Genomic DNA, 71,490 nt, shown 5'->3' on the forward strand with positions numbered 1-71,490 from the left:
TGTTTTTACACCTTTTCATGTCAAAGTTGGCTTCTGTGCTTATCAGGGTTGGAAAGACTCTTTCTTGCACTGAGGTCTGCTTATTGTAAATATCTTGTACTTGTTTTTACACCTTTTAATGTCAAAGTTGGCCTCTGTCCTTATCAGTGTTGGACAGACTCTTTCTTGCACTGAGGTCTGCTTATTGTGAACATCTTGTACTTGTTTGAACACCTTTTCATGTCAAAGTTGGCGTCTGTCCTTATCAGTGTTGGAAAGACTCTTTCTTGCACTGAGGTCTGCTTATTGTAAATATCTTGTACTTGTTTTTACACCTTTTAATGTCAAAGTTGGCCTCTGTCCTTATCAGTGTTGGAAAGACTCTTTCTTGCACTGAGGTCTGCTTATTGTAAATATCTTGTACTTGTTTTTACACCTTTTAATGTCAAAGTTGGCCTCTGTCCTTATCAGTGTTGGAAAGACTCTTTCTTGCACTGAGGTCTGCTTATTGTGAATATCTTGTACTTGTTTTTACACCTTTTAATGTCAAAGTTGGCCTTTGTGCTTATCAGTGTTGGAAAGACTCTTTCTTGCACTGAGGTCTGCTTATTGTTAATATCTTGTACTTGTTTTTACAACTTTTAATGTCAAAGTTGGCCTCTTTGATTTTTCAGTGTTGGAAAGCCTCTTTCTTGCAATGAGGTCTGCTTATTGTAAATATCTTGTACTTATTTGAACACCTTTTAATGTCAAAGTTGGCCTTTGTGCTTATCAGTGTTGGAAAGACTCTTTCTTGCACTGAGGTCTGCTTATTGTAAATATCTTGTACTTGTTTTTACACCTTTTAATGTCAAAGTTGGCCTCTGTGCTTATCAGTGTTGGAAAGACTCTTTCTTGCACTGAGGTCTGCTTATTGTAAATATCTTGTACTTGTTCTTACACCTTTCAATGTCAAAGTTGGCCTCTGTGCTTATCAGTGTTGGAAACTCTTTTTCTTGCACTGAGGCCTGCTTATTGTGAACATCTTGTACTTGTTTGAACACCTTTTCATGTCAAAGTTGGCCTCTGTGATTTTTCCGTGTTGGAAAGACTCTTTCTTGCACTGAGGTCTGCTTATTGTAAATATCTTGTACTTGTTTTTACACCTTTTAATGTCAAAGTTGGCCTCTGTGCTTATCAGTGTTGGAAAGACTTTCTTGCACTGAGGTCTGCTTATTGTTAATATCTTGTACTTGTTTTTACAACTTTTAATGTCAAAGTTGGCCTCTTTGATTTTTCAGTGTTGGAAAGACTCTTTCTTGCACTGAGGTCTGCTTATTGTGAATATCTTGTACTTGTTTGAACACCTTTTCATGTCAAAGTTGGCCTTTGTGCTTATCAGTGTTGGAAAGACTCTTTCTTGCACTGAGGTCTGCTTATTGTAAATATCTTGTACTTGTTTTTGCACCTTTTCATGTCAAAGTTGGCCTCTGTGCTTATCAGTGTTGGAAAGACTCTTTCTTGCACTGAGGTCTGCTTATTGTAAATATCTTGTACTTGTTTTTGCACCTTTTCATGTCAAAGTTGGCCTCTGTGCTTATCAGTGTTGGAAACTCTTTTTCTTGCACTGAGACCTGCTTATTGTGAACATCTTGTACTTGTTTTTACACCTTTTCATGTCAAAGTTGGCCTCTGTGCTTATCAGGGTTGGAAAGACTCTTTCTTGCACTGAGGTCTGCTTATTGTAAATATCTTGTACTTGTTTTTACACCTTTTAATGTCAAAGTTGGCCTCTGTCCTTATCAGTGTTGGACAGACTCTTTCTTGCACTGAGGTCTGCTTATTGTGAACATCTTGTACTTGTTTGAACACCTTTTCATGTCAAAGTTGGCCTCTGTCCTTATCAGTGTTGGAAAGACTCTTTCTTGCACTGAGGTCTGCTTATTGTAAATATCTTGTACTTGTTTTTACACCTTTTAATGTCAAAGTTGGCCTCTGTCCTTATCAGTGTTGGAAAGACTCTTTCTTGCACTGAGGTCTGCTTATTGTAAATATCTTGTACTTGTTTTTACACCTTTTAATGTCAAAGTTGGCCTCTGTCCTTATCAGTGTTGGAAAGACTCTTTCTTGCACTGAGGTCTGCTTATTGTGAATATCTTGTACTTGTTTTTACACCTTTTAATGTCAAAGTTGGCCTCTGTCCTTATCAGTGTTGGAAAGACTCTTTCTTGCACTGAGGTCTGCTTATTGTGAATATCTTGTACTTGTTTTTACACCTTTTAATGTCAAAGTTGGCCTTTGTGCTTATCAGTGTTGGAAAGACTCTTTCTTGCACTGAGGTCTGCTTATTGTTAATATCTTGTACTTGTTTTTACAACTTTTAATGTCAAAGTTGGCCTCTTTGATTTTTCAGTGTTGGAAAGCCTCTTTTTCTTGCACTGAGGTCTGCTTATTGTAAATATCTTGTACTTGTTTGAACACCTTTTAATGTCAAAGTTGGCCTTTGTGCTTATCAGTGTTGGAAAGACTCTTTCTTGCACTGAGGTCTGCTTATTGTAAATATCTTGTACTTGTTTTTACACCTTTTAATGTCAAAGTTGGCCTCTGTGCTTATCAGTGTTGGAAAGACTCTTTCTTGCACTGAGGTCTGCTTATTGTAAATATCTTGTACTTGTTCTTACACCTTTTAATGTCAAAGTTGGCCTCTGTGCTTATCAGTGTTGGAAACTCTTTTTCTTGCACTGAGGCCTGCTTATTGTGAACATCTTGTACTTGTTTGAACACCTTTTCATGTCAAAGTTGGCCTCTGTGATTTTTCCGTGTTGGAAAGACTCTTTCTTGCACTGAGGTCTGCTTATTGTAAATATCTTGTACTTGTTTTTACACCTTTTAATGTCAAAGTTGGCCTCTGTGCTTATCAGTGTTGGAAAGACTCTTTCTTGCACTGAGGTCTGCTTATTGTAAATATCTTGTACTTGTTTTTACACCTTTTAATGTCAAAGTTGGCCTCTGTGCTTATCAGTGTTGGAAAGACTATTTCTTGCACTGAGGTCTGCTTATTGTAAATATCTTGTACTTGTTTGAACACCTTTTAATGTCAAAGTTGGCCTCTGTGCTTATCAGTGTTGGAAAGACTCTTTCTTGCACTGAGGTCTGCTTATTGTAAATATCTTGTACTTGTTCTTACACCTTTTAATGTCAAAGTTGGCCTCTGTGCTTATCAGTGTTGGAAAGACTCTTTCTTGCACTGAGGTCTGCTTATTGTGAATATCTTGTACTTGTTTTTACACCTTTTCATGTCAAAGTTGGCCTCTGTGCTTATCAGTGTTGGAAAGACTCTTTCTTGCACTGAGGTCTGCTTATTGTGAACATCTTGTACTTGTTTGAACACCTTTTCATGTCAAAGTTGGCCTCTGTGATTTTTCCGTGTTGGAAAGACTCTTTCTTGCACTGAGGTCTGCTTATTGTAAATATCTTGTACTTGTTTGAACACCTTTTCATGTCAAAGTTGGCCTCTGTGCTTATCAGTGTTGGAAAGACTCTTTCTTGCACTGAGGCCTGCTTATTGTGAATATCTTGTACTTGTTTGAACACCTTTTCATGTCAAAGTTGGCCTCTGTGCTTATCAGTGTTGGAAAGACTCTTTCTTGCACTGAGGTCTGCTTATTGTAAATATCTTGTACTTGTTTTTACACCTTTTAATGTCAAAGTTGGCCTCTGTGCTTATCAGTGTTGGAAAGACTCTTTCTTGCACTGAGGTCTGCTTATTGTAAATATCTTGTACTTGTTTTTACACCTTTTGATGTCAAAGTTGGCCTCTGTGCTTATCAGTGTTGGAAAGACTATTTCTTGCACTGAGGTCTGCTTATTGTAAATATCTTGTACTTGTTTGAACACCTTTTCATGTCAAAGTTGGCCTCTGTGATTTTTCCGTGTTGGAAACTCTTTTTCTTGCACTGAGGCCTGCTTATTGTGAACATCTTGTACTTGTTTGAACACCTTTTAATGTCAAAGTTGGCCTCTGTGCTTTTTCAGTGTTGGAAAGACTCTTTCTTGCACTGAGGTCTGCTTATTGTTAATATCTTGTACTTGTTTGAACACCTTTTAATGTCAAAGTTGGCCTCTGTGCTTATCAGTGTTGGAAAGACTCTTTCTTGCACTGAGGTCTGCTTATTGTGAACATCTTGTACTTGTTTGAACACCTTTTAATGTCAAAGTTGGCCTCTGTGATTTTTCCGTGTTGGAAAGACTCTTTCTTGCACTGAGGTCTGCTTATTGTAAATATCTTGTACTTGTTTGAACACCTTTTAATGTCAAAGTTGGCCTCTGTGATTTTTCAGTGTTGGAAAGACTCTTTCTTGCACTGAGGTCTGCTTATTGTAAATATCTTGTACTTGTTTTTACACCTTTTAATGTCAAAGTTGGCCTCTTTCAATTTTCAGTGTTGGAAAGACTCTTTCTTGCACTGAGGTCTGCTTATTGTAAATATCTTGTACTTGTTTTTACACCTTTTAATGTCAAAGTTGGCCTCTGTGCTTATCAGTGTTGGAAAGACTATTTCTTGCACTGAGGTCTGCTTATTGTAAATATCTTGTACTTGTTTGAACACCTTTTCATGTCAAAGTTGGCCTCTGTGATTTTTCCGTGTTGGAAACTCTTTTTCTTGCACTGAGGCCTGCTTATTGTGAACATCTTGTACTTGTTTTTACACCTTTTAATGTCAAAGTTGGCCTCTGTGCTTATCAGTGTTGGAAAGACTCTTTCTTGCACTGAGGTCTGCTTATTGTAAATATCTTGTACTTGTTCTTACACCTTTTAATGTCAAAGTTGGCCTCTGTGCTTATCAGTGTTGGAAAGACTCTTTCTTGCACTGAGGTCTGCTTATTGTGAATATCTTGTACTTGTTTTTACACCTTTTCATGTCAAAGTTGGCCTCTGTGCTTATCAGTGTTGGAAAGACTCTTTCTTGCACTGAGGTCTGCTTATTGTGAACATCTTGTACTTGTTTGAACACCTTTTCATGTCAAAGTTGGCCTCTGTGATTTTTCCGTGTTGGAAAGACTCTTTCTTGCACTGAGGTCTGCTTATTGTAAATATCTTGTACTTGTTTGAACACCTTTTCATGTCAAAGTTGGCCTCTGTGATTTTTCCGTGTTGGAAAGACTCTTTCTTGCACTGAGGTCTGCTTATTGTAAATATCTTGTACTTGTTTGAACACCTTTTCATGTCAAAGTTGGCCTCTGTGCTTATCAGTGTTGGAAAGACTCTTTCTTGCACTGAGGTCTGCTTATTGTAAATATCTTGTACTTGTTTTTACACCTTTTAATGTCAAAGTTGGCCTCTGTGCTTATCAGTGTTGGAAAGACTCTTTCTTGCACTGAGGTCTGCTTATTGTAAATATCTTGTACTTGTTTTTACACCTTTTAATGTCAAAGTTGGCCTCTGTGCTTATCAGTGTTGGAAAGACTATTTCTTGCACTGAGGTCTGCTTATTGTAAATATCTTGTACTTGTTTGAACACCTTTTCATGTCAAAGTTGGCCTCTGTGATTTTTCCGTGTTGGAAACTCTTTTTCTTGCACTGAGGTCTGCTTATTGTTAATATCTTGTATTTGTTTGAACACCTTTTAATGTCAAAGTTGGCCTCTGTGCTTATCAGTGTTGGAAAGACTCTTTCTTGCACTGAGGTCTGCTTATTGTAAATATCTTGTACTTGTTTTTACACCTTTTAATGTCAAAGTTGGCCTCTGTCCTTATCAGTGTTGGAAAGACTCTTTCTTGCACTGAGGTCTGCTTATTGTAAATATCTTGTACTTGTTTTTACACCTTTTAATGTCAAAGTTGGCCTCTGTCCTTATCAGTGTTGGAAAGACTCTTTCTTGCACTGAGGTCTGCTTATTGTGAATATCTTGTACTTGTTTTTACACCTTTTAATGTCAAAGTTGGCCTCTGTCCTTATCAGTGTTGGAAAGACTCTTTCTTGCACTGAGGTCTGCTTATTGTGAATATCTTGTACTTGTTTTTACACCTTTTAATGTCAAAGTTGGCCTTTGTGCTTATCAGTGTTGGAAAGACTCTTTCTTGCACTGAGGTCTGCTTATTGTTAATATCTTGTACTTGTTTTTACAACTTTTAATGTCAAAGTTGGCCTCTTTGATTTTTCAGTGTTGGAAAGCCTCTTTTTCTTGCACTGAGGTCTGCTTATTGTAAATATCTTGTACTTATTTGAACACCTTTTAATGTCAAAGTTGGCCTTTGTGCTTATCAGTGTTGGAAAGACTCTTTCTTGCACTGAGGTCTGCTTATTGTAAATATCTTGTACTTGTTTTTACACCTTTTAATGTCAAAGTTGGCCTCTGTGCTTATCAGTGTTGGAAAGACTCTTTCTTGCACTGAGGTCTGCTTATTGTAAATATCTTGTACTTGTTCTTACACCTTTCAATGTCAAAGTTGGCCTCTGTGCTTATCAGTGTTGGAAACTCTTTTTCTTGCACTGAGGCCTGCTTATTGCGAACATCTTGTACTTGTTTGAACACCTTTTCATGTCAAAGTTGGCCTCTGTGATTTTTCCGTGTTGGAAAGACTCTTTCTTGCACTGAGGTCTGCTTATTGTAAATATCTTGTACTTGTTTTTACACCTTTTAATGTCAAAGTTGGCCTCTGTGCTTATCAGTGTTGGAAAGACTCTTTCTTGCACTGAGGTCTGCTTATTGTAAATATCTTGTACTTGTTTTTACACCTTTTAATGTCAAAGTTGGCTTCTGTGCTTATCAGTGTTGGAAAGACTATTTCTTGCACTGAGGTCTACTTATTGTAAATATCTTGTACTTGTTTGAACACCTTTTAATGTCAAAGTTGGCCTCTGTGCTTATCAGTGTTGGAAAGACTCTTTCTTGTACTGAGGTCTGCTTATTGTAAATATCTTGTACTTGTTCTTACACCTTTTAATGTCAAAGTTGGCCTCTGTGCTTATCAGTGTTGGAAAGACTCTTTCTTGCGCTGAGGTCTGCTTATTGTGAATATCTTGTACTTGTTTTTACACCTTTTCATGTCAAAGTTGGCCTCTGTGCTTATCAGTGTTGGAAAGACTCTTTCTTGCACTGAGGTCTGCTTATTGTGAACATCTTGTACTTGTTTGAACACCTTTTCATGTCAAAGTTGGCCTCTGTGATTTTTCCGTGTTGGAAAGACTCTTTCTTGCACTGAGGTCTGCTTATTGTAAATATCTTGTACTTGTTTGAACACCTTTTCATGTCAAAGTTGGCCTCTGTGCTTATCAGTGTTGGAAAGACTCTTTCTTGCACTGAGGCCTGCTTATTGTGAATATCTTGTACTTGTTTGAACACCTTTTCATGTCAAAGTTGGCCTCTGTGCTTATCAGTGTTGGAAAGACTCTTTCTTGCACTGAGGTCTGCTTATTGTAAATATCTTGTACTTGTTTTTACACCTTTTAATGTCAAAGTTGGCTTCTGTGCTTATCAGTGTTGGAAAGACTCTTTCTTGCACTGAGGTCTGCTTATTGTAAATATCTTGTACTTGTTTTTACACCTTTTGATGTCAAAGTTGGCCTCTGTGCTTATCAGTGTTGGAAAGACTATTTCTTGCACTGAGGTCTACTTATTGTAAATATCTTGTACTTGTTTGAACACCTTTTCATGTCAAAGTTGGCCTCTGTGATTTTTCCGTGTTGGAAACTCTTTTTCTTGCACTGAGGCCTGCTTATTGTGAACATCTTGTACTTGTTTGAACACCTTTTAATGTCAAAGTTGGCCTCTGTGCTTTTTCAGTGTTGGAAAGACTCTTTCTTGCACTGAGGTCTGCTTATTGTTAATATCTTGTATTTGTTTGAACACCTTTTAATGTCAAAGTTGGCCTCTGTGCTTATCAGTGTTGGAAAGACTCTTTCTTGCACTGAGGTCTGCTTATTGTGAACATCTTGTACTTGTTTGAACACCTTTTAATGTCAAAGTTGGCCTCTGTGATTTTTCCGTGTTGGAAAGACTCTTTCTTGCACTGAGGTCTGCTTATTGTAAATATCTTGTACTTGTTTGAACACCTTTTAATGTCAAAGTTGGCCTCTGTGATTTTTCCGTGTTGGAAAGACTCTTTCTTGCACTGAGGTCTGCTTATTGTAAATATCTTGTACTTGTTTTTACACCTTTTAATGTCAAAGTTGGCCTCTTTCAATTTTCAGTGTTGGAAAGACTCTTTCTTGCACTGAGGTCTGCTTATTGTAAATATCTTGTACTTGTTTTTACACCTTTTAATGTCAAAGTTGGCCTCTGTGCTTATCAGTGTTGGAAAGACTATTTCTTGCACTGAGGTCTGCTTATTGTAAATATCTTGTACTTGTTTGAACACCTTTTCATGTCAAAGTTGGCCTCTGTGATTTTTCCGTGTTGGAAACTCTTTTTCTTGCACTGAGGCCTGCTTATTGTGAACATCTTGTACTTGTTTTTACACCTTTTAATGTCAAAGTTGGCCTCTGTGCTTATCAGTGTTGGAAAGACTCTTTCTTGCACTGAGGTCTGCTTATTGTAAATATCTTGTACTTGTTCTTACACCTTTTAATGTCAAAGTTGGCCTCTGTGCTTATCAGTGTTGGAAAGACTCTTTCTTGCGCTGAGGTCTGCTTATTGTGAATATCTTGTACTTGTTTTTACACCTTTTCATGTCAAAGTTGGCCTCTGTGATTTTTCCGTGTTGGAAAGACTCTTTCTTGCACTGAGGTCTGCTTATTGTAAATATCTTGTACTTGTTTGAACACCTTTTCATGTCAAAGTTGGCCTCTGTGATTTTTCCGTGTTGGAAAGACTCTTTCTTGCACTGAGGTCTACTTATTGTAAATATCTTGTACTTGTTTGAACACCTTTTCATGTCAAAGTTGGCCTCTGTGCTTATCAGTGTTGGAAAGACTCTTTCTTGCACTGAGGTCTGCTTATTGTAAATATCTTGTACTTGTTTTTACACCTTTTAATGTCAAAGTTGGCCTCTGTGCTTATCAGTGTTGGAAAGACTCTTTCTTGCACTGAGGTCTGCTTATTGTAAATATCTTGTACTTGTTTTTACACCTTTTAATGTCAAAGTTGGCCTCTGTGCTTATCAGTGTTGGAAAGACTATTTCTTGCACTGAGGTCTACTTATTGTAAATATCTTGTACTTGTTTGAACACCTTTTCATGTCAAAGTTGGCCTCTGTGATTTTTCCGTGTTGGAAACTCTTTTTCTTGCACTGAGGTCTGCTTATTGTTAATATCTTGTATTTGTTTGAACACCTTTTAATGTCAAAGTTGGCCTCTGTGCTTATCAGTGTTGGAAAGACTCTTTCTTGCACTGAGGTCTGCTTATTGTAAATATCTTGTACTTGTTTTTACACCTTTTCATGTCAAAGTTCACCTCTGTGCTTATCAGTGTTGGAAAGACTCTTTCTTGCACTGAGGTCTGCTTATTGTGAACATCTTGTACTTGTTTGAACACCTTTTCATGTCAAAGTTGGCCTCTGTGATTTTTCCGTGTTGGAAAGACTCTTTCTTGCACTGAGGTCTGCTTATTGTAAATATCTTGTACTTGTTTGAACACCTTTTCATGTCAAAGTTGGCCTCTGTGATTTTTCCGTGTTGGAAAGACTCTTTCTTGCACTGAGGTCTGCTTATTGTAAATATCTTGTACTTGTTTGAACACCTTTTCATGTCAAAGTTGGCCTCTGTGATTTTTCCGTGTTGGAAAGACTCTTTCTTGCACTGAGGTCTGCTTATTGTAAATATCTTGTACTTGTTTGAACACCTTTTCATGTCAAAGTTGGCCTCTGTGATTTTTCCGTGTTGGAAAGACTCTTTCTTGCACTGAGGTCTGCTTATTGTAAATATCTTGTACTTGTTTGAACACCTTTTCATGTCAAAGTTGGCCTCTGTGCTTATCAGTGTTGGAAAGACTCTTTCTTGCACTGAGGTCTGCTTATTGTTAATATCTTGTACTTGTTTTTACACCTTTTAATGTCAAAGTTGGCCTTTGTGCTTATCAGTGTTGGAAAGACTCTTTCTTGCACTGAGGTCTGCTTATTGTGAACATCTTGTACTTGTTTGAACACCTTTTCATGTCAAAGTTGGCCTCTGTGCTTTTTCAGTGTTGGAAAGACTCTTTCTTGCACTGAGGTCTGCTTATTGTGAATATCTTGTACTTGTTTTTACACCTTTTCATGTCAAAGTTGGCCTCTGTGATTTTTCCGTGTTGGAAAGACTCTTTCTTGCACTGAGGCCTGCTTATTGTAAATATCTTGTACTTGTTTGAACACCTTTTCATGTCAAAGTTGGCCTCTTTGATTTTTCCGTGTTGGAAAGACTCTTTCTTGCACTGAGGTCTGCTTATTGTAAATATCTTGTACTTGTTCTTACACCTTTTCATGTCAAAGTTGGCCTCTGTGTTTATCAGTGTTGGAAAGACTCTTTCTTGCACTGAGGTCTGCTTATTGTAAATATCTTGTACTTGTTTGAACACCTTTTCATGTCAAAGTTGGCCTCTGTGCTTATCAGTGTTGGAAAGACTCTTTCTTGCACTGAGGTCTGCTTATTGTTAATATCTTGTACTTGTTTTTACACCTTTTAATGTCAAAGTTGGCCTTTGTGCTTATCAGTGTTGGAAAGGCTCTTTCTTGCACTGAGGTCTGGTTATTGTTAATATCTTGTACTTGTTTTTACAACTTTTAATGTCAAAGTTGGCCTCTTTCAATTTTCAGTGTTGGAAAGACTCTTTCTTGCACTGAGGTCTGCTTATTGTGAATATCTTGTACTTGTTTGAACACCTTTTCATGTCAAAGTTGGCCTCTGTGCTTATCAGTGTTGGAAAGACTCTTTCTTGCACTGAGGTTTGCTTATTGTAAATATCTTGTACTTGTTTGAACACCTTTTAATGTCAAAGTTGGCCTCTGTGCTCATCAGTGTTGGAAAGACTCTTTCTTGCACTGAGGTCTGCTTATTGTAAATATCTTGTACTTGTTTTTACACCTTTTAATGTCAAAGTTGGCCTCTGTGCTTATCAGTGTTGGAAAGACTCTTTCTTGCACTGAGGTTTGCTTATTGTAAATATCTTGTACTTGTTCTTACACCTTTTAATGTCAAAGTTGGTCTCTGTGCTTTTTCAGTGTTGGAAAGACTCTTTCTTGCACTGAGGTCTGCTTATTGTTAATATCTTGTACTTGTTTTTACACCTTTTAATGTCAAAGTTAGCCTCTGTGCTTATCAGTGTTGGAAAGACTCTTTCTTGCACTGAGGTCTGCTTATTGTAAATATCTTGTACTTGTTCTTACACCTTTTCATGTCAAAGTTGGCCTCTGTGATTTTTCCGTGTTGGAAAGACTCTTTCTTGCACTGAGGTCTGCTTATTGTAAATATCTTGTACTTGTTTTTACACCTTTTAATGTCAAAGTTGGCCTCTGTGCTTATCAGTGTTGGAAAGACTCTTTCTTGCACTGAGGTCTGCTTATTGTAAATATCTTGTACTTGTTTTTACACCTTTTAATGTCAAAGTTGGCCTCTGTGATTTTTCCGTGTTGGAAAGACTCTTTCTTGCACTGAGGTCTGCTTATTGTAAATATCTTGTACTTGTTTTTACACCTTTTAATGTCAAAGTTGGCCTCTGTGCTTATCAGTGTTGGAAAGACTCTTTCTTGCACTGAGGTCTGCTTATTGTAAATATCTTGTACTTATTTGAACACCTTTTAATGTCAAAGTTGGCCTTTGTGCTTATCAGTGTTGGAAAGACTCTTTCTTGCACTGAGGTCTGCTTATTGTAAATATCTTGTACTTGTTTTTACACCTTTTAATGTCAAAGTTGGCCTCTTTCAATTTTCAGTGTTGGAAAGACTCTTTCTTGCACTGAGGTCTGCTTATTGTAAATATCTTGTACTTGTTTTTACACCTTTTAATGTCAAAGTTGGCCTCTGTGCTTATCAGTGTTGGAAAGACTCTTTCTTGCACTGAGGTTTGCTTATTGTAAATATCTTGTACTTGTTTTTACACCTTTTAATGTCAAAGTTGGCCTCTGTGCTTATCAGTGTTGGAAAGACTCTTTCTTGCACCGAGGTCTGGTTATTGTAAATATCTTGTACTTGTTCTTACACCTTTTAATGTCAAAGTTGGCCTCTGTGCTTTTTCAGTGTTGGAAAGACTCTTTCTTGCACTGAGGTCTGCTTATTGTGAAAATCTTGTACTTGTTCTTACACCTTTTAATGTCAAAGTTGGCCTCTGTGCTTTTTCAGTGTTGGAAAGACTCTTTCTTGCACTGAGGTCTGCTTATTGTGAAAATCTTGTACTTGTTTTTGCACCTTTTAATGTCAAAGTTGGCCTTTGTGCTTATCAGTGTTGGAAAGACTCTTTCTTGCAATGAGGTCTGCTTATTGTAAATATCTTGTACTTGTTTGAACACCTTTTCATGTCAAAGTTGGCCTCTGTGATTTTTCCGTGTTGGAAAGACTCTTTCTTGCACTGAGGTCTGCTTATTGTAAATATCTTGTACTTGTTTTTACACCTTTTAATGTCAAAGTTGGCCTCTGTGCTTATCAGTGTTGGAAAGACTCTTTCTTGCACTGAGGTCTGCTTATTGTTAATATCTTGTACTTGTTTTTACAACTTTTAATGTCAAAGTTGGCCTCTTTGATTTTTCAGTGTTGGAAAGACTCTTTCTTGCACTGAGGTCTGCTTATTGTGAATATCTTGTACTTGTTTGAACACCTTTTCATGTCAAAGTTGGCCTTTGTGCTTATCAGTGTTGGAAAGACTCTTTCTTGCACTGAGGTCTGCTTATTGTAAATATCTTGTACTTGTTTTTGCACCTTTTCATGTCAAAGTTGGCCTCTGTGCTTATCAGTGTTGGAAACTCTTTTTCTTGCACTGAGACCTGCTTATTGTGAACATCTTGTACTTGTTTTTACACCTTTTCATGTCAAAGTTGGCTTCTGTGCTTATCAGGGTTGGAAAGACTCTTTCTTGCACTGAGGTCTGCTTATTGTAAATATCTTGTACTTGTTTTTACACCTTTTAATGTCAAAGTTGGCCTCTGTCCTTATCAGTGTTGGACAGACTCTTTCTTGCACTGAGGTCTGCTTATTGTGAACATCTTGTACTTGTTTGAACACCTTTTCATGTCAAAGTTGGCCTCTGTCCTTATCAGTGTTGGAAAGACTCTTTCTTGCACTGAGGTCTGCTTATTGTAAATATCTTGTACTTGTTTTTACACCTTTTAATGTCAAAGTTGGCCTCTGTCCTTATCAGTGTTGGAAAGACTCTTTCTTGCACTGAGGTCTGCTTATTGTAAATATCTTGTACTTGTTTTTACACCTTTTAATGTCAAAGTTGGCCTCTGTCCTTATCAGTGTTGGAAAGACTCTTTCTTGCACTGAGGTCTGCTTATTGTGAATATCTTGTACTTGTTTTTACACCTTTTAATGTCAAAGTTGGCCTTTGTGCTTATCAGTGTTGGAAAGACTCTTTCTTGCACTGAGGTCTGCTTATTGTTAATATCTTGTACTTGTTTTTACAACTTTTAATGTCAAAGTTGGCCTCTTTGATTTTTCAGTGTTGGAAAGCCTCTTTCTTGCAATGAGGTCTGCTTATTGTAAATATCTTGTACTTATTTGAACACCTTTTAATGTCAAAGTTGGCCTTTGTGCTTATCAGTGTTGGAAAGACTCTTTCTTGCACTGAGGTCTGCTTATTGTAAATATCTTGTACTTGTTTTTACACCTTTTAATGTCAAAGTTGGCCTCTGTGCTTATCAGTGTTGGAAAGACTCTTTCTTGCACTGAGGTCTGCTTATTGTAAATATCTTGTACTTGTTCTTACACCTTTCAATGTCAAAGTTGGCCTCTGTGCTTATCAGTGTTGGAAACTCTTTTTCTTGCACTGAGGCCTGCTTATTGTGAACATCTTGTACTTGTTTGAACACCTTTTCATGTCAAAGTTGGCCTCTGTGATTTTTCCGTGTTGGAAAGACTCTTTCTTGCACTGAGGTCTGCTTATTGTAAATATCTTGTACTTGTTTTTACACCTTTTAATGTCAAAGTTGGCCTCTGTGCTTATCAGTGTTGGAAAGACTTTCTTGCACTGAGGTCTGCTTATTGTTAATATCTTGTACTTGTTTTTACAACTTTTAATGTCAAAGTTGGCCTCTTTGATTTTTCAGTGTTGGAAAGACTCTTTCTTGCACTGAGGTCTGCTTATTGTGAATATCTTGTACTTGTTTGAACACCTTTTCATGTCAAAGTTGGCCTTTGTGCTTATCAGTGTTGGAAAGACTCTTTCTTGCACTGAGGTCTGCTTATTGTAAATATCTTGTACTTGTTTTTGCACCTTTTCATGTCAAAGTTGGCCTCTGTGCTTATCAGTGTTGGAAAGACTCTTTCTTGCACTGAGGTCTGCTTATTGTAAATATCTTGTACTTGTTTTTGCACCTTTTCATGTCAAAGTTGGCCTCTGTGCTTATCAGTGTTGGAAACTCTTTTTCTTGCACTGAGACCTGCTTATTGTGAACATCTTGTACTTGTTTTTACACCTTTTCATGTCAAAGTTGGCCTCTGTGCTTATCAGGGTTGGAAAGACTCTTTCTTGCACTGAGGTCTGCTTATTGTAAATATCTTGTACTTGTTTTTACACCTTTTAATGTCAAAGTTGGCCTCTGTCCTTATCAGTGTTGGACAGACTCTTTCTTGCACTGAGGTCTGCTTATTGTGAACATCTTGTACTTGTTTGAACACCTTTTCATGTCAAAGTTGGCCTCTGTCCTTATCAGTGTTGGAAAGACTCTTTCTTGCACTGAGGTCTGCTTATTGTAAATATCTTGTACTTGTTTTTACACCTTTTAATGTCAAAGTTGGCCTCTGTCCTTATCAGTGTTGGAAAGACTCTTTCTTGCACTGAGGTCTGCTTATTGTAAATATCTTGTACTTGTTTTTACACCTTTTAATGTCAAAGTTGGCCTCTGTCCTTATCAGTGTTGGAAAGACTCTTTCTTGCACTGAGGTCTGCTTATTGTGAATATCTTGTACTTGTTTTTACACCTTTTAATGTCAAAGTTGGCCTTTGTGCTTATCAGTGTTGGAAAGACTCTTTCTTGCACTGAGGTCTGCTTATTGTAAATATCTTGTACTTGTTTTTACACCTTTTAATGTCAAAGTTGGCCTCTGTGCTTATCAGTGTTGGAAAGACTCTTTCTTGCACTGAGGTCTGCTTATTGTAAATATCTTGTACTTGTTCTTACACCTTTCAATGTCAAAGTTGGCCTCTGTGCTTATCAGTGTTGGAAACTCTTTTTCTTGCACTGAGGCCTGCTTATTGCGAACATCTTGTACTTGTTTGAACACCTTTTCATGTCAAAGTTGGCCTCTGTGATTTTTCCGTGTTGGAAAGACTCTTTCTTGCACTGAGGTCTGCTTATTGTAAATATCTTGTACTTGTTTTTACACCTTTTAATGTCAAAGTTGGCCTCTGTGCTTATCAGTGTTGGAAAGACTCTTTCTTGCACTGAGGTCTGCTTATTGTAAATATCTTGTACTTGTTTTTACACCTTTTAATGTCAAAGTTGGCTTCTGTGCTTATCAGTGTTGGAAAGACTATTTCTTGCACTGAGGTCTACTTATTGTAAATATCTTGTACTTGTTTGAACACCTTTTAATGTCAAAGTTGGCCTCTGTGCTTATCAGTGTTGGAAAGACTCTTTCTTGTACTGAGGTCTGCTTATTGTAAATATCTTGTACTTGTTCTTACACCTTTTAATGTCAAAGTTGGCCTCTGTGCTTATCAGTGTTGGAAAGACTCTTTCTTGCGCTGAGGTCTGCTTATTGTGAATATCTTGTACTTGTTTTTACACCTTTTCATGTCAAAGTTGGCCTCTGTGCTTATCAGTGTTGGAAAGACTCTTTCTTGCACTGAGGTCTGCTTATTGTGAACATCTTGTACTTGTTTGAACACCTTTTCATGTCAAAGTTGGCCTCTGTGATTTTTCCGTGTTGGAAAGACTCTTTCTTGCACTGAGGTCTGCTTATTGTAAATATCTTGTACTTGTTTGAACACCTTTTCATGTCAAAGTTGGCCTCTGTGCTTATCAGTGTTGGAAAGACTCTTTCTTGCACTGAGGCCTGCTTATTGTGAATATCTTGTACTTGTTTGAACACCTTTTCATGTCAAAGTTGGCCTCTGTGCTTATCAGTGTTGGAAAGACTCTTTCTTGCACTGAGGTCTGCTTATTGTAAATATCTTGTACTTGTTTTTACACCTTTTAATGTCAAAGTTGGCTTCTGTGCTTATCAGTGTTGGAAAGACTCTTTCTTGCACTGAGGTCTGCTTATTGTAAATATCTTGTACTTGTTTTTACACCTTTTGATGTCAAAGTTGGCCTCTGTGCTTATCAGTGTTGGAAAGACTATTTCTTGCACTGAGGTCTACTTATTGTAAATATCTTGTACTTGTTTGAACACCTTTTCATGTCAAAGTTGGCCTCTGTGATTTTTCCGTGTTGGAAACTCTTTTTCTTGCACTGAGGCCTGCTTATTGTGAACATCTTGTACTTGTTTGAACACCTTTTAATGTCAAAGTTGGCCTCTGTGCTTTTTCAGTGTTGGAAAGACTCTTTCTTGCACTGAGGTCTGCTTATTGTTAATATCTTGTATTTGTTTGAACACCTTTTAATGTCAAAGTTGGCCTCTGTGCTTATCAGTGTTGGAAAGACTCTTTCTTGCACTGAGGTCTGCTTATTGTAAATATCTTGTACTTGTTTTTACACCTTTTCATGTCAAAGTTGGCCTCTGTGCTTATCAGTGTTGGAAAGACTCTTTCTTGCACTGAGGTCTGCTTATTGTGAACATCTTGTACTTGTTTGAACACCTTTTAATGTCAAAGTTGGCCTCTGTGATTTTTCCGTGTTGGAAAGACTCTTTCTTGCACTGAGGTCTGCTTATTGTAAATATCTTGTACTTGTTTTTACACCTTTTCATGTCAAAGTTGGCCTCTGTGCTTATCAGTGTTGGAAAGACTCTTTCTTGCACTGAGGTCTGCTTATTGTGAACATCTTGTACTTGTTTGAACACCTTTTCATGTCAAAGTTGGCCTCTGTGATTTTTCCGTGTTGGAAAGACTCTTTCTTGCACTGAGGTCTGCTTATTGTAAATATCTTGTACTTGTTTCAACACCTTTTCATGTCAAAGTTGGCCTCTTTCAATTTTCAGTGTTGGAAAAACTCTTTCTTGCACTGAGGTCTGCTTATTGTAAATATCTTGTACTTGTTTTTACACCTTTTAATGTCAAAGTTGGCCTCTGTGCTTATCAGTGTTGGAAAGACTCTTTCTTGCAATGAGGTCTGCTTATTGTGAATATCTTGTACTTGTTTGAACACCTTTTCATGTCAAAGTTGGCCTTTGTGCTTATCAGTGTTGGAAAGACTCTTTCTTGCACTGAGGTCTGCTTATTGTAAATATCTTGTACTTGTTTTTACACCTTTTAATGTCAAAGTTGGCCTCTGTGCTTATCAGTGTTGGAAAGACTCTTTCTTGCACTGAGGTCTGCTTATTGTAAATATCTTGTGCTTGTTTGAACACCTTTTAATGTCAAAGTTGGCCTCTGTGCTTTTTCAGTGTTGGAAAGACTCTTTCTTGCACTGAGGTCTGCTTATTGTTAATATCTTGTATTTGTTTGAACACCTTTTAATGTCAAAGTTGGCCTCTGTGCTTATCAGTGTTGGAAAGACTCTTTCTTGCACTGAGGTCTGCTTATTGTAAATATCTTGTACTTGTTTTTACACCTTTTCATGTCAAAGTTGGCCTCTTTCAATTTTCAGTGTTGGAAAAACTCTTTCTTGCACTGAGGTCTGCTTATTGTAAATATCTTGTACTTGTTTTTACACCTTTTAATGTCAAAGTTGGCCTCTGTGCTTATCAGTGTTGGAAAGACTCTTTCTTGCACTGAGGTCTGCTTATTGTGAACATCTTGTACTTGTTTGAACACCTTTTCATGTCAAAGTTGGCCTCTGTGATTTTTCCGTGTTGGAAAGACTCTTTCTTGCACTGAGGTCTGCTTATTGTAAATATCTTGTACTTGTTTGAACACCTTTTCATGTCAAAGTTGGCCTCTGTGATTTTTCCGTGTTGGAAAGACTCTTTCTTGCATTGAGGTCTGCTTATTGTAAATATCTTGTACTTGTTTGAACACCTTTTCATGTCAAAGTTGGCCTCTGTGATTTTTCCGTGTTGGAAAGACTCTTTCTTGCACTGAGGTCTGCTTATTGTTAATATCTTGTACTTGTTTTTACAACTTTTAATGTCAAAGTTGGCCTCTTTCAATTTTCAGTGTTGGAAAGACTCTTTCTTGCACTGAGGTCTGCTTATTGTAAATATCTTGTACTTGTTTTTACAACTTTTCATGTCAAAGTTGGCCTCTGTGATTTTTCCGTGTTGGAAAGACTCTTTCTTGCACTGAGGTCTGCTTATTGTTAATATCTTGTACTTGTTTTTACAACTTTTAATGTCAAAGTTGGCCTCTTTCAATTTTCAGTGTTGGAAAGACTCTTTCTTGCACTGAGGTCTGCTTATTGTAAATATCTTGTACTTGTTTTTACACCTTTTAATGTCAAAGTTGGCTTCTGTGCTTATCAGTGTTGGAAAGACTCTTTCTTGCACTGAGGTTTGCTTATTGTAAATATCTTGTACTTGTTTGAACACCTTTTAATGTCAAAGTTGGCCTCTGTGATTTTTCCGTGTTGGAAACTCTTTTTCTTGCACTGAGGCCTGCTTATTGTGAACATCTTGTACTTGTTTTTACACCTTTTAATGTCAAAGTTGGCCTCTGTGCTTATCAGTGTTGGAAAGACTCTTTCTTGTACTGAGGTCTGCTTATTGTAAATATCTTGTACTTGTTCTTACACCTTTTAATGTCAAAGTTGGCCTCTGTGCTTATCAGTGTTGGAAAGACTCTTTCTTGCGCTGAGGTCTGCTTATTGTGAATATCTTGTACTTGTTTTTACACCTTTTCATGTCAAAGTTGGCCTCTGTGCTTATCAGTGTTGGAAAGACTCTTTCTTGCACTGAGGTCTGCTTATTGTGAACATCTTGTACTTGTTTGAACACCTTTTCATGTCAAAGTTGGCCTCTGTGATTTTTCCGTGTTGGAAAGACTCTTTCTTGCACTGAGGCCTGCTTATTGTAAATATCTTGTACTTGTTTTTACACCTTTTCATGTCAAAGTTGGCCTCTGTGCTTATCAGTGTTGGAAAGACTATTTCTTGCACTGAGGTCTACTTATTGTAAATATCTTGTACTTGTTTGAACACCTTTTCATGTCAAAGTTGGCCTCTGTGATTTTTCCGTGTTGGAAACTCTTTTTCTTGCACTGAGGTCTGCTTATTGTTAATATCTTGTATTTGTTTGAACACCTTTTAATGTCAAAGTTGGCCTCTGTGCTTTTTCAGTGTTGGAAAGACTCTTTCTTGCACTGAGGTCTGCTTATTGTTAATATCTTGTATTTGTTTGAACACCTTTTAATGTCAAAGTTGGCCTCTGTGCTTATCAGTGTTGGAAAGACTCTTTCTTGCACTGAGGTCTGCTTATTGTAAATATCTTGTACTTGTTTGAACACCTTTTAATGTCAAAGTTGGCCTCTGTGCTTATCAGTGTTGGAAAGACTCTTTCTTGCACTGAGGTCTGCTTATTGTAAATATCTTGTACTTGTTTTTACACCTTTTCATGTCAAAGTTGGCCTCTTTCAATTTTCAGTGTTGGAAAAACTCTTTCTTGCACTGAGGTCTGCTTATTGTAAATATCTTGTACTTGTTTTTACACCTTTTCATGTCAAAGTTGGCCTCTGTGCTTATCAGTGTTGGAAAGACTCTTTCTTGCACTGAGGTCTGCTTATTGTGAACATCTTGTACTTGTTTGAACACCTTTTCATGTCAAAGTTGGCCTCTGTGATTTTTCCGTGTTGGAAAGACTCTTTCTTGCACTGAGGTCTGCTTATTGTAAATATCTTGTACTTGTTTGAACACCTTTTCATGTCAAAGTTGGCCTCTGTGATTTTTCCGTGTTGGAAAGACTCTTTCTTGCACTGAGGTCTGCTTATTGTAAATATCTTGTACTTGTTTGAACACCTTTTCATGTCAAAGTTGGCCTCTGTGATTTTTCCGTGTTGGAAAGACTCTTTCTTGCACTGAGGTCTGCTTATTGTAAATATCTTGTACTTGTTTTTACAACTTTTCATGTCAAAGTTGGCCTCTGTGATTTTTCCGTGTTGGAAAGACTCTTTCTTGCACTGAGGTCTGCTTATTGTAAATATCTTGTACTTGTTTGAACACCTTTTCATGTCAAAGTTGGCCTCTGTGATTTTTCCGTGTTGGAAAGACTCTTTCTTGCACTGAGGTCTGCTTATTGTAAATATCTTGTACTTGTTTGAACACCTTTTCATGTCAAAGTTGGCCTCTGTGCTTATCAGTGTTGGAAAGACTCTTTCTTGCACTGAGGTCTGCTTATTGTGAACATCTTGTACTTGTTTGAACACCTTTTCATGTCAAAGTTGGCCTCTGTGCTTTTTCAGTGTTGGAAAGACTCTTTCTTGCACTGAGGTCTGCTTATTGTAAATATCTTGTACTTGTTTTTACACCTTTTAATGTCAAAGTTGGCCTCTGTGCTTATCAGTGTTGGAAAGACTCTTTCTTGCGCTGAGGTCTGCTTATTGTGAATATCTTGTACTTGTTTTTACACCTTTTCATGTCAAAGTTGGCCTCTGTGATTTTTCCGTGTTGGAAAGACTCTTTCTTGCACTGAGGTCTGCTTATTGTAAATATCTTGTACTTGTTCTTACACCTTTTCATGTCAAAGTTGGCCTCTGTGTTTATCAGTGTTGGAAAGACTCTTTCTTGCACTGAGGTCTGCTTATTGTAAATATCTTGTACTTGTTTGAACACCTTTTCATGTCAAAGTTGGCCTCTGTGCTTATCAGTGTTAGAAAGACTCTTTCTTGCACTGAGGTCTGCTTATTGTTAATATCTTGTACTTGTTTTTACACCTTTTCATGTCAAAGTTGGCCTCTGTGTTTATCAGTGTTGGAAAGACTCTTTCTTGCACTGAGGTCTGCTTATTGTTAATATCTTGTACTTGTTTTTACAACTTTTAATGTCAAAGTTGGCCTCTTTCAATTCTCAGTGTTGGAAAGACTCTTTCTTGCACTGAGGTCTGCTTATTGTGAATATCTTGTACTTGTTTGAACACCTTTTCATGTCAAAGTTGGCCTCTGTGCTTATCAGTGTTGGAAAGACTCTTTCTTGCACTGAGGTCTGCTTATTGTAAATATCTTGTACTTGTTTTTACACCTTTTAATGTCAAAGTTGGCATCTGTGCTTATCAGTGTTGGAAAGACTCTTTCTTGCACTGAGGTCTGCTTATTGTAAATATCTTGTACTTGTTTGAACACCTTTTAATGTCAAAGTTGGCCTCTGTGCTTATCAGTGTTGGAAAGACTCTTTCTTGCACTGAGGTCTGCTTATTGTAAATATCTTGTACTTGTTTTTACACCTTTTCATGTCAAAGTTGGCCTCTTTCAATTTTCAGTGTTGGAAAAACTCTTTCTTGCACTGAGGTCTGCTTATTGTAAATATCTTGTACTTGTTTTTACACCTTTTCATGTCAAAGTTGGCCTCTGTGCTTATCAGTGTTGGAAAGACTCTTTCTTGCACTGAGGTCTGCTTATTGTGAACATCTTGTACTTGTTTGAACACCTTTTCATGTCAAAGTTGGCCTCTGTGATTTTTCCGTGTTGGAAAGACTCTTTCTTGCACTGAGGTCTGCTTATTGTAAATATCTTGTACTTGTTTGAACACCTTTTCATGTCAAAGTTGGCCTCTGTGATTTTTCCGTGTTGGAAAGACTCTTTCTTGCACTGAGGTCTGCTTATTGTAAATATCTTGTACTTGTTTGAACACCTTTTCATGTCAAAGTTGGCCTCTGTGATTTTTCCGTGTTGGAAAGACTCTTTCTTGCACTGAGGTCTGCTTATTGTAAATATCTTGTACTTGTTTGAACACCTTTTCATGTCAAAGTTGGCCTCTGTGATTTTTCCGTGTTGGAAAGACTCTTTCTTGCACTGAGGTCTGCTTATTGTAAATATCTTGTACTTGTTTGAACACCTTTTCATGTCAAAGTTGGCCTCTGTGATTTTTCCGTGTTGGAAAGACTCTTTCTTGCACTGAGGTCTGCTTATTGTAAATATCTTGTACTTGTTTGAACACCTTTTCATGTCAAAGTTGGCCTCTGTGCTTATCAGTGTTGGAAAGACTCTTTCTTGCACTGAGGTCTGCTTATTGTGAACATCTTGTACTTGTTTGAACACCTTTTCATGTCAAAGTTGGCCTCTGTGCTTTTTCAGTGTTGGAAAGACTCTTTCTTGCACTGAGGTCTGCTTATTGTAAATATCTTGTACTTGTTTTTACACCTTTTAATGTCAAAGTTGGCCTCTGTGCTTATCAGTGTTGGAAAGACTCTTTCTTGCGCTGAGGTCTGCTTATTGTGAATATCTTGTACTTGTTTTTACACCTTTTCATGTCAAAGTTGGCCTCTGTGTTTATCAGTGTTGGAAAGACTCTTTCTTGCGCTGAGGTCTGCTTATTGTGAATATCTTGTACTTGTTTTTACACCTTTTCATGTCAAAGTTGGCCTCTGTGATTTTTCCGTGTTGGAAAGACTCTTTCTTGCACTGAGGTCTGCTTATTGTAAATATCTTGTACTTGTTCTTACACCTTTTCATGTCAAAGTTGGCCTCTGTGTTTATCAGTGTTGGAAAGACTCTTTCTTGCACTGAGGTCTGCTTATTGTAAATATCTTGTACTTGTTTGAACACCTTTTCATGTCAAAGTTGGCCTCTGTGCTTATCAGTGTTAGAAAGACTCTTTCTTGCACTGAGGTCTGCTTATTGTTAATATCTTGTACTTGTTTTTACAATTTTTAATGTCAAAGTTGGCCTCTTTCAATTTTCAGTGTTGGAAAGACTCTTTCTTGCACTGAGGTCTGCTTATTGTGAATATCTTGTACTTGTTTGAACACCTTTTCATGTCAAAGTTGGCCTCTGTGCTTATCAGTGTTGGAAAGACTCTTTCTTGCACTGAGGTTTGCTTATTGTAAATATCTTGTACTTGTTCTTACACCTTTTAATGTCAAAGTTGGCATCTGTGCTTATCAGTGTTGGAAAGACTCTTTCTTGCACTGAGGTCTGCTTATTGTAAATATCTTGTACTTGTTTGAACACCTTTTCATGTCAAAGTTGGCCTCTGTGCTCATCAGTGTTGGAAAGACTCTTTCTTGCACTGAGGTCTGCTTATTGTTAATATCTTGTACTTGTTTGAACACCTTTTCATGTCAAAGTTGGCCTTTGTGCTTATCAGTGTTGGAAAGACTCTTTCTTGCACTGAGGTCTGCTTATTGTAAATATCTTGTACTTGTTTGAACACCTTTTCATGTCAAAGTTGGCCTTTGTGCTTATCAGTGTTGGAAAGACTCTTTCTTGCACTGAGGTCTGCTTATTGTAAATATCTTGTACTTGTTTTTACAACTTTTAATGTCAAAGTTGGCCTCTTTGATTTTTCAGTGTTGGAAAGCCTCTTTCTTGCACTGAGGTCTGCTTATTGTGAATATCTTGTACTTGTTTGAACACCTTTTCATGTCAAAGTTGGCGTTTGTGCTTATCAGTGTTGGAAAGACTCTTTCTTGCACTGAGGTCTGCTTATTGTTAATATCTTGTATTTGTTTGAACACCTTTTAATGTCAAAGTTGGCCTCTGTGCTTATCAGTGTTGGAAAGACTCTTTCTTGCACTGAGGTCTGCTTATTGTAAATATCTTGTACTTGTTTGAACACCTTTTAATGTCAAAGTTGGCCTCTGTGCTTATCAGTGTTGGAAAGACTCTTTCTTGCACTGAGGTCTGCTTATTGTAAATATCTTGTACTTGTTTTTACACCTTTTCATGTCAAAGTTGGCCTCTTTCAATTTTCAGTGTTGGAAAAACTCTTTCTTGCACTGAGGTCTGCTTATTGTAAATATCTTGTACTTGTTTTTACACCTTTTAATGTCAAAGTTGGCCTCTGTGATTTTTCCGTGTTGGAAAGACTCTTTCTTGCACTGAGGTCTGCTTATTGTGAACATCTTGTACTTGTTTGAACACCTTTTCATGTCAAAGTTGGCCTCTGTGATTTTTCCGTGTTGGAAAGACTCTTTCTTGCACTGAGGTCTGCTTATTGTAAATATCTTGTACTTGTTTGAACACCTTTTCATGTCAAAGTTGGCCTCTGTGATTTTTCCGTGTTGGAAAGACTCTTTCTTGCACTGAGGTCTGCTTATTGTAAATATCTTGTACTTGTTTGAACACCTTTTCATGTCAAAGTTGGCCTCTGTGATTTTTCCGTGTTGGAAAGACTCTTTCTTGCACTGAGGTCTGCTTATTGTAAATATCTTGTACTTGTTTTTACACCTTTTAATGTCAAAGTTGGCCTCTGTGCTTATCAGTGTTGGAAAGACTCTTTCTTGCGCTGAGGTCTGCTTATTGTTAATATCTTGTACTTGTTTTTACAACTTTTAATGTCAAAGTTGGCCTCTTTCAATTTTCAGTGTTGGAAAAACTCTTTCTTGCACTGAGGTCTGCTTATTGTAAATATCTTGTACTTGTTTGAACACCTTTTCATGTCAAAGTTTGCCTCTGTGCTTATCAGTGTTGGAAAGACTCTTTCTTGCACTGAGGTCTGCTTATTGTGAACATCTTGTACTTGTTTGAACACCTTTTCATGTCAAAGTTGGCCTCTGTGCTTAGCAGTGTTGGAAAGACTCTTTCTTGCACTGAGGTCTGCTTATTGTAAATATCTTGTACTTGTTTTTACACCTTTTAATGTCAAAGTTGGCCTCTGTGCTTATCAGTGTTGGAAAGACTCTTTCTTGCGCTGAGGTCTGCTTATTGTTAATATCTTGTACTTGTTTTTACAACTTTTAATGTCAAAGTTGGCCTCTTTCAATTTTCAGTGTTGGAAAGACTCTTTCTTGCACTGAGGTCTGCTTATTGTGAATATCTTGTACTTGTTTGAACACCTTTTCATGTCAAAGTTGGCCTTTGTGCTTATCAGTGTTGGAAAGACTCTTTCTTGCACTGAGGTCTGCTTATTGTAAATATCTTGTACTTGTTTTTACACCTTTTAATGTCAAAGTTGGCCTCTGTGCTTATCAGTGTTGGAAAGACTCTTTCTTGCACTGAGGTTTGCTTATTGTAAATATCTTGTACTTGTTCTTACACCTTTTAATGTCAAAGTTGGCCTCTGTGCTTATCAGTGTTGGACAGACTCTTTCTTGCACTGAGGTCTGCTTATTGTAAATATCTTGTACTTGTTTGAACACCTTTTCATGTCAAAGTTGGCCTCTGTGCTTTTTCAGTGTTGGAAAGACTCTTTCTTGCACTGAGGTCTGCTTATTGTTAATATCTTGTATTTGTTTGAACACCTTTTAATGTCAAAGTTGGCCTCTGTGCTTATCAGTGTTGGAAAGACTCTTTCTTGCACTGAGGTCTGCTTATTGTAAATATCTTGTACTTGTTTGAACACCTTTTCATGTCAAAGTTGGCCTCTGTGATTTTTCCGTGTTGGAAACTCTTTTTCTTGCACTGAGGCCTGCTTATTGTGAACATCTTGTACTTGTCTGAACACCTTTTCATGTCAAAGTTGGCCTCTTTCAATTTTCAGTGTTGGAAAGACTCTTTCTTGCACTGAGGTCTGCTTATTGTAAATATCTTGTACTTGTTTTTACACCTTTTAATGTCAAAGTTGGCCTCTGTGCTTATCAGTGTTGGAAAGACTCTTTCTTGCACTGAGGTCTGCTTATTGTAAATATCTTGTACTTGTTTGAACACCTTTTCATGTCAAAGTTGGCCTCTGTGCTTATCAGTGTTGGAAAGACTATTTCTTGCACTGAGGTCTGCTTATTGTGAACATCTTGTACTTGTTTGAACACCTTTTCATGTCAAAGTTGGCCTCTGTGATTTTTCCGTGTTGGAAAGACTATTTCTTGCACTGAGGTCTGCTTATTGTAAATATCTTGTACTTGTTTTTACAATTTTTAATGTCAAAGTTGGCCTCTTTCAATTTTCAGTGTTGGAAAGACTCTTTCTTGCACTGAGGTCTGCTTATTGTGAATATCTTGTACTTGTTTTTACACCTTTTAATGTCAAAGTTGGCCTCTTTCAATTTTCAGTGTTGGAAAAACTCTTTCTTGCACTGAGGTCTGCTTATTGTAAATATCTTGTACTTGTTTGAACACCTTTTCATGTCAAAGTTGGCCTTTGTGCTTATCAGTGTTGGAAAGACTCTTTCTTGCACTGAGGTCTGCTTATTGTAAATATCTTGTACTTGTTTTTACACCTTTTAATGTCAAAGTTGGCCTCTTTCAATTTTCAGTGTTGGAAAAACTCTTTCTTGCACTGAGGTCTGCTTATTGTAAATATCTTGTACTTGTTTTTACACCTTTTAATGTCAAAGTTGGCCTCTGTGCTTATCAGTGTTGGAAAGACTCTTTCTTGCACTGAGGTTTGCTTATTGTAAATATCTTGTACTTGTTCTTACACCTTTTAATGTCAAAGTTGGCCTCTGTGATTTTTCCGTGTTGGAAAGTCTTTTTCTTGCACTGAGGCCTGCTTATTGTGAACATCCTGTACTTGTTTGAACACCTTTTCATGTCAAAGTTGGCCTCTTTCAATTTTCAGTGTTGGAAAGACTCTTTCTTGCACTGAGGTCTGCTTATTGTAAATATCTTGTACTTGTTTTTACACCTTTTCATGTCAAAGTTGGCCTCTGTGATTTTTCCGTGTTGGAAAGACTTTCTTGCACTGAGGTCTCCTTATTGTAAATATCTTGTACTTGTTTTTACACCTTTTAATGTCAAAGTTGGCCTCTGTGCTTATCAGTGTTGGAAAGACTCTTTCTTGCACTGAGGCCTGCTTATTGTGAATATCTTGTACTTGTTTGAACACCTTTTAATGTCAAAGTTGGCCTTTGTGCTTATCAGTGTTGGACAGACTCTTTCTTGCACTGAGGGTTGCTTATTGTAAATATCTTGTACTTGTTTTTACACCTTTTCATGTCAAAGTTGGCCTCTGTGCTTATTCAGTGTTGGACAGACTCTTTCTTGCACTGAGGTCTGCTTATTGTAAATATCTTGTACTTGTTTTTACACCTTTTCATGTCAAAGTTGGCCTCTTTCAATTTTCAGTGTTGGAAAGACTCTTTCTTGCACTGAGGTTTGCTTATTGTAAATATCTTGTACTTGTTTGAACACCTTTTAATGTCAAAGTTGGCCTCTGTGCTTATTTAGTGGTGGAAAGCCTCTTTCTTGCACTGAGGTCTGCTTATTGTAAATATCTTGTACTTGTTTGAACACCTTTTAATGTCAAAGTTGGCCTCTGTGCTTATCAGTGTTGGACAGACTCTTTCTTGCACTGAGGTCTGCTTATTGTAAATATCTTGTACTTGTTTTTACACCTTTTCATGTCAAAGTTGGCCTCTTTCATTTTTCAGTGTTGGAAAGACTCTTTCTTGCGCTGAGGTCTGCTTATTGTAAATATCTTGTACTTGTTTGAACACCTTTTAATGTCAAAGTTGGCCTCTGTGCTTTTTCAGTGTTGGAAAGACTCTTTCTTGCACTGAGGTCTGCTTATTGTTAATATCTTGTATTTGTTTGAACACCTTTTAATGTCAAAGTTGGCCTTTGTGCTTATCAGTGTTGGAAAGACTCTTTCTTGCACTGAGGTCTGCTTATTGTAAATATCTTGTACTTGTTTGAACACCTTTTAATGTCAAAGTTGGCCTCTGTGCTTTTTCAGTGTTGGAAAGACTCTTTCTTGCACTGAGGTCTGCTTATTGTTAATATCTTGTATTTGTTTGAACACCTTTTAATGTCAAAGTTGGCCTCTGTGCTTATCAGTGTTGGAAAGACTCTTTCTTGCACTGAGGTCTGCTTATTGTAAATATCTTGTACTTGTTTTTACACCTTTTAATGTCAAAGTTGGCCTCTGTGCTTATCAGTGTTGGAAAGACTCTTTCTTGCGCTGAGGTCTGCTTATTGTGAATATCTTGTACTTGTTTTTACACCTTTTCATGTCAAAGTTGGCCTCTGTGTTTATCAGTGTTGGAAAGACTCTTTCTTGCACTGAGGTCTGCTTATTGTTAATATCTTGTACTTGTTTTTACAACTTTTAATGTCAAAGTTGGCCTCTTTCAATTTTCAGTGTTGGAAAGACTCTTTCTTGCACTGAGGTCTGCTTATTGTTAATATCTTGTATTTGTTTGAACACCTTTTAATGTCAAAGTTGGCCTCTGTGCTTATCAGTGTTGGAAAGACTCTTTCTTGCACTGAGGTCTGCTTATTGTAAATATCTTGTACTTGTTTGAACACCTTTTAATGTCAAAGTTGGCCTCTGTGCTTATCAGTGTTGGAAAGACTCTTTCTTGCACTGAGGTCTGCTTATTGTAAATATCTTGTACTTGTTTGAACACCTTTTCATGTCAAAGTTGGCCTCTGTGCTTATCAGTGTTGGAAAGACTCTTTCTTGCACTGAGGTCTGCTTATTGTTAATATCTTGTACTTGTTTGAACACCTTTTCATGTCAAAGTTGGCCTCTGTGCTTATCAGTGTTGGAAAGACTCTTTCTTGCACTGAGGTCTGCTTATTGTAAATATCTTGTACTTGTTCTTACACCTTTTAATGTCAAAGTTGGCCTCTGTGCTTATCAGTGTTGGAAAGACTCTTTCTTGCACTGAGGTCTGCTTATTGTTAATATCTTGTATTTGTTTGAACACCTTTTAATGTCAAAGTTGGCCTCTGTGCTTATCAGTGTTGGGAAGACTCTTTCTTGCACTGAGGTCTGCTTATTGTAAATATCTTGTACTTGTTTGAACACCTTTTCATGTCAAAGTTGGCCTCTGTGATTTTTCCGTGTTGGAAACTCTTTTTCTTGCACTGAGGCCTGCTTATTGTGAACATCTTGTACTTGTTTGAACACCTTTTCATGTCAAAGTTGGCCTCTGTGATTTTTCCATGTTGGAAAGACTCTTTCTTGCACTGAGGTCTGCTTATTGTAAATATCTTGTACTTGTTTGAACACCTTTTAATGTCAAAGTTGGCCTCTGTGATTTTTCCATGTTGGAAAGACTCTTTCTTGCACTGAGGTCTGCTTATTGTAAATATCTTGTACTTGTTTGAACACCTTTTCATGTCAAAGTTGGCCTCTGTGATTTTTCCATGTTGGAAAGACTCTTTCTTGCACTGAGGTCTGCTTATTGTAAATATCTTGTACTTGTTTGAACACCTTTTAATGTCAAAGTTGGCCTCTGTGCTTATCAGTGTTGGACAGACTCTTTCTTGCACTGAGGGTTGCTTATTGTAAATATCTTGTACTTGTTTGAACACCTTTTAATGTCAAAGTTGGCCTCTGTGCTCATCAGTGTTGGAAAGACTCTTTCTTGCACTGAGGGTTACTTATTGTAAATATCTTGTACTTGTTTGAACACCTTTTAATGTCAAAGTTGGCCTCTGTGCTTATCAGTGTTGGACAGACTCTTTCTTGCACTGAGGGTTGCTTATTGTAAATATCTTGTACTTGTTTGAACACCTTTTAATGTCAAAGTTGGCCTCTGTGCTTTTTCAGTGTTGGAAAGACTCTTTCTTGCACTGAGGTCTGCTTATTGTAAATATCTTGTACTTGTTTTTACACCTTTTCATGTCAAAGTTGGCCTCTGTGCTTATCAGTGTTGGACAGACTCTTTCTTGCACTGAGGTCTGCTTATTGTAAATATCTTGTACTTGTTTTTACACCTTTTCATGTCAAAGTTGGCCTCTGTGCTTATCAGTGTTGGACAGACTCTTTCTTGCACTGAGGTCTGCTTATTGTGAATATCTTGTACTTGTTTGAACACCTTTTCATGTCAAAGTTGGCCTTTGTGCTTATCAGTGTTGGAAAGACTCTTTCTTGCACTGAGGTCTGCTTATTGTAAATATCTTGTACTTGTTTTTACACCTTTTAATGTCAAAGTTGGCCTCTGTGCTTATTTAGTGGTGGAAAGCCTCTTTCTTGCACTGAGGTCTGCTTATTGTAAATATCTTGTACTTGTTTGAACACCTTTTAATGTCAAAGTTGGCCTCTGTGCTTATTTAGTGGTGGAAAGCCTCTTTCTTGCACTGAGGTCTGCTTATTGTAAATATCTTGTACTTGTTTTTACACCTTTTAATGTCAAAGTTGGCCTCTTTCAATTTTCAGTGTTGGAAAGACTCTTTCTTGCACTGAGGTCTGCTTATTGTAAATATCTTGTACTTGTTTGAACACCTTTTAATGTCAAAGTTGGCCTCTGTGCTTATCAGTGTTGGACAGACTCTTTCTTGCACTGAGGTCTGCTTATTGTAAATATCTTGTACTTGTTTTTACACCTTTTCATGTCAAAGTTGGCCTCTGTGCTTATTCAGTGTTGGAAAGCCTCTTTCTTGCACTGAGGTCTGCTTATTGTAAATATCTTGTACTTGTTTTTACACCTTTTCATGTCAAAGTTGGCCTCTTTCATTTTTCAGTGTTGGAAAGACTCTTTCTTGTGCTGAGGTCTGCTTATTGTAAATATCTTGTACTTGTTTGAACACCTTTTAATGTCAAAGTTGGCCTCTGTGCTTTTTCAGTGTTGGAAAGACTCTTTCTTGCACTGAGGTCTGCTTATTGTTAATATCTTGTATTTGTTTGAACACCTTTTAATGTCAAAGTTGGCCTCTGTGCTTATCAGTGTTGGAAAGACTCTTTCTTGCACTGAGGTCTGCTTATTGTAAATATCTTGTACTTGTTTGAACACCTTTTCATGTCAAAGTTGGCCTCTGTGATTTTTCCGTGTTGGAAACTCTTTTTCTTGCACTGAGGTCTGCTTATTGTGAACATCTTGTACTTGTTTGAACACCTTTTCATGTCAAAGTTGGCCTCTGTGCTTATCAGTGTTGGAAAGACTCTTTCTTGCACTGAGGTCTGCTTATTGTGAACATCTTGTACTTGTTTTTACAACTTTTAATGTCAAAGTTGGCCTCTTTCAATTTTCAGTGTTGGAAAGACTCTTTCTTGCACTGAGGTCTGCTTATTGTGAATATCTTGTACTTGTTTTTACACCTTTTAATGTCAAAGTTGGCCTCTGTGCTTATCAGTGTTGGAAAGACTCTTTCTTGCACTGAGGTCTGCTTATTGTGAACATCTTGTACTTGTTTGAACACCTTTTCATGTCAAAGTTGGCCTATGTGATTTTTCCGTGTTGGAAAGACTCTTTCTTGCACTGAGGTCTGCTTATTGTGAACATCTTGTACTTGTTTGAACACCTTTTCATGTCAAAGTTGGCCTCTGTGCTTATCAGTGTTGGAAAGACTATTTCTTGCACTGAGGTCTGCTTATTGTGAACATCTTGTACTTGTTTGAACACCTTTTCATGTCAAAGTTGGCCTCTGTGTTTATCAGTGTTGGAAAGACTCTTTCTTGCACTGAGGTCTGCTTATTGTAAATATCTTGTACTTGTTTTTACACCTTTTCATGTCAAAGTTGGCCTCTGTGTTTATCAGTGTTGGAAAGACTCTTTCTTGCACTGAGGTCTGCTTATTGTTAATATCTTGTACTTGTTTTTACAACTTTTAATGTCAAAGTTGGCCTCTTTCAATTTTCAGTGTTGGAAAGACTCTTTCTTGCACTGAGGTCTGCTTATTGTGAATATCTTGTACTTGTTTGAACACCTTTTAATGTCAAAGTTGGCCTTTGTGCTTATCAGTGTTGGAAAGACTCTTTCTTGCACTGAGGTCTGCTTATTGTAAATATCTTGTACTTGTTTGAACACCTTTTCATGTCAAAGTTGGCCTTTGTGCTTATCAGTGTTGGAAAGACTCTTTCTTGCACTGAGGTCTGCTTATTGTAAATATCTTGTACTTGTTTGAACACCTTTTCATGTCAAAGTTGGCCTCTGTGCTTATCAGTGTTGGAAAGACTCTTTCTTGCACTGAGGTCTGCTTATTGTAAATATCTTGTACTTGTTTGAACACCTTTTAATGTCAAAGTTGGCCTCTGTGCTTATCAGTGTTGGAAAGACTCTTTCTTGCACTGAGGTCTGCTTATTGTAAATATCTTGTACTTGTTTGAACACCTTTTCATGTCAAAGTTGGCCTCTGTGCTTATCAGTGTTGGAAAGACTCTTTCTTGCACTGAGGTCTGCTTATTGTTAATATCTTGTACTTGTTTTTACAACTTTTAATGTCAAAGTTGGCCTCTTTGATTTTTCAGTGTTGGAAAGCCTCTTTCTTGCACTGAGGTCTGCTTATTGTGAACATCTTGTACTTGTTTGAACACCTTTTCATGTCAAAGTTGGCCTCTGTGATTTTTCCATGTTGGAAAGACTCTTTCTTGCACTGAGGTCTGCTTATTGTAAATATCTTGTACTTGTTTTTACACCTTTTAATGTCAAAGTTGGCCTCTGTGCTTATCAGTGTTGGAAAGACTCTTTCTTGCACTGAGGTCTGCTTATTGTAAATATCTTGTACTTGTTTTTACACCTTTTCATGTCAAAGTTGGCCTCTGTGCTTAGCAGTGTTGGAAAGACTCTTTCTTGTACTGAGGTCTGCTTATTGTAAATATCTTGTACTTGTTTGAACACCTTTTAATGTCAAAGTTGGCCTCTGTGCTTATCAGTGTTGGACAGACTCTTTCTTGCACTGAGGGTTGCTTATTGTAAATATCTTGTACTTGTTTGAACACCTTTTAATGTCAAAGTTGGCCTCTGTGCTTATCAGTGTTGGAAAGACTCTTTCTTGCACTGAGGTCTGCTTATTGTTAATATCTTGTAGTTGTTTGAACACCTTTTAATGTCAAAGTTGGCCTCTGTGCTTATCAGTGTTGGACAGACTCTTTCTTGCACTGAGGTCTGCTTATTGTGAATATCTTGTACTTGTTTGAACACCTTTTAATGTCAAAGTTGGCCTCTGTGCTTATCAGTGTTGGAAAGACTCTTTCTTGCACTGAGGTCTGCTTATTGTTAATATCTTGTAGTTGTTTGAACACCTTTTAATGTCAAAGTTGGCCTCTGTGCTTATCAGTGTTGGACAGACTCTTTCTTGCACTGAGGTCTGCTTATTGTGAATATCTTGTACTTGTTTTTACACCTTTTAATGTCAAAGTTGGCCTCTGTGCTTATCAGTGTTGGACAGACTCTTTCTTGCACTGAGGTCTGCTTATTGTGAATATCTTGTACTTGTTTTTACACCTTTTAATGTCAAAGTTGGCCTCTGTGCTTATCAGTGTTGGACAGACTCTTTCTTGCACTGAGGTCTGCTTATTGTGAATATCTTGTACTTGTTTTTACACCTTTTAATGTCAAAGTTGGCCTCTGTGCTTATCAGTGTTGGACAGACTCTTTCTTGCACTGAGGTCTGCTTATTGTAAATATCTTGTACTTGTTTTTACACCTTTTAATGTCAAAGTTGGCCTCTGTGCTTATTTAGTGGTGGAAAGCCTCTTTCTTGCACTGAGGTCTGCTTATTGTAAATATCTTGTACTTGTTTTTACACCTTTTCATGTCAAAGTTGGCCTCTTTCATTTTTCAGTGTTGGAAAGACTCTTTCTTGCGCTGAGGTTTGCTTATTGTAAATATCTTGTACTTGTTTGAACACCTTTTAATGTCAAAGTTGGCCTCTGTGCTTTTTCAGTGTTGGAAAGACTCTTTCTTGCACTGAGGTCTGCTTATTGTTAATATCTTGTATTTGTTTGAACACCTTTTCATGTCAAAGTTGGCCTTTGTGCTTATCAGTGTTGGAAAGACTCTTTCTTGCACTGAGGTCTGCTTATTGTAAATATCTTGTACTTGTTTGAACACCTTTTAATGTCAAAGTTGGCCTCTGTGCTTATCAGTGTTGGACAGACTCTTTCTTGCACTGAGGTCTGCTTATTGTGAATATCTTGTACTTGTTTGAACACCTTTTCATGTCAAAGTTGGCCTTTGTGCTTATCAGTGTTGGAAAGACTCTTTCTTGCACTGAGGTCTGCTTATTGTAAATATCTTGTACTTGTTTTTACACCTTTTAATGTCAAAGTTGGCCTCTTTCAATTTTCAGTGGTGGAAAGCCTCTTTCTTGCACTGAGGGTTGCTTATTGTAAATATCTTGTACTTGTTTGAACACCTTTTCATGTCAAAGTTGGCCTCTGTGCTTTTTCAGTGGTGGAAAGCCTCTTTCTTGCACTGAGGTCTGCTTATTGTAAATATCTTGTACTTGTTTGAACACCTTTTAATGTCAAAGTTGGCCTCTGTGCTTTTTCAGTGTTGGAAAGACTCTTTCTTGCACTGAGGTCTGCTTATTGTAAATATCTTGTACTTGTTTTTACACCTTTTCATGTCAAAGTTGGCCTCTGTGCTTATCAGTGTTGGACAGACTCTTTCTTGCACTGAGGTCTGCTTATTGTGAATATCTTGTACTTGTTTGAACACCTTTTCATGTCAGAGTTGGCCTCTGTGCTTTTTCAGTGTTGGAAAGACTCTTTCTTGCACTGAGGTCTGCTTATTGTAAATATCTTGTACTTGTTTTTACACCTTTTAATGTCAAAGTTGGCCTCTGTGCTTATTTAGTGGTGGAAAGCCTCTTTCTTGCACTGAGGTCTGCTTATTGTAAATATCTTGTACTTGTTTTTACACCTTTTCATGTCAAAGTTGGCCTCTTTCATTTTTCAGTGTTGGAAAGACTCTTTCTTGCGCTGAGGTTTGCTTATTGTAAATATCTTGTACTTGTTTGAACACCTTTTCATGTCAAAGTTGGCCTCTGTGATTTTTCCGTGTTGGAAACTCTTTTTCTTGCACTGAGGCCTGCTTATTGTGAACATCTTGTACTTGTTTGAACACCTTTTCATGTCAAAGTTGGCCTCTGTGATTTTTCCATGTTGGAAAGACTCTTTCTTGCACTGAGGTCTGCTTATTGTAAATATCTTGTACTTGTTTGAACACCTTTTAATGTCAAAGTTGGCCTCTGTGATTTTTCCATGTTGGAAAGACTCTTTCTTGCACTGAGGTCTGCTTATTGTAAATATCTTGTACTTGTTTGAACACCTTTTCATGTCAAAGTTGGCCTCTGTGATTTTTCCATGTTGGAAAGACTCTTTCTTGCACTGAGGTCTGCTTATTGTAAATATCTTGTACTTGTTTGAACACCTTTTAATGTCAAAGTTGGCCTCTGTGCTTATCAGTGTTGGACAGACTCTTTCTTGCACTGAGGGTTGCTTATTGTAAATATCTTGTACTTGTTTGAACACCTTTTAATGTCAAAGTTGGCCTCTGTGCTCATCAGTGTTGGAAAGACTCTTTCTTGCACTGAGGGTTACTTATTGTAAATATCTTGTACTTGTTTGAACACCTTTTAATGTCAAAGTTGGCCTCTGTGCTTATCAGTGTTGGACAGACTCTTTCTTGCACTGAGGGTTGCTTATTGTAAATATCTTGTACTTGTTTGAACACCTTTTAATGTCAAAGTTGGCCTCTGTGCTTTTTCAGTGTTGGAAAGACTCTTTCTTGCACTGAGGTCTGCTTATTGTAAATATCTTGTACTTGTTTTTACACCTTTTCATGTCAAAGTTGGCCTCTGTGCTTATCAGTGTTGGACAGACTCTTTCTTGCACTGAGGTCTGCTTATTGTAAATATCTTGTACTTGTTTTTACACCTTTTCATGTCAAAGTTGGCCTCTGTGCTTATCAGTGTTGGACAGACTCTTTCTTGCACTGAGGTCTGCTTATTGTGAATATCTTGTACTTGTTTGAACACCTTTTCATGTCAAAGTTGGCCTTTGTGCTTATCAGTGTTGGAAAGACTCTTTCTTGCACTGAGGTCTGCTTATTGTAAATATCTTGTACTTGTTTTTACACCTTTTAATGTCAAAGTTGGCCTCTGTGCTTATTTAGTGGTGGAAAGCCTCTTTCTTGCACTGAGGTCTGCTTATTGTAAATATCTTGTACTTGTTTGAACACCTTTTAATGTCAAAGTTGGCCTCTGTGCTTATTTAGTGGTGGAAAGCCTCTTTCTTGCACTGAGGTCTGCTTATTGTAAATATCTTGTACTTGTTTTTACACCTTTTAATGTCAAAGTTGGCCTCTTTCAATTTTCAGTGTTGGAAAGACTCTTTCTTGCACTGAGGTCTGCTTATTGTAAATATCTTGTACTTGTTTGAACACCTTTTAATGTCAAAGTTGGCCTCTGTGCTTATCAGTGTTGGACAGACTCTTTCTTGCACTGAGGTCTGCTTATTGTAAATATCTTGTACTTGTTTTTACACCTTTTCATGTCAAAGTTGGCCTCTGTGCTTATTCAGTGTTGGAAAGCCTCTTTCTTGCACTGAGGTCTGCTTATTGTAAATATCTTGTACTTGTTTTTACACCTTTTCATGTCAAAGTTGGCCTCTTTCATTTTTCAGTGTTGGAAAGACTCTTTCTTGTGCTGAGGTCTGCTTATTGTAAATATCTTGTACTTGTTTGAACACCTTTTAATGTCAAAGTTGGCCTCTGTGCTTTTTCAGTGTTGGAAAGACTCTTTCTTGCACTGAGGTCTGCTTATTGTTAATATCTTGTATTTGTTTGAACACCTTTTAATGTCAAAGTTGGCCTCTGTGCTTATCAGTGTTGGAAAGACTCTTTCTTGCACTGAGGTCTGCTTATTGTAAATATCTTGTACTTGTTTGAACACCTTTTCATGTCAAAGTTGGCCTCTGTGATTTTTCCGTGTTGGAAACTCTTTTTCTTGCACTGAGGTCTGCTTATTGTGAACATCTTGTACTTGTTTGAACACCTTTTCATGTCAAAGTTGGCCTCTGTGCTTATCAGTGTTGGAAAGACTCTTTCTTGCACTGAGGTCTGCTTATTGTAAATATCTTGTACTTGTTTTTACACCTTTTAATGTCAAAGTTGGCCTCTGTGCTTATCAGTGTTGGAAAGACTCTTTCTTGCACTGAGGTCTGCTTATTGTGAACATCTTGTACTTGTTTTTACAACTTTTAATGTCAAAGTTGGCCTCTTTCAATTTTCAGTGTTGGAAAGACTCTTTCTTGCACTGAGGTCTGCTTATTGTGAATATCTTGTACTTGTTTTTACACCTTTTAATGTCAAAGTTGGCCTCTGTGCTTATCAGTGTTGGAAAGACTCTTTCTTGCACTGAGGTCTGCTTATTGTGAACATCTTGTACTTGTTTGAACACCTTTTCATGTCAAAGTTGGCCTCTGTGCTTATCAGTGTTGGAAAGACTATTTCTTGCACTGAGGTCTGCTTATTGTGAACATCTTGTACTTGTTTGAACACCTTTTCATGTCAAAGTTGGCCTCTGTGTTTATCAGTGTTGGAAAGACTCTTTCTTGCACTGAGGTCTGCTTATTGTAAATATCTTGTACTTGTTTTTACACCTTTTCATGTCAAAGTTGGCCTCTGTGTTTATCAGTGTTGGAAAGACTCTTTCTTGCACTGAGGTCTGCTTATTGTTAATATCTTGTACTTGTTTTTACAACTTTTAATGTCAAAGTTGGCCTCTTTCAATTTTCAGTGTTGGAAAGACTCTTTCTTGCACTGAGGTCTGCTTATTGTGAATATCTTGTACTTGTTTGAACACCTTTTAATGTCAAAGTTGGCCTTTGTGCTTATCAGTGTTGGAAAGACTCTTTCTTGCACTGAGGTCTGCTTATTGTAAATATCTTGTACTTGTTTGAACACCTTTTCATGTCAAAGTTGGCCTTTGTGCTTATCAGTGTTGGAAAGACTCTTTCTTGCACTGAGGTCTGCTTATTGTAAATATCTTGTACTTGTTTGAACACCTTTTCATGTCAAAGTTGGCCTCTGTGCTTATCAGTGTTGGAAAGACTCTTTCTTGCACTGAGGTCTGCTTATTGTAAATATCTTGTACTTGTTTGAACACCTTTTAATGTCAAAGTTGGCCTCTGTGCTTATCAGTGTTGGAAAGACTCTTTCTTGCACTGAGGTCTGCTTATTGTAAATATCTTGTACTTGTTTGAACACCTTTTCATGTCAAAGTTGGCCTCTGTGCTTATCAGTGTTGGAAAGACTCTTTCTTGCACTGAGGTCTGCTTATTGTTAATATCTTGTACTTGTTTTTACAACTTTTAATGTCAAAGTTGGCCTCTTTGATTTTTCAGTGTTGGAAAGCCTCTTTCTTGCACTGAGGTCTGCTTATTGTGAACATCTTGTACTTGTTTGAACACCTTTTCATGTCAAAGTTGGCCTCTGTGATTTTTCCATGTTGGAAAGACTCTTTCTTGCACTGAGGTCTGCTTATTGTAAATATCTTGTACTTGTTTTTACACCTTTTAATGTCAAAGTTGGCCTCTGTGCTTATCAGTGTTGGAAAGACTCTTTCTTGCACTGAGGTCTGCTTATTGTAAATATCTTGTACTTGTTTTTACACCTTTTCATGTCAAAGTTGGCCTCTGTGCTTAGCAGTGTTGGAAAGACTCTTTCTTGTACTGAGGTCTGCTTATTGTAAATATCTTGTACTTGTTTGAACACCTTTTAATGTCAAAGTTGGCCTCTGTGCTTATCAGTGTTGGACAGACTCTTTCTTGCACTGAGGGTTGCTTATTGTAAATATCTTGTACTTGTTTGAACACCTTTTAATGTCAAAGTTGGCCTCTGTGCTTATCAGTGTTGGAAAGACTCTTTCTTGCACTGAGGTCTGCTTATTGTTAATATCTTGTAGTTGTTTGAACACCTTTTAATGTCAAAGTTGGCCTCTGTGCTTATCAGTGTTGGACAGACTCTTTCTTGCACTGAGGTCTGCTTATTGTGAATATCTTGTACTTGTTTGAACACCTTTTAATGTCAAAGTTGGCCTCTGTGCTTATCAGTGTTGGAAAGACTCTTTCTTGCACTGAGGTCTGCTTATTGTTAATATCTTGTAGTTGTTTGAACACCTTTTAATGTCAAAGTTGGCCTCTGTGCTTATCAGTGTTGGACAGACTCTTTCTTGCACTGAGGTCTGCTTATTGTGAATATCTTGTACTTGTTTTTACACCTTTTAATGTCAAAGTTGGCCTCTGTGCTTATCAGTGTTGGACAGACTCTTTCTTGCACTGAGGTCTGCTTATTGTGAATATCTTGTACTTGTTTTTACACCTTTTAATGTCAAAGTTGGCCTCTGTGCTTATCAGTGTTGGACAGACTCTTTCTTGCACTGAGGTCTGCTTATTGTGAATATCTTGTACTTGTTTTTACACCTTTTAATGTCAAAGTTGGCCTCTGTGCTTATCAGTGTTGGACAGACTCTTTCTTGCACTGAGGTCTGCTTATTGTAAATATCTTGTACTTGTTTTTACACCTTTTAATGTCAAAGTTGGCCTCTGTGCTTATTTAGTGGTGGAAAGCCTCTTTCTTGCACTGAGGTCTGCTTATTGTAAATATCTTGTACTTGTTTTTACACCTTTTCATGTCAAAGTTGGCCTCTTTCATTTTTCAGTGTTGGAAAGACTCTTTCTTGCGCTGAGGTTTGCTTATTGTAAATATCTTGTACTTGTTTGAACACCTTTTAATGTCAAAGTTGGCCTCTGTGCTTTTTCAGTGTTGGAAAGACTCTTTCTTGCACTGAGGTCTGCTTATTGTTAATATCTTGTATTTGTTTGAACACCTTTTCATGTCAAAGTTGGCCTTTGTGCTTATCAGTGTTGGAAAGACTCTTTCTTGCACTGAGGTCTGCTTATTGTAAATATCTTGTACTTGTTTGAACACCTTTTAATGTCAAAGTTGGCCTCTGTGCTTATCAGTGTTGGACAGACTCTTTCTTGCACTGAGGTCTGCTTATTGTGAATATCTTGTACTTGTTTGAACACCTTTTCATGTCAAAGTTGGCCTTTGTGCTTATCAGTGTTGGAAAGACTCTTTCTTGCACTGAGGTCTGCTTATTGTAAATATCTTGTACTTGTTTTTACACCTTTTAATGTCAAAGTTGGCCTCTTTCAATTTTCAGTGGTGGAAAGCCTCTTTCTTGCACTGAGGGTTGCTTATTGTAAATATCTTGTACTTGTTTGAACACCTTTTCATGTCAAAGTTGGCCTCTGTGCTTTTTCAGTGGTGGAAAGCCTCTTTCTTGCACTGAGGTCTGCTTATTGTAAATATCTTGTACTTGTTTGAACACCTTTTAATGTCAAAGTTGGCCTCTGTGCTTTTTCAGTGTTGGAAAGACTCTTTCTTGCACTGAGGTCTGCTTATTGTAAATATCTTGTACTTGTTTTTACACCTTTTCATGTCAAAGTTGGCCTCTGTGCTTATCAGTGTTGGACAGACTCTTTCTTGCACTGAGGTCTGCTTATTGTGAATATCTTGTACTTGTTTGAACACCTTTTCATGTCAGAGTTGGCCTCTGTGCTTTTTCAGTGTTGGAAAGACTCTTTCTTGCACTGAGGTCTGCTTATTGTAAATATCTTGTACTTGTTTTTACACCTTTTAATGTCAAAGTTGGCCTCTGTGCTTATTTAGTGGTGGAAAGCCTCTTTCTTGCACTGAGGTCTGCTTATTGTAAATATCTTGTACTTGTTTTTACACCTTTTCATGTCAAAGTTGGCCTCTTTCATTTTTCAGTGTTGGAAAGACTCTTTCTTGCGCTGAGGTTTGCTTATTGTAAATATCTTGTACTTGTTTGAACACCTTTTAATGTCAAAGTTGGCCTCTGTGCTTTTTCAGTGTTGGAAAGACTCTTTCTTGCACTGAGGTCTGCTTATTGTTAATATCTTGTATTTGTTTGAACACCTTTTCATGTCAAAGTTGGCCTTTGTGCTTATCAGTGTTGGAAAGACTCTTTCTTGCACTGAGGTCTGCTTATTGTAAATATCTTGTACTTGTTTGAACACCTTTTAATGTCAAAGTTGGCCTCTGTGCTTATCAGTGTTGGACAGACTCTTTCTTGCACTGAGGTCTGCTTATTGTGAATATCTTGTACTTGTTTGAACACCTTTTCATGTCAAAGTTGGCCTTTGTGCTTATCAGTGTTGGAAAGACTCTTTCTTGCACTGAGGTCTGCTTATTGTAAATATCTTGTACTTGTTTTTACACCTTTTAATGTCAAAGTTGGCCTCTTTCAATTTTCAGTGGTGGAAAGCCTCTCTCTTGCACTGAGGGTTGCTTATTGTAAATATCTTGTACTTGTTTTTACACCTTTTCATGTCAAAGTTGGCCTCTGTGCTTATCAGTGTTGGACAGACTCTTTCTTGCACTGAGGTCTGCTTATTGTAAATATCTTGTACTTGTTTGAACACCTTTTAATGTCAAAGTTGGCCTCTGTGCTTATCAGTGTTGGAAAGACTCTTTCTTGCACTGAGGTCTGCTTATTGTGAACATCTTGTACTTGTTTGAACACCTTTTCATGTCAAAGTTGGCCTCTGTGATTTTTCCGTGTTGGAAAGACTCTTTCTTGCACTGAGGTCTGCTTATTGTAAATATCTTGTACTTGTTTGAACACCTTTTCATGTCAAAGTTGGCCTCTGTGATTTTTCCGTGTTGGAAAGACTCTTTCTTGCACTGAGGTCTGCTTATTGTAAATATCTTGTACTTGTTTGAACACCTTTTCATGTCAAAGTTGGCCTCTGTGCTTATCAGTGTTGGAAAGACTCTTTCTTGCACTGAGGTCTGCTTATTGTGAACATCTTGTACTTGTTTTTACAACTTTTAATGTCAAAGTTGGCCTCTTTCAATTTTCAGTGTTGGAAAGACTCTTTCTTGCACTGAGGTCTGCTTATTGTGAATATCTTGTACTTGTTTTTACACCTTTTAATGTCAAAGTTGGCCTCTGTGCTTATCAGTGTTGGGAAGACTCTTTCTTGCACTGAGGTCTGCTTATTGTGAACATCTTGTACTTGTTTGAACACCTTTTCATGTCAAAGTTGGCCTCTGTGATTTTTCCGTGTTGGAAAGACTCTTTCTTGCACTGAGGTCTGCTTATTGTAAATATCTTGTACTTGTTTGAACACCTTTTCATGTCAAAGTTTGCCTCTGTGCTTATCAGTGTTGGAAAGACTATTTCTTGCACTGAGGTCTGCTTATTGTGAACATCTTGTACTTGTTTGAACACCTTTTCATGTCAAAGTTGGCCTCTGTGTTTATCAGTGTTGGAAAGACTCTTTCTTGCACTGAGGTCTGCTTATTGTAAATATCTTGTACTTGTTTTTACACCTTTTCATGTCAAAGTTGGCCTCTGTGTTTATCAGTGTTGGAAAGACTCTTTCTTGCACTGAGGTCTGCTTATTGTTAATATCTTGTACTTGTTTTTACAACTTTTAATGTCAAAGTTGGCCTCTTTCAATTTTCAGTGTTGGAAAGACTCTTTCTTGCACTGAGGTCTGCTTATTGTGAATATCTTGTACTTGTTTGAACACCTTTTCATGTCAAAGTTGGCCTTTGTGCTTATCAGTGTTGGAAAGACTCTTTCTTGCACTGAGGTCTGCTTATTGTGAATATCTTGTACTTGTTTGAACACCTTTTCATGTCAGAGTTGGCCTCTGTGCTTTTTCAGTGTTGGAAAGACTCTTTCTTGCACTGAGGTCTGCTTATTGTTAATATCTTGTATTTGTTTGAACACCTTTTAATGTCAAAGTTGGCCTCTGTGCTTATCAGTGTTGGACAGACTCTTTCTTGCACTGAGGTCTGCTTATTGTGAATATCTTGTACTTGTTTGAACACCTTTTAATGTCAAAGTTGGCCTCTGTGCTTATCAGTGTTGGAAAGACTCTTTCTTGCACTGAGGTCTGCTTATTGTAAATATCTTGTACTTGTTTTTACACCTTTTAATGTCAAAGTTGGCCTCTGTGCTTATTTAGTGGTGGAAAGCCTCTTTCTTGCACTGAGGTCTGCTTATTGTAAATATCTTGTACTTGTTTTTACACCTTTTCATGTCAAAGTTGGCCTCTTTCATTTTTCAGTGTTGGAAAGACTCTTTCTTGCGCTGAGGTTTGCTTATTGTAAATATCTTGTACTTGTTTGAACACCTTTTAATGTCAAAGTTGGCCTCTGTGCTTTTTCAGTGTTGGAAAGACTCTTTCTTGCACTGAGGTCTGCTTATTGTTAATATCTTGTATTTGTTTGAACACCTTTTCATGTCAAAGTTGGCCTTTGTGCTTATCAGTGTTGGAAAGACTCTTTCTTGCACTGAGGTCTGCTTATTGTAAATATCTTGTACTTGTTTGAACACCTTTTAATGTCAAAGTTGGCCTCTGTGCTTATCAGTGTTGGACAGACTCTTTCTTGCACTGAGGTCTGCTTATTGTGAATATCTTGTACTTGTTTGAACACCTTTTCATGTCAAAGTTGGCCTTTGTGCTTATCAGTGTTGGAAAGACTCTTTCTTGCACTGAGGTGTGCTTATTGTAAATATCTTGTACTTGTTTTTACACCTTTTAATGTCAAAGTTGGCCTCTTTCAATTTTCAGTGGTGGAAAGCCTCTTTCTTGCACTGAGGGTTGCTTATTGTAAATATCTTGTACTTGTTTTTACACCTTTTCATGTCAAAGTTGGCCTCTGTGCTTATCAGTGTTGGACAGACTCTTTCTTGCACTGAGGTCTGCTTATTGTAAATATCTTGTACTTGTTTGAACACCTTTTAATGTCAAAGTTGGCCTCTGTGCTTATCAGTGTTGGAAAGACTCTTTCTTGCACTGAGGTCTGCTTATTGTGAACATCTTGTACTTGTTTGAACACCTTTTCATGTCAAAGTTGGCCTCTGTGATTTTTCCGTGTTGGAAAGACTCTTTCTTGCACTGAGGTCTGCTTATTGTAAATATCTTGTACTTGTTTGAACACCTTTTCATGTCAAAGTTGGCCTCTGTGATTTTTCCGTGTTGGAAAGACTCTTTCTTGCACTGAGGTCTGCTTATTGTAAATATCTTGTACTTGTTTGAACACCTTTTCATGTCAAAGTTGGCCTCTGTGCTTATCAGTGTTGGAAAGACTCTTTCTTGCACTGAGGTCTGCTTATTGTGAACATCTTGTACTTGTTTTTACAACTTTTAATGTCAAAGTTGGCCTCTTTCAATTTTCAGTGTTGGAAAGACTCTTTCTTGCACTGAGGTCTGCTTATTGTGAATATCTTGTACTTGTTTTTACACCTTTTAATGTCAAAGTTGGCCTCTGTGCTTATCAGTGTTGGGAAGACTCTTTCTTGCACTGAGGTCTGCTTATTGTGAACATCTTGTACTTGTTTGAACACCTTTTCATGTCAAAGTTGGCCTCTGTGATTTTTCCGTGTTGGAAAGACTCTTTCTTGCACTGAGGTCTGCTTATTGTAAATATCTTGTACTTGTTTGAACACCTTTTCATGTCAAAGTTTGCCTCTGTGCTTATCAGTGTTGGAAAGACTATTTCTTGCACTGAGGTCTGCTTATTGTGAACATCTTGTACTTGTTTGAACACCTTTTCATGTCAAAGTTGGCCTCTGTGATTTTTCCGTGTTGGAAAGACTCTTTCTTGCACTGAGGTCTGCTTATTGTAAATATCTTGTACTTGTTTTTACACCTTTTCATGTCAAAGTTGGCCTCTGTGCTTATCAGTGTTGGAAAGACTCTTTCTTGCGCTGAGGTCTGCTTATTGTGAATATCTTGTACTTGTTTTTACACCTTTTCATGTCAAAGTTGGCCTCTGTGTTTATCAGTGTTGGAAAGACTCTTTCTTGCACTGAGGTCTGCTTATTGTAAATATCTTGTACTTGTTTTTACACCTTTTCATGTCAAAGTTGGCCTCTGTGTTTATCAGTGTTGGAAAGACTCTTTCTTGCACTGAGGTCTGCTTATTGTTAATATCTTGTACTTGTTTTTACAACTTTTAATGTCAAAGTTGGCCTCTTTCAATTTTCAGTGTTGGAAAGACTCTTTCTTGCACTGAGGTCTGCTTATTGTAAATATCTTGTACTTGTTTGAACACCTTTTCATGTCAAAGTTGGCCTTTGTGCTTATCAGTGTTGGAAAGACTCTTTCTTGCACTGAGGTCTGCTTATTGTAAATATCTTGTACTTGTTTGAACACCTTTTCATGTCAAAGTTGGCCTCTGTGCTTATCAGTGTTGGAAAGACTCTTTCTTGCACTGAGGTCTGCTTATTGTTAATATCTTGTACTTGTTTTTACAACTTTTAATGTCAAAGTTGGCGTCTGTGATTTTTCCGTGTTGGAAACTCTTTTTCTTGCACTGCGGCCTGCTTATTGTGAACATCTTGTACTTGTTTGAACACCTTTTCATGTCAAAGTTGGCCTCTGTGATTTTTCCATGTTGGAAAGACTCTTTCTTGCACTGAGGTCTGCTTATTGTAAATATCTTGTACTTGTTTTTACACCTTTTCATGTCAAAGTTGGCCTCTGTGCTTAGCAGTGTTGGAAAGACTCTTTCTTGTACTGAGGTCTGCTTATTGTAAATATCTTGTACTTGTTTTTACACCTTTTAATGTCAAAGTTGGCCTCTGTGCTTATCAGTGTTGGACAGACTCTTTCTTGCACTGAGGTCTGCTTATTGTAAATATCTTGTACTTGTTTGAACACCTTTTAATGTCAAAGTTGGCCTCTGTGCTTATCAGTGTTGGACAGACTCTTTCTTGCACTGAGGGTTGCTTATTGTAAATATCTTGTACTTGTTTGAACACCTTTTCATGTCAAAGTTGGCCTCTGTGCTCATCAGTGTTGGAAAGACTCTTTCTTGCACTGAGGGTTGCTTATTGTAAATATCTTGTACTTGTTTGAACACCTTTTAATGTCAAAGTTGGCCTCTGTGCTTATCAGTGTTGGAAAGACTCTTTCTTGCACTGAGGGTTGCTTATTGTAAATATCTTGTACTTGTTTGAACACCTTTTAATGTCAAAGTTGGCCTCTGTGCTTTTTCAGTGTTGGAAAGACTCTTTCTTGCACTGAGGTCTGCTTATTGTAAATATCTTGTACTTGTTTGAACACCTTTTCATGTCAAAGTTGGCCTCTGTGATTTTTCCGTGTTGGACAGACTCTTTCTTGCACTGAGGTCTGCTTATTGTAAATATCTTGTACTTGTTTGAACACCTTTTCATGTCAAAGTTGGCCTCTGTGCTTTTTCAGTGTTGGAAAGACTCTTTCTTGCACTGAGGTCTGCTTATTGTTAATATCTTGTATTTGTTTGAACACCTTTTAATGTCAAAGTTGGCCTCTGTGCTTATCAGTGTTGGACAGACTCTTTCTTGCACTGAGGTCTGCTTATTGTGAATATCTTGTACTTGTTTGAACACCTTTTAATGTCAAAGTTGGCCTCTGTGCTTATCAGTGTTGGGAAGACTCTTTCTTGCACTGAGGTCTGCTTATTGTGAACATCTTGTACTTGTTTGAACACCTTTTCATGTCAAAGTTGGCCTCTGTGATTTTTCCGTGTTGGAAAGACTCTTTCTTGCACTGAGGTCTGCTTATTGTAAATATCTTGTACTTGTTTGAACACCTTTTCATGTCAAAGTTTGCCTCTGTGCTTATCAGTGTTGGAAAGACTATTTCTTGCACTGAGGTCTGCTTATTGTGAACATCTTGTACTTGTTTGAACACCTTTTCATGTCAAAGTTGGCCTCTGTGATTTTTCCGTGTTGGAAAGACTTTCTTGCACTGAGGTCTGCTTATTGTAAATATCTTGTACTTGTTTTTACACCTTTTCATGTCAAAGTTGGCCTCTGTGCTTATCAGTGTTGGAAAGACTCTTTCTTGCGCTGAGGTCTGCTTATTGTGAATATCTTGTACTTGTTTTTACACCTTTTCATGTCAAAGTTGGCCTCTGTGTTTATCAGTGTTGGAAAGACTCTTTCTTGCACTGAGGTCTGCTTATTGTAAATATCTTGTACTTGTTTTTACACCTTTTCATGTCAAAGTTGGCCTCTGTGTTTATCAGTGTTGGAAAGACTCTTTCTTGCACTGAGGTCTGCTTATTGTTAATATCTTGTACTTGTTTTTACAACTTTTAATGTCAAAGTTGGCCTTTGTGCTTATCAGTGTTGGAAAGACTCTTTCTTGCACTGAGGTCTGCTTATTGTAAATATCTTGTACTTGTTTGAACACCTTTTCATGTCAAAGTTGGCCTTTGTGCTTATCAGTGTTGGAAAGACTCTTTCTTGCACTGAGGTCTGCTTATTGTAAATATCTTGTACTTGTTTGAACACCTTTTCATGTCAAAGTTGGCCTCTGTGCTTATCAGTGTTGGAAAGACTCTTTCTTGCACTGAGGTCTGCTTATTGTAAATATCTTGTACTTGTTTGAACACCTTTTAATGTCAAAGTTGGCCTCTGTGCTTATCAGTGTTGGAAAGACTCTTTCTTGCACTGAGGTCTGCTTATTGTAAATATCTTGTACTTGTTTGAACACCTTTTAATGTCAAAGTTGGCCTCTGTGCTTATCAGTGTTGGAAAGACTCTTTCTTGCACTGAGGTCTGCTTATTGTAAATATCTTGTACTTGTTTGAACACCTTTTAATGTCAAAGTTGGCCTCTGTGCTTATCAGTGTTGGAAAGACTCTTTCTTGCACTGAGGTCTGCTTATTGTTAATATCTTGTACTTGTTTTTACAACTTTTAATGTCAAAGTTGGCCTCTGTGATTTTTCCGTGTTGGAAAGACTCTTTCTTGCACTGAGGTCTGCTTATTGTGAACATCTTGTACTTGTTTGAACACCTTTTCATGTCAAAGTTGGCCTCTGTGATTTTTCCATGTTGGAAAGACTCTTTCTTGCACTGAGGTCTGCTTATTGTTAATATCTTGTATTTGTTTGAACACCTTTTAATGTCAAAGTTGGCCTCTGTGCTTATCAGTGTTGGACAGACTCTTTCTTGCACTGAGGTCTGCTTATTGTGAATATCTTGTACTTGTTTGAACACCTTTTAATGTCAAAGTTGGCCTCTGTGCTTATCAGTGTTGGAAAGACTCTTTCTTGCACTGAGGTCTGCTTATTGTAAATATCTTGTACTTGTTTTTACACCTTTTAATGTCAAAGTTGGCCTCTGTGCTTATTTAGTGGTGGAAAGCCTCTTTCTTGCACTGAGGTCTGCTTATTGTAAATATCTTGTACTTGTTTGAACACCTTTTAATGTCAAAGTTGGCCTCTGTGCTTTTTCAGTGTTGGAAAGACTCTTTCTTGCACTGAGGTCTGCTTATTGTAAATATCTTGTACTTGTTTTTACACCTTTTCATGTCAAAGTTGGCCTCTTTCATTTTTCAGTGTTGGAAAGACTCTTTCTTGCGCTGAGGTCTGCTTATTGTAAATATCTTGTACTTGTTTGAACACCTTTTAATGTCAAAGTTGGCCTCTGTGCTTTTTCAGTGTTGGAAAGACTCTTTCTTGCACTGAGGTCTGCTTATTGTAAATATCTTGTACTTGTTTTTACACCTTTTAATGTCAAAGTTGGCCTCTGTGATTTTTCCGTGTTGGAAACTCTTTTTCTTGCACTGAGGCCTGCTTATTGTGAACATCTTGTACTTGTTTGAACACCTTTTCATGTCAAAGTTGGCCTCTGTGCTTATCAGTGTTGGAAAGACTCTTTCTTGCACTGAGGTCTGCTTATTGTAAATATCTTGTACTTGTTTTTACACCTTTTAATGTCAAAGTTGGCCTCTGTGCTTATCAGTGTTGGAAAGACTCTTTCTTGCACTGAGGTCTGCTTATTGTAAATATCTTGTACTTGTTTGAACACCTTTTCATGTCAAAGTTGGCCTCTGTGATTTTTCCGTGTTGGAAAGACTCTTTCTTGCACTGAGGTCTGCTTATTGTAAATATCTTGTACTTCTTTGAACACCTTTTCATGTCAAAGTTGGCCTCTGTGCTTATCAGTGTTGGAAAGACTCTTTCTTGCACTGAGGTCTGCTTATTGTGAACATCTTGTACTTGTTTTTACAACTTTTAATGTCAAAGTTGGCCTCTTTCAATTTTCAGTGTTGGAAAGACTCTTTCTTGCACTGAGGTCTGCTAATTGTAAATATCTTGTACTTGTTTGAACACCTTTTCATGTCAAAGTTGGCCTCTGTGCTTATCAGTGTTGGAAAGACTCTTTCTTGCACTGAGGCCTGCTTATTGTGAACATCTTGTACTTGTTTGAACACCTTTTCATGTCAAAGTTGGCCTCTGTGCTTATCAGTGTTGGAAAGACTCTTTCTTGCACTGAGGCCTGCTTATTGTGAACATCTTGTACTTGTTTTTACAACTTTTAATGTCAAAGTTGGCCTCTTTCAATTTTCAGTGTTGGAAAGACTCTTTCTTGCACTGAGGTCTGCTTATTGTGAATATCTTGTACTTGTTTGAACACCTTTTCATGTCAAAGTTGGCCTCTGTGATTTTTCCGTGTTGGAAAGACTCTTTCTTGCACTGAGGTCTGCTTATTGTAAATATCTTGTACTTGTTTGAACACCTTTTCATGTCAAAGTTGGCCTCTGTGCTTATCAGTGTTGGAAAGACTCTTTCTTGCACTGAGGTCTGCTTATTGTAAATATCTTGTACTTGTTTTTACACCTTTTCATGTCAAAGTTGGCCTCTGTGATTTTTCCGTGTTGGAAAGACTTTCTTGCACTGAGGTCTCCTTATTGTAAATATCTTGTACTTGTTTTTACACCTTTTAATGTCAAAGTTGGCCTCTGTGCTTATCAGTGTTGGAAAGACTCTTTCTTGCGCTGAGGTCTGCTTATTGTGAATATCTTGTACTTGTTTTTACACCTTTTCATGTCAAAGTTGGCCTCTGTGTTTATCAGTGTTGGAAAGACTCTTTCTTGCACTGAGGTCTGCTTATTGTAAATATCTTGTACTTGTTTTTACACCTTTTCATGTCAAAGTTGGCCTCTGTGTTTATCAGTGTTGGAAAGGCTCTTTCTTGCACTGAGGTCTGCTTATTGTTAATATCTTGTACTTGTTTTTACAACTTTTAATGTCAAAGTTGGCCTCTTTCAATTTTCAGTGTTGGAAAGACTCTTTCTTGCACTGAGGTCTGCTTATTGTGAATATCTTGTACTTGTTTGAACACCTTTTCATGTCAAAGTTGGCCTTTGTGCTTATCAGTGTTGGAAAGACTCTTTCTTGCACTGAGGTCTGCTTATTGTAAATATCTTGTACTTGTTTGAACACCTTTTCATGTCAAAGTTGGCCTTTGTGCTTATCAGTGTTGGAAAGACTCTTTCTTGCACTGAGGTCTGCTTATTGTAAATATCTTGTACTTGTTTGAAGACCTTTTCATGTCAAAGTTGGCCTATGTGCTTATCAGTGTTGGAAAGACTCTTTCTTGCACTGAGGTCTGCTTATTGTGAACATCTTGTACTTGTTTTTACAACTTTTAATGTCAAAGTTGGCCTCTTTCAATTTTCAGTGTTGGAAAGACTCTTTCTTGCACTGAGGCCTGCTTATTGTGAACATCTTGTACTTGTTTGAACACCTTTTCATGTCAAAGTTGGCCTCTGTGCTTATCAGTGTTGGAAAGACTCTTTCTTGCACTGAGGTCTGCTTATTGTAAATATCTTGTACTTGTTTTTACACCTTTTAATGTCAAAGTTGGCCTCTGTGCTTATCAGTGTTGGAAAGACTCTTTCTTGCACTGAGGTCTGCTTATTGTGAACATTTTGTACTTGTTTGAACACCTTTTCATGTCAAAGTTGGCCTCTGTGATTTTTCCGTGTTGGAAAGACTCTTTCTTGCACTGAGGTCTGCTTATTGTAAATATCTTGTACTTGTTTGAACACCTTTTCATGTCAAAGTTGGCCTCTGTGATTTTTCCGTGTTGGAAAGACTCTTTCTTGCACTGAGGTCTGCTTATTGTAAATATCTTGTACTTGTTTGAACACCTTTTCATGTCAAAGTTGGCCTCTGTGCTTATCAGTGTTGGAAAGACTCTTTCTTGCACTGAGGTCTGCTTATTGTGAACATCTTGTACTTGTTTTTACAACTTTTAATGTCAAAGTTGGCCTCTTTCAATTTTCAGTGTTGGAAAGACTCTTTCTTGCACTGAGGTCTGCTTATTGTAAATATCTTGTACTTGTTTTTACACCTTTTAATGTCAAAGTTGGCCTCTGTGCTTATCAGTGTTGGAAAGACTCTTTCTTGCACTGAGGTTTGCTTATTGTAAATATCTTGTACTTGTTTTTACACCTTTTCATGTCAAAGTTGGCCTCTGTGTTTATCAGTGTTGGAAAGACTCTTTCTTGCACTGAGGTCTGCTTATTGTAAATATCTTGTACTTGTTTTTACACCTTTTCATGTCAAAGTTGGCCTCTGTGTTTATCAGTGTTGGAAAGACTCTTTCTTGCACTGAGGTCTGCTTATTGTTAATATCTTGTACTTGTTTTTACAACTTTTAATGTCAAAGTTGGCCTCTTTCAATTTTCAGTGTTGGAAAGACTCTTTCTTGCACTGAGGTCTGCTTATTGTGAACATCTTGTACTTGTTTTTACAACTTTTAATGTCAAAGTTGGCCTCTTTCAATTTTCAGTGTTGGAAAGACTCTTTCTTGCACTGAGGTCTGCTTATTGTGAATATCTTGTACTTGTTTTTACACCTTTTCATGTCAAAGTTGGCCTCTGTGTTTATCAGTGTTGGAAAGACTCTTTCTTGCACTGAGGTCTGCTTATTGTGAATATCTTGTACTTGTTTGAACACCTTTTCATGTCAAAGTTGGCCTTTGTGCTTATCAGTGTTGGAAAGACTCTTTCTTGCACTGAGGTCTGCTTATTGTGAATATCTTGTACTTGTTTGAACACCTTTTCATGTCAAAGTTGGCCTTTGTGCTTATCAGTGTTGGAAAGACTCTTTCTTGCACTGAGGTCTGCTTATTGTAAATATCTTGTACTTGTTTGAAGACCTTTTCATGTCAAAGTTGGCCTTTGTGCTTATCAGTGTTGGAAAGACTCTTTCTTGCACTGAGGTCTGCTTATTGTAAATATCTTGTACTTGTTTGAAGACCTTTTCATGTCAAAGTTGGCCTCTGTGCTTATCAGTGTTGGAAAGACTCTTTCTTGCACTGAGGTCTGCTTATTGTAAATATCTTGTACTTGTTTGAACACCTTTTAATGTCAAAGTTGGCCTCTGTGCTTATCAGTGTTGGAAAGACTCTTTCTTGCACTGAGGTCTGCTTATTGTAAATATCTTGTACTTGTTTGAACACCTTTTCATGTCAAAGTTGGCCTCTGTGCTTATCAGTGTTGGAAAGACTCTTTCTTGCACTGAGGTCTGCTTATTGTAAATATCTTGTACTTGTTTTTACACCTTTTAATGTCAAAGTTGGCCTCTGTGCTTATCAGTGTTGGAAAGACTCTTTCTTGCACTGAGGTCTGCTTATTGTGAACATCTTGTACTTGTTTGAACACCTTTTCATGTCAAAGTTGGCCTCTGTGCTTATCAGTGTTAGAAAGACTCTTTCTTGCACTGAGGTCTGCTTATTGTAAATATCTTGTACTTGTTTGAACACCTTTTCATGTCAAAGTTGGCCTCTGTGATTTTTCCGTGTTGGAAAGACTCTTTCTTGCACTGAGGTCTGCTTATTGTGAACATCTTGTACTTGTTTTTACAACTTTTAATGTCAAAGTTGGCCTCTGTGATTTTTCCGTGTTGGAAAGACTCTTTCTTGCACTGAGGTCTGCTTATTGTTAATATCTTGTATTTGTTTGAACACATTTTAATGTCAAAGTTGGCCTCTGTGATTTTTCCGTGTTGGAAAGACTCTTTCTTGCACTGAGGTCTGCTTATTGTAAATATCTTGTACTTGTTCTTACACCTTTTCATGTCAAAGTTGGCCTCTGTGCTTATCAGTGTTGGAAAGACTCTTTCTTGCACTGAGGTCTGCTTATTGTAAATATCTTGTACTTGTTTTTACACCTTTTAATGTCAAAGTTGGCCTCTGTGCTTATCAGTGTTGGAAAGACTCTTTCTTGCACTGAGGTCTGCTTATTGTGAACATCTTGTACTTGTTTGAACACCTTTTCATGTCAAAGTTGGCCTCTGTGATTTTTCCGTGTTGGAAAGACTCTTTCTTGCACTGAGGTCTGCTTATTGTAAATATCTTGTACTTGTTTGAACACCTTTTCATGTCAAAGTTGGCCTCTGTGATTTTTCCGTGTTGGAAAGACTCTTTCTTGCACTGAGGTCTGCTTATTGTAAATATCTTGTACTTGTTTGAACACCTTTTCATGTCAAAGTTGGCCTCTGTGCTTATCAGTGTTGGAAAGACTCTTTCTTGCACTGAGGTCTGCTTATTGTGAACATCTTGTACTTGTTTTTACAACTTTTAATGTCAAAGTTGGCCTCTTTCAATTTTCAGTGTTGGAAAGACTCTTTCTTGCACTGAGGTCTGCTTATTGTGAATATCTTGTACTTGTTTTTACACCTTTTAATGTCAAAGATGGCCTCTGTGCTTATCAGTGTTGGAAAGACTCTTTCTTGCACTGAGGTCTGCTTATTGTGAACATCTTGTACTTGTTTGAACACCTTTTCATGTCAAAGTTGGCCTCTGTGATTTTTCCGTGTTGGAAAGACTCTTTCTTGCACTGAGGTCTGCTTATTGTAAATATCTTGTACTTGTTTGAACACCTTTTCATGTCAAAGTTGGCCTCTGTGCTTATCAGTGTTGGAAAGACTATTTCTTGCACTGAGGTCTGCTTATTGTGAACATCTTGTACTTGTTTGAACACCTTTTCATGTCAAAGTTGGCCTCTGTGATTTTTCCGTGTTGGAAAGACTCTTTCTTGCACTGAGGTCTGCTTATTGTAAATATCTTGTACTTGTTTTTACACCTTTTCATGTCAAAGTTGGCCTCTGTGATTTTTCCGTGTTGGAAAGACTCTTTCTTGCACTGAGGTCTGCTTATTGTAAATATCTTGTACTTGTTTTTACACCTTTTAATGTCAAAGTTGGCCTCTGTGCTTATCAGTGTTGGAAAGACTCTTTCTTGCACTGAGGTCTGCTTATTGTGAATATCTTGTACTTGTTTGAACACCTTTTAATGTCAAAGTTGGCCTCTGTGCTTATCAGTGTTGGACAGACTCTTTCTTGCACTGAGGGTTGCTTATTGTAAATATCTTGTACTTGTTTGAACACCTTTTAATGTCAAAGTTGGCCTCTGTGCTCATCAGTGTTGGAAAGACTCTTTCTTGCACTGAGGGTTGCTTATTGTAAATATCTTGTACTTGTTTGAACACCTTTTAATGTCAAAGTTGGCCTCTGTGCTTATCAGTGTTGGAAAGACTCTTTCTTGCACTGAGGGTTGCTTATTGTAAATATCTTGTACTTGTTTGAACACCTTTTAATGTCAAAGTTGGCCTCTGTGCTTTTTCAGTGTTGGAAAGACTCTTTCTTGCACTGAGGTCTGCTTATTGTAAATATCTTGTACTTGTTTTTACACCTTTTCATGTCAAAGTTGGCCTCTGTGCTTATCAGTGTTGGACAGACTCTTTCTTGCACTGAGGTCTGCTTATTGTAAATATCTTGTACTTGTTTGAACACCTTTTCATGTCAAAGTTGGCCTCTGTGCTTTTTCAGTGTTGGAAAGACTCTTTCTTGCACTGAGGTCTGCTTATTGTTAATATCTTGTATTTGTTTGAACACCTTTTAATGTCAAAGTTGGCCTCTGTGCTTATCAGTGTTGGACAGACTCTTTCTTGCACTGAGGTCTGCTTATTGTGAATATCTTGTACTTGTTTGAACACCTTTTAATGTCAAAGTTGGCCTCTGTGCTTATCAGTGTTGGAAAGACTCTTTCTTGCACTGAGGTCTGCTTATTGTAAATATCTTGTACTTGTTTTTACACCTTTTAATGTCAAAGTTGGCCTCTGTGCTTATTTAGTGGTGGAAAGCCTCTTTCTTGCACTGAGGTCTGCTTATTGTAAATATCTTGTACTTGTTTGAACACCTTTTAATGTCAAAGTTGGCCTCTGTGCTTATTCAGTGTTGGAAAGCCTCTTTCTTGCACTGAGGTCTGCTTATTGTAAATATCTTGTATTTGTTTGAACACCTTTTCATGTCAAAGTTGGCCTTTGTGCTTATCAGTGTTGGACAGACTCTTTCTTGCACTGAGGTCTGCTTATTGTAAATATCTTGTATTTGTTTTTACACCTTTTAATGTCAAAGTTGGCCTCTGTGCTTATCAGTGTTGGACAGACTCTTTCTTGCACTGAGGTCTGCTTATTGTGAATATCTTGTACTTGTTTGAACACCTTTTCATGTCAAAGTTGGCCTTTGTGCTTATCAGTGTTGGAAAGACTCTTTCTTGCACTGAGGTCTGCTTATTGTAAATATCTTGTACTTGTTTTTACACCTTTTAATGTCAAAGTTGGCCTCTTTCAATTTTCAGTGGTGGAAAGCCTCTTTCTTGCACTGAGGTCTGCTTATTGTAAATATCTTGTACTTGTTTGAACACCTTTTAATGTCAAAGTTGGCCTCTGTGCTTATCAGTGTTTGAAAGACTCTTTCTTGCGCTGAGGTCTGCTTATTGTAAATATCTTGTACTTGTTTGAACACCTTTTAATGTCAAAGTTGGCCTCTGTGCTTTTTCAGTGTTGGAAAGACTCTTTCTTGCACTGAGGTCTGCTTATTGTAAATATCTTGTACTTGTTTGAACACCTTTTAATGTCAAAGTTGGCCTCTGTGATTTTTCCGTGTTGGAAACTCTTTTTCTTGCACTGAGGCCTGCTTATTGTGAACATCTTGTACTTGTTTGAACACCTTTTCATGTCAAAGTTGGCCTCTGTGATTTTTCCGTGTTGGAAAGACTCTTTCTTGCACTGAGGTCTGCTTATTGTAAATATCTTGTACTTGTTTGAACACCTTTTCATGTCAAAGTTGGCCTCTGTGATTTTTCCGTGTTGGAAACTCTTTTTCTTGCACTGAGGCCTGCTTATTGTGAACATCTTGTACTTGTTTGAACACCTTTTCATGTCAAAGTTGGCCTCTGTGATTTTTCCGTGTTGGAAAGACTCTTTCTTGCACTGAGGTCTGCTTATTGTAAATATCTTGTACTTGTTTTTACACCTTTTAATGTCAAAGTTGGCCTCTTTCATTTTTCAGTGTTGGAAAGACTCTTTCTTGCACTGAGGTCTGCTTATTGTAAATATCTTGTACTTGTTTTTACACCTTTTAATGTCAAAGTTGGCCTCTGTGCTTATCAGTGTTGGAAAGACTATTTCTTGCACTGAGGTCTGCTTATTTTAAATATCTTGTACTTGTTTGAACACCTTTTCATGTCAAAGTTGGCCTCTGTGATTTTTCCGTGTTGGAAAGACTTTCTTGCACTGAGGTCTCCTTATTGTAAATATCTTGTACTTGTTTTTACACCTTTTAATGTCAAAGTTGGCCTCTTTCAATTTTCAGTGTTGGAAAGACTCTTTCTTGCACTGAGGTCTGCTTATTGTGAATATCTTGTACTTGTTTGAACACCTTTTCATGTCAAAGTTGGCCTTTGTGCTTATCAGTGTTGGAAAGACTCTTTCTTGCACTGAGGTCTGCTTATTGTGAATATCTTGTACTTGTTTGAACACCTTTTCATGTCAAAGTTGGCCTTTGTGCTTATCAGTGTTGGAAAGACTCTTTCTTGCACTGAGGTCTGCTTATTGTAAATATCTTGTACTTGTTTGAACACCTTTTCATGTCAAAGTTGGCCTCTGTGCTTATCAGTGTTGGAAAGACTCTTTCTTGCACTGAGGTCTGCTTATTGTGAATATCTTGTACTTGTTTTTACAACTTTTAATGTCAAAGTTGGCCTCTTTGATTTTTCAGTGTTGGAAAGCCTCTTTCTTGCACTGAGGTCTGCTTATTGTGAATACCTTGTACTTGTTTGAACACCTTTTAATGTCAAAGTTGGCCTCTGTGCTTATCAGTGTTGGAAAGACTCTTTCTTGCACTGAGGTCTGCTTATTGTTAATATCTTGTACTTGTTTTTACAACTTTTAATGTCAAAGTTGGCCTCTTTGATTTTTCAGTGTTGGAAAGCCTCTTTCTTGCACTGAGGTCTGCTTATTGTGAATACCTTGTACTTGTTTGAACACCTTTTAATGTCAAAGTTGGCCTCTGTGCTTATCAGTGTTGGAAAGACTCTTTCTTGCACTGAGGTCTGCTTATTGTTAATATCTTGTATTTGTTTGAACACCTTTTAATGTCAAAGTTGGCCTCTGTGCTTATCAGTGTTGGGAAGACTCTTTCTTGCACTGAGGTCTGCTTATTGTAAATATCTTGTACTTGTTTGAACACCTTTTCATGTCAAAGTTGGCCTCTGTGCTTATCAGTGTTGGAAAGACTCTTTCTTGCACTGAGGTCTGCTTATTGTAAATATCTTGTACTTGTTTTTACACCTTTTCATGTCAAAGTTGGCCTCTGTGCTTATCAGTGTTGGACAGACTCTTTCTTGCACTGAGGTCTGCTTATTGTAAATATCTTGTACTTGTTTGAACACCTTTTCATGTCAAAGTTGGCCTCTGTGCTTTTTCAGTGTTGGAAAGACTCTTTCTTGCACTGAGGTCTGCTTATTGTTAATATCTTGTATTTGTTTGAACACCTTTTAATGTCAAAGTTGGCCTCTGTGCTTATCAGTGTTGGACAGACTCTTTCTTGCACTGAGGTCTGCTTATTGTGAATATCTTGTACTTGTTTGAACACCTTTTAATGTCAAAGTTGGCCTCTGTGCTTATCAGTGTTGGAAAGACTCTTTCTTGCACTGAGGTCTGCTTATTGTAAATATCTTGTACTTGTTTTTACACCTTTTAATGTCAAAGTTGGCCTCTGTGCTTATTTAGTGGTGGAAAGCCTCTTTCTTGCACTGAGGTCTGCTTATTGTAAATATCTTGTACTTGTTTGAACACCTTTTAATGTCAAAGTTGGCCTCTGTGCTTATTCAGTGTTGGAAAGCCTCTTTCTTGCACTGAGGTCTGCTTATTGTAAATATCTTGTATTTGTTTGAACACCTTTTCATGTCAAAGTTGGCCTTTGTGCTTATCAGTGTTGGACAGACTCTTTCTTGCACTGAGGTCTGCTTATTGTAAATATCTTGTATTTGTTTTTACACCTTTTAATGTCAAAGTTGGCCTCTGTGCTTATCAGTGTTGGACAGACTCTTTCTTGCACTGAGGTCTGCTTATTGTGAATATCTTGTACTTGTTTGAACACCTTTTCATGTCAAAGTTGGCCTTTGTGCTTATCAGTGTTGGAAAGACTCTTTCTTGCACTGAGGTCTGCTTATTGTAAATATCTTGTACTTGTTTTTACACCTTTTAATGTCAAAGTTGGCCTCTTTCAATTTTCAGTGGTGGAAAGCCTCTTTCTTGCACTGAGGTCTGCTTATTGTAAATATCTTGTACTTGTTTGAACACCTTTTAATGTCAAAGTTGGCCTCTGTGCTTATCAGTGTTTGAAAGACTCTTTCTTGCGCTGAGGTCTGCTTATTGTAAATATCTTGTACTTGTTTGAACACCTTTTAATGTCAAAGTTGGCCTCTGTGCTTTTTCAGTGTTGGAAAGACTCTTTCTTGCACTGAGGTCTGCTTATTGTAAATATCTTGTACTTGTTTGAACACCTTTTAATGTCAAAGTTGGCCTCTGTGATTTTTCCGTGTTGGAAACTCTTTTTCTTGCACTGAGGCCTGCTTATTGTGAACATCTTGTACTTGTTTGAACACCTTTTCATGTCAAAGTTGGCCTCTGTGATTTTTCCGTGTTGGAAAGACTCTTTCTTGCACTGAGGTCTGCTTATTGTAAATATCTTGTACTTGTTTGAACACCTTTTCATGTCAAAGTTGGCCTCTGTGATTTTTCCGTGTTGGAAACTCTTTTTCTTGCACTGAGGCCTGCTTATTGTGAACATCTTGTACTTGTTTGAACACCTTTTCATGTCAAAGTTGGCCTCTGTGATTTTTCCGTGTTGGAAAGACTCTTTCTTGCACTGAGGTCTGCTTATTGTAAATATCTTGTACTTGTTTTTACACCTTTTAATGTCAAAGTTGGCCTCTTTCATTTTTCAGTGTTGGAAAGACTCTTTCTTGCACTGAGGTCTGCTTATTGTAAATATCTTGTACTTGTTTTTACACCTTTTAATGTCAAAGTTGGCCTCTGTGCTTATCAGTGTTGGAAAGACTATTTCTTGCACTGAGGTCTGCTTATTTTAAATATCTTGTACTTGTTTGAACACCTTTTCATGTCAAAGTTGGCCTCTGTGATTTTTCCGTGTTGGAAAGACTTTCTTGCACTGAGGTCTCCTTATTGTAAATATCTTGTACTTGTTTTTACACCTTTTAATGTCAAAGTTGGCCTCTTTCAATTTTCAGTGTTGGAAAGACTCTTTCTTGCACTGAGGTCTGCTTATTGTGAATATCTTGTACTTGTTTGAACACCTTTTCATGTCAAAGTTGGCCTTTGTGCTTATCAGTGTTGGAAAGACTCTTTCTTGCACTGAGGTCTGCTTATTGTGAATATCTTGTACTTGTTTGAACACCTTTTCATGTCAAAGTTGGCCTTTGTGCTTATCAGTGTTGGAAAGACTCTTTCTTGCACTGAGGTCTGCTTATTGTAAATATCTTGTACTTGTTTGAACACCTTTTCATGTCAAAGTTGGCCTCTGTGCTTATCAGTGTTGGAAAGACTCTTTCTTGCACTGAGGTCTGCTTATTGTTAATATCTTGTACTTGTTTTTACAACTTTTAATGTCAAAGTTGGCCTCTTTCAATTTTCAGTGTTGGAAAGACTCTTTCTTGCACTGAGGTCTGCTTATTGTGAATATCTTGTACTTGTTTGAACACCTTTTCATGTCAAAGTTGGCCTCTGTGCTTATCAGTGTTGGAAAGACTCTTTCTTGCACTGAGGTTTGCTTATTGTAAATATCTTGTACTTGTTTGAACACCTTTTCATGTCAAAGTTGGCCTCTTTGATTTTTCAGTGTTGGAAAGCCTCTTTCTTGCACTGAGGTCTGCTTATTGTGAATACCTTGTACTTGTTTGAACACCTTTTAATGTCAAAGTTGGCCTCTGTGCTTATCAGTGTTGGAAAGACTCTTTCTTGCACTGAGGTCTGCTTATTGTAAATATCTTGTACTTGTTTGAACACCTTTTCATGTCAAAGTTGGCCTCTGTGATTTTTCCGTGTTGGAAACTCTTTTTCTTGCACTGAGGCCTGCTTATTGTGAACATCTTGTACTTGTTTGAACACCTTTTCATGTCAAAGTTGGCCTCTGTGATTTTTCCATGTTGGAAAGACTCTTTCTTGCACTGAGGTCTGCTTATTGTAAATATCTTGTACTTGTTTTTACACCTTTTAATGTCAAAGTTGGCCTCTGTGCTTATCAGTGTTGGAAAGACTCTTTCTTGCACTGAGGTCTGCTTATTGTAAATATCTTGTACTTGTTTGAACACCTTTTCATGTCAAAGTTGGCCTCTGTGCTTATCAGTGTTGGAAAGACTCTTTCTTGCACTGAGGTCTGCTTATTGTGAATATCTTGTACTTGTTTTTACAACTTTTAATGTCAAAGTTGGCCTCTTTGATTTTTCAGTGTTGGAAAGCCTCTTTCTTGCACTGAGGTCTGCTTATTGTGAATACCTTGTACTTGTTTGAACACCTTTTAATGTCAAAGTTGGCCTCTGTGCTTATCAGTGTTGGAAAGACTCTTTCTTGCACTGAGGTCTGCTTATTGTTAATATCTTGTACTTGTTTTTACAACTTTTAATGTCAAAGTTGGCCTCTTTGATTTTTCAGTGTTGGAAAGCCTCTTTCTTGCACTGAGGTCTGCTTATTGTGAATACCTTGTACTTGTTTGAACACCTTTTAATGTCAAAGTTGGCCTCTGTGCTTATCAGTGTTGGAAAGACTCTTTCTTGCACTGAGGTCTGCTTATTGTTAATATCTTGTATTTGTTTGAACACCTTTTAATGTCAAAGTTGGCCTCTGTGCTTATCAGTGTTGGGAAGACTCTTTCTTGCACTGAGGTCTGCTTATTGTAAATATCTTGTACTTGTTTGAACACCTTTTCATGTCAAAGTTGGCCTCTGTGCTTATCAGTGTTGGAAAGACTCTTTCTTGCACTGAGGTCTGCTTATTGTGAATATCTTGTACTTGTTTGAACACCTTTTCATGTCAAAGTTGGCCTTTGTGCTTATCAGTGTTGGAAAGACTCTTTCTTGCACTGAGGTCTGCTTATTGTAAATATCTTGTACTTGTTTGAACACCTTTTCATGTCAAAGTTGGCCTCTGTGCTTATCAGTGTTGGAAAGACTCTTTCTTGCACTGAGGTCTGCTTATTGTTAATATCTTGTACTTGTTTTTACAACTTTTAATGTCAAAGTTGGCCTCTTTGATTTTTCAGTGTTGGAAAGCCTCTTTCTTGCACTGAGGTCTGCTTATTGTTAATATCTTGTATTTGTTTGAACACCTTTTAATGTCAAAGTTGGCCTCTGTGCTTATCAGTGTTGGGAAGACTCTTTCTTGCACTGAGGTCTGCTTATTGTAAATATCTTGTACTTGTTTGAACACCTTTTCATGTCAAAGTTGGCCTCTGTGAATTATCCGTGTTGGAAACTCTTTTTCTTGCACTGAGGCCTGCTTATTGTGAACATCTTGTACTTGTTTGAACACCTTTTCATGTCAAAGTTGGCCTCTGTGATTTTTCCATGTTGGAAAGACTCTTTCTTGCACTGAGGTCTGCTTATTGTAAATATCTTGTACTTGTTTTTACACCTTTTAATGTCAAAGTTGGCCTCTGTGCTTATCAGTGTTGGAAAGACTCTTTTTTGCACTGAGGTCTGCTTATTGTAAATATCTTGTACTTGTTTTTACACCTTTTAATGTCAAAGTTGGCCTCTGTGCTTATCAGTGTTGGAAAGACTCTTTCTTGCACTGAGGTCTGCTTATTGTAAATATCTTGTACTTGTTTTTACACCTTTTAATGTCAAAGTTGGCCTCTGTGCTTATCAGTGTTGGAAAGACTCTTTCTTGCACTGAGGTCTGCTTATTGTAAATATCTTGTACTTGTTTTTACACCTTTTAATGTCAAAGTTGGCCTCTGTGCTTATCAGTGTTGGAAAGACTCTTTCTTGCACTGAGGTCTGCTTATTGTAAATATCTTGTACTTGTTTTTACACCTTTTAATGTCAAAGTTGGCCTCTGTGCTCATCAGTGTTGGAAACACTCTTTCTTGCACTGAGGGTTGCTTATTGTAAATATCTTGTACTTGTTTGAACACCTTTTAATGTCAAAGTTGGCCTCTGTGCTTATCAGTGTTGGAAAGACTCTTTCTTGCACTGAGGTCTGCTTATTGTTAATATCTTGTACTTGTTTTTACACCTTTTCATGTCAAAGTTGGCCTCTGTGCTTATCAGTGTTGGAAAGACTCTTTCTTGCACTGAGGTCTGCTTATTGTGAATATCTTGTACTTGTTTGAACACCTTTTCATGTCAAAGTTGGCCTTTGTGCTTTTTCAGTGTTGGAAAGACTCTTTCTTGCACTGAGGTCTGCTTATTGTTAATATCTTGTATTTGTTTGAACACATTTTAATGTCAAAGTTGGCCTCTGTGATTTTTCCGTGTTGGAAAGACTCTTTCTTGCACTGAGGTCTGCTTATTGTAAATATCTTGTACTTGTTTGAACACCTTTTCATGTCAAAGTTGGCCTCTGTGCTTATCAGTGTTGGAAAGACTCTTTCTTGCACTGAGGTCTGCTTATTGTTAATATCTTGTACTTGTTTTTACAACTTTTAATGTCAAAGTTGGCCTCTTTGATTTTTCAGTGTTGGAAAGCCTCTTTCTTGCACTGAGGTCTGCTTATTGTTAATATCTTGTATTTGTTTGAACACCTTTTAATGTCAAAGTTGGCCTCTGTGCTTATCAGTGTTGGGAAGACTCTTTCTTGCACTGAGGTCTGCTTATTGTAAATATCTTGTACTTGTTTGAACACCTTTTCATGTCAAAGTTGGCCTCTGTGATTTTTCCGTGTTGGAAACTCTTTTTCTTGCACTGAGGCCTGCTTATTGTGAACATCTTGTACTTGTTTGAACACCTTTTCATGTCAAAGTTGGCCTCTGTGATTTTTCCATGTTGGAAAGACTCTTTCTTGCACTGAGGTCTGCTTATTGTAAATATCTTGTACTTGTTTTTACACCTTTTAATGTCAAAGTTGGCCTCTGTGCTTATCAGTGTTGGAAAGACTCTTTTTTGCACTGAGGTCTGCTTATTGTAAATATCTTGTACTTGTTTTTACACCTTTTAATGTCAAAGTTGGCCTCTGTGCTTATCAGTGTTGGAAAGACTCTTTCTTGCACTGAGGTCTGCTTATTGTAAATATCTTGTACTTGTTTTTACACCTTTTAATGTCAAAGTTGGCCTCTGTGCTTATCAGTGTTGGAAAGACTCTTTCTTGCACTGAGGTCTGCTTATTGTAAATATCTTGTACTTGTTTTTACACCTTTTAATGTCAAAGTTGGCCTCTGTGCTTATCAGTGTTGGAAAGACTCTTTCTTGCACTGAGGTCTGCTTATTGTAAATATCTTGTACTTGTTTTTACACCTTTTAATGTCAAAGTTGGCCTCTGTGCTCATCAGTGTTGGAAACACTCTTTCTTGCACTGAGGGTTGCTTATTGTAAATATCTTGTACTTGTTTGAACACCTTTTAATGTCAAAGTTGGCCTCTGTGCTTATCAGTGTTGGAAAGACTCTTTCTTGCACTGAGGTCTGCTTATTGTTAATATCTTGTACTTGTTTTTACACCTTTTCATGTCAAAGTTGGCCTCTGTGCTTATCAGTGTTGGAAAGACTCTTTCTTGCACTGAGGTCTGCTTATTGTGAATATCTTGTACTTGTTTGAACACCTTTTCATGTCAAAGTTGGCCTTTGTGCTTTTTCAGTGTTGGAAAGACTCTTTCTTGCACTGAGGTCTGCTTATTGTTAATATCTTGTATTTGTTTGAACACATTTTAATGTCAAAGTTGGCCTCTGTGATTTTTCCGTGTTGGAAAGACTCTTTCTTGCACTGAGGTCTGCTTATTGTAAATATCTTGTACTTGTTTGAACACCTTTTCATGTCAAAGTTGGCCTCTGTGCTTATCAGTGTTGGAAAGACTCTTTCTTGCACTGAGGTCTGCTTATTGTGAACATCTTGTACTTGTTTTTACAACTTTTAATGTCAAAGTTGGCCTCTTTCAATTTTCAGTGTTGGAAAGACTCTTTCTTGCACTGAGGTCTGCTTATTGTAAATATCTTGTACTTGTTTTTACACCTTTTAATGTCAAAGTTGGCCTCTGTGCTTATCAGTGTTGGAAAGACTCTTTCTTGCACTGAGGTCTGCTTATTGTGAACATCTTGTACTTGTTTGAACACCTTTTCATGTCAAAGTTGGCCTCTGTGATTTTTCCGTGTTGGAAAGACTCTTTCTTGCACTGAGGTCTGCTTATTGTAAATATCTTGTACTTGTTTGAACACCTTTTCATGTCAAAGTTGGCCTCTGTGCTTATCAGTGTTGGAAAGACTCTTTCTTGCACTGAGGTCTGCTTATTGTGAACATCTTGTACTTGTTTTTACAACTTTTAATGTCAAAGTTGGCCTCTTTCAATTTTCAGTGTTGGAAAGACTCTTTCTTGCACTGAGGTCTGCTTATTGTGAATATCTTGTACTTGTTTTTACACCTTTTAATGTCAAAGTTGGCCTCTTTGATTTTTCAGTGTTGGAAAGCCTCTTTCTTGCACTGAGGTCTGCTTATTGTGAATACCTTGTACTTGTTTGAACACCTTTTAATGTCAAAGTTGGCCTCTGTGCTTATCAGTGTTGGAAAGACTCTTTCTTGCACTGAGGTCTGCTTATTGTTAATATCTTGTATTTGTTTGAACACCTTTTAATGTCAAAGTTGGCCTCTGTGCTTATCAGTGTTGGGAAGACTCTTTCTTGCACTGAGGTCTGCTTATTGTAAATATCTTGTACTTGTTTGAACACCTTTTCATGTCAAAGTTGGCCTCTGTGATTTTTCCGTGTTGGAAACTCTTTTTCTTGCACTGAGGTCTGCTTATTGTGAACATCTTGTACTTGTTTGAACACCTTTTCATGTCAAAGTTGGCCTCTGTGATTTTTCCATGTTGGAAAGACTCTTTCTTGCACTGAGGTCTGCTTATTGTAAATATCTTGTACTTGTTTTTACACCTTTTAATGTCAAAGTTGGCCTCTGTGCTTATCAGTGTTGGAAAGACTCTTTCTTGCACTGAGGTCTGCTTATTGTAAATATCTTGTACTTGTTTTTACACCTTTTCATGTCAAAGTTGGCCTCTGTGCTTAGCAGTGTTGGAAAGACTCTTTCTTGTACTGAGGTCTGCTTATTGTAAATATCTTGTACTTGTTTTTACACCTTTTAATGTCAAAGTTGGCCTCTGTGCTTATCAGTGTTGGAAAGACTCTTTCTTGCACTGAGGTCTGCTTATTGTAAATATCTTGTACTTGTTTGAACACCTTTTAATGTCAAAGTTGGCCTCTGTGCTCATCAGTGTTGGAAACACTCTTTCTTGCACTGAGGGTTGCTTATTGTAAATATCTTGTACTTGTTTGAACACCTTTTAATGTCAAAGTTGGCCTCTGTGCTTATCAGTGTTGGAAACACTCTTTCTTGCACTGAGGTCTGCTTATTGTTAATATCTTGTACTTGTTTTTACACCTTTTCATGTCAAAGTTGGCCTCTGTGCTTATCAGTGTTGGAAAGACTCTTTCTTGCACTGAGGTCTGCTTATTGTTAATATCTTGTATTTGTTTGAACACATTTTAATGTCAAAGTTGGCCTCTGTGATTTTTCTGTGTTGGAAAGACTCTTTCTTGCACTGAGGTCTGCTTATTGTAAATATCTTGTACTTGTTTGAACACCTTTTCATGTCAAAGTTGGCCTCTGTGCTTATCAGTGTTGGAAAGACTCTTTCTTGCACTGAGGTCTGCTTATTGTGAACATCTTGTACTTGTTTTTACAACTTTTAATGTCAAAGTTGGCCTCTTTCAATTTTCAGTGTTGGAAAGACTCTTTCTTGCACTGAGGTCTGCTTATTGTGAACATCTTGTACTTGTTTGAACACCTTTTCATGTCAAAGTTGGCCTCTGTGCTTATCAGTGTTGGAAAGACTCTTTCTTGCACTGAGGTCTGCTTATTGTAAATATCTTGTACTTGTTTTTACACCTTTTAATGTCAAAGTTGGCCTCTGTGCTTATCAGTGTTGGAAAGACTCTTTCTTGCACTGAGGTCTGCTTATTGTGAACATCTTGTACTTGTTTGAACACCTTTTCATGTCAAAGTTGGCCTCTGTGATTTTTCCGTGTTGGAAAGACTCTTTCTTGCACTGAGGTCTGCTTATTGTAAATATCTTGTACTTGTTTGAACACCTTTTCATGTCAAAGTTGGCCTCTGTGATTTTTCCGTGTTGGAAAGACTCTTTCTTGCACTGAGGTCTGCTTATTGTAAATATCTTGTACTTGTTTGAACACCTTTTCATGTCAAAGTTGGCCTCTGTGCTTATCAGTGTCGGAAAGACTCTTTCTTGCACTGAGGTCTGCTTATTGTGAACATCTTGTACTTGTTTTTACAACTTTTAATGTCAAAGTTGGCCTCTGTGCTTATCAGTGTTGGAAAGACTCTTTCTTGCACTGAGGTCTGCTTATTGTGAACATCTTGTACTTGTTTGAACACCTTTTCATGTCAAAGTTGGCCTCTGTGATTTTTCCGTGTTGGAAAGACTCTTTCTTGCACTGAGGTCTGCTTATTGTAAATATCTTGTACTTGTTTGAACACCTTTTCATGTCAAAGTTTGCCTCTGTGCTTATCAGTGTTGGAAAGACTATTTCTTGCACTGAGGTCTGCTTATTGTAAATATCTTGTACTTGTTTTTACACCTTTTAATGTCAAAGTTGGCCTCTGTGCTTATCAGTGTTGGAAAGACTCTTTCTTGCGCTGAGGTCTGCTTATTGTGAATATCTTGTACTTGTTTTTACACCTTTTCATGTCAAAGTTGGCCTCTGTGTTTATCAGTGTTGGAAAGACTCTTTCTTGCACTGAGGTCTGCTTATTGTAAATATCTTGTACTTGTTTTTACACCTTTTCATGTCAAAGTTGGCCTCTGTGTTTATCAGTGTTGGAAAGACTCTTTCTTGCACTGAGGTCTGCTTATTGTTAATATCTTGTACTTGTTTGAACACCTTTTCATGTCAAAGTTGGCCTTTGTGCTTATCAGTGTTGGAAAGACTCTTTCTTGCACTGAGGTCTGCTTATTGTAAATATCTTGTACTTGTTTGAACACCTTTTCATGTCAAAGTTGGCCTTTGTGCTTATCAGTGTTGGAAAGACTCTTTCTTGCACTGAGGTCTGCTTATTGTAAATATCTTGTACTTGTTTGAAGACCTTTTCATGTCAAAGTTGGCCTCTGTGCTTATCAGTGTTGGAAAGACTCTTTCTTGCACTGAGGTCTGCTTATTGTAAATATCTTGTACTTGTTTGAACACCTTTTAATGTCAAAGTTGGCCTCTGTGCTTATCAGTGTTGGAAAGACTCTTTCTTGCACTGAGGTCTGCTTATTGTAAATATCTTGTACTTGTTTGAACACCTTTTCATGTCAAAGTTGGCCTCTGTGCTTATCAGTGTTGGAAAGACTCTTTCTTGCACTGAGGTCTGCTTATTGTTAATATCTTGTACTTGTTTGAACACCTTTTAATGTCAAAGTTGGCCTCTGTGCTTATCAGTGTTGGAAAGACTCTTTCTTGCACTGAGGTCTGCTTATTGTTAATATCTTGTATTTGTTTGAACACCTTTTAATGTCAAAGTTGGCCTCTGTGCTTATCAGTGTTGGAAAGACTCTTTCTTGCACTGAGGTCTGCTTATTGTTAATATCTTGTACTTGTTTTTACAACTTTTAATGTCAAAGTTGGCCTCTTTGATTTTTCAGTGTTGGAAAGCCTCTTTCTTGCACTGAGGTCTGCTTATTGTGAATACCTTGTACTTGTTTGAACACCTTTTAATGTCAAAGTTGGCCTCTGTGCTTATCAGTGTTGGAAAGACTCTTTCTTGCACTGAGGTCTGCTTATTGTTAATATCTTGTATTTGTTTGAACACCTTTTAATGTCAAAGTTGGCCTCTGTGCTTATCAGTGTTGGGAAGACTCTTTCTTGCACTGAGGTCTGCTTATTGTAAATATCTTGTACTTGTTTGAACACCTTTTCATGTCAAAGTTGGCCTCTGTGATTTTTCCGTGTTGGAAACTCTTTTTCTTGCACTGAGGCCTGCTTATTGTGAACATCTTGTACTTGTTTGAACACCTTTTCATGTCAAAGTTGGCCTCTGTGATTTTTCCATGTTGGAAAGACTCTTTCTTGCACTGAGGTCTGCTTATTGTAAATATCTTGTACTTGTTTTTACACCTTTTAATGTCAAAGTTGGCCTCTGTGCTTATCAGTGTTGGAAAGACTCTTTCTTGCACTGAGGTCTGCTTATTGTAAATATCTTGTACTTGTTTTTACACCTTTTCATGTCAAAGTTGGCCTCTGTGCTTAGCAGTGTTGGAAAGACTCTTTCTTGTACTGAGGTCTGCTTATTGTAAATATCTTGTACTTGTTTTTACACCTTTTAATGTCAAAGTTGGCCTCTGTGCTTATCAGTGTTGGACAGACTCTTTCTTGCACTGAGGTCTGCTTATTGTAAATATCTTGTACTTGTTTGAACACCTTTTAATGTCAAAGTTGGCCTCTGTGCTTTTCAGTGTTGGACAGACTCTTTCTTGCACTGAGGGTTGCTTATTGTAAATATCTTGTACTTGTTTGAACACCTTTTAATGTCAAAGTTGGCCTCTGTGCTCATCAGTGTTGGAAAGACTCTTTCTTGCACTGAGGGTTGCTTATTGTAAATATCTTGTACTTGTTTGAACACCTTTTAATGTCAAAGTTGGCCTCTGTGCTTATCAGTGTTGGAAAGACTCTTTCTTGCACTGAGGGTTGCTTATTGTAAATATCTTGTACTTGTTTGAACACCTTTTAATGTCAAAGTTGGCCTCTGTGCTTTTTCAGTGTTGGAAAGACTCTTTCTTGCACTGAGGTCTGCTTATTGTAAATATCTTGTACTTGTTTTTACACCTTTTCATGTCAAAGTTGGCCTCTGTGCTTATCAGTGTTGGACAGACTCTTTCTTGCACTGAGGTCTGCTTATTGTAAATATCTTGTACTTGTTTGAACACCTTTTCATGTCAAAGTTGGCCTCTGTGCTTTTTCAGTGTTGGAAAGACTCTTTCTTGCACTGAGGTCTGCTTATTGTTAATATCTTGTATTTGTTTGAACACCTTTTAATGTCAAAGTTGGCCTCTGTGCTTATTTAGTGGTGGAAAGCCTCTTTCTTGCACTGAGGTCTGCTTATTGTAAATATCTTGTACTTGTTTGAACACCTTTTAATGTCAAAGTTGGCCTCTGTGCTTATTCAGTGTTGGAAAGCCTCTTTCTTGCACTGAGGTCTGCTTATTGTAAATATCTTGTACTTGTTTTTACAACTTTTAATGTCAAAGTTGGCCTCTTTCAATTTTCAGTGTTGGAAAGACTCTTTCTTGCACTGAGGTCTGCTTATTGTGAATATCTTGTACTTGTTTGAACACCTTTTCATGTCAAAGTTGGCCTTTGTGCTTATCAGTGTTGGAAAGACTCTTTCTTGCACTGAGGTCTACTTATTGTAAATATCTTGTACTTGTTTGAACACCTTTTCATGTCAAAGTTGGCCTCTGTGCTTATCAGTGTTGGAAAGACTCTTTCTTGCACTGAGGTCTGCTTATTGTTAATATCTTGTACTTGTTTTTACAACTTTTAATGTCAAAGTTGGCCTCTTTGATTTTTCAGTGTTGGAAAGCCTCTTTCTTGCACTGAGGTCTGCTTATTGTGAATACCTTGTACTTGTTTGAACACCTTTTAATGTCAAAGTTGGCCTCTGTGCTTATCAGTGTTGGAAAGACTCTTTCTTGCACTGAGGTCTGCTTATTGTTAATATCTTGTATTTGTTTGAACACCTTTTAATGTCAAAGTTGGCCTCTGTGCTTATCAGTGTTGGGAAGACTCTTTCTTGCACTGAGGTCTGCTTATTGTAAATATCTTGTACTTGTTTGAACACCTTTTCATGTCAAAGTTGGCCTCTGTGATTTTTCCGTGTTGGAAACTCTTTTTCTTGCACTGAGGCCTGCTTATTGTGAACATCTTGTACTTGTTTGAACACCTTTTCATGTCAAAGTTGGCCTCTGTGATTTTTCCATGTTGGAAAGACTCTTTCTTGCACTGAGGTCTGCTTATTGTAAATATCTTGTACTTGTTTTTACACCTTTTAATGTCAAAGTTGGCCTCTGTGCTTATCAGTGTTGGAAAGACTCTTTCTTGTACTGAGGTCTGCTTATTGTAAATATCTTGTACTTGTTTTTACACCTTTTCATGTCAAAGTTGGCCTCTGTGCTTATCAGTGTTGGAAAGACTCTTTCTTGCACTGAGGTCTGCTTATTGTAAATATCTTGTACTTGTTTGAACACCTTTTAATGTCAAAGTTGGCCTCTGTGCTCATCAGTGTTGGAAAGACTCTTTCTTGCACTGAGGGTTGCTTATTGTAAATATCTTGTACTTGTTTGAACACCTTTTAATGTCAAAGTTGGCCTCTGTGCTTATCAGTGTTGGAAAGACTCTTTCTTGCACTGAGGTCTGCTTATTGTAAATATCTTGTACTTGTTTTTACACCTTTTCATGTCAAAGTTGGCCTCTGTGCTTATCAGTGTTGGAAAGACTCTTTCTTGCACTGAGGTCTGCTTATTGTGAATATCTTGTACTTGTTTGAACACCTTTTCATGTCAAAGTTGGCCTTTGTGCTTATCAGTGTTGGAAAGACTCTTTCTTGCACTGAGGTCTGCTTATTGTAAATATCTTGTACTTGTTTTTACACCTTTTAATGTCAAAGTTGGCCTTTGTGCTTATCAGTGTTGGAAAGACTCTTTCTTGCACTGAGGTCTGCTTATTGTAAATATCTTGTACTTGTTTTTACACCTTTTAATGTCAAAGTTGGCCTCTGTGCTTATCAGTGTTGGAAAGACTATTTCTTGCACTGAGGTCTGCTTATTGTGAAAATCTTGTACTTGTTTTTACAACTTTTAATGTCAAAGTTGGCCTCTTTGATTTTTCAGTGTTGGAAAGCCTCTTTCTTGCACTGAGGTCTACTTATTGTAAATATCTTGTACTTGTTTTTACACCTTTTCATGTCAAAGTTGGCCTCTGTGATTTTTCCGTGTTGGAAACTCTTTTTCTTGCACTGAGGCCTGCTTATTGTGAACATCTTGTACTTGTTTGAACACCTTTTCATGTCAAAGTTGGCCTCTGTGATCTTTCTGTGTTGGAAACTCTTTTTCTTGCACTGAGGTCTGCTTATTGTAAATATCTTGTACTTGTTTTTGCACCTTTTAATGTCAAAGTTGGCCTTTGTGCTTATCAGTGTTGGAAAGACTCTTTCTTGCACTGAGGTCTGCTTATTGTGAATATCTTGTACTTGTTTTTGCACCTTT

The sequence above is a fragment of the Rhamphochromis longiceps genome, linkage group LG2 (assembly GCF_057381845.1).
Source record: "Rhamphochromis longiceps isolate RC_006_pf linkage group LG2, R_longiceps_female_GT1.1, whole genome shotgun sequence".
NCBI classification, from domain to species: domain Eukaryota; kingdom Metazoa; phylum Chordata; class Actinopteri; order Cichliformes; family Cichlidae; genus Rhamphochromis; species Rhamphochromis longiceps.